General features: G+C 41.5%; 1 protein-coding gene across 2 annotated transcripts; it reads right to left on the bottom strand.

Annotated features, from left to right (window-relative positions):
* Positions 1 to 30,522: 30,522 nt before the first annotated feature.
* ANKRD50 (ankyrin repeat domain 50) lies at positions 30,523 to 70,323 on the bottom strand. 2 transcript variants are annotated; one of them, XM_032108798.1, is made up of 5 exons: positions 70,192 to 70,323; positions 68,071 to 69,352; positions 47,788 to 48,017; positions 35,805 to 39,352; positions 30,523 to 33,528 (listed from the first exon to the last, which is right to left on the bottom strand). In XM_032108798.1, exons 2-4 carry the CDS (start codon positions 68,547 to 68,549, stop codon positions 35,808 to 35,810), a joined length of 4,254 nt encoding a protein of 1,417 aa, XP_031964689.1. In that variant the 5' UTR covers positions 68,550 to 69,352; positions 70,192 to 70,323; the 3' UTR covers positions 30,523 to 33,528; positions 35,805 to 35,807. The 2 variants fall into 2 exon arrangements, with proteins under 2 accessions (XP_031964689.1, XP_031964690.1); XM_032108799.1 differs by lacking the exon at positions 70,192 to 70,323 and adding an exon at positions 70,080 to 70,187.
* Positions 70,324 to 72,089: the final 1,766 nt, after the last annotated feature.

Raw genomic sequence — 72,089 nt, 5'->3', positions numbered from 1 at the left:
GTGCTGAGGAAAGGGATTCCCACAGGACAGGGATTCAGGCATAGCCAGAGATGTCTAACCTAAAAGCCAAGCACATTAAGTACCGTTCAGTTCTGACTTTGACAAATTTTAAGCTATTTAGCAGTGGAACTCATTCCACCTTGGAAATACCAACCCTTTTAGAAGTTCACCACCTGTCAGGCTACCTCTGAACAGAGGCCAGCGTGGAAGCAGCATGGGTTAAAGGAGCTTAACCAACAGAAGAGCAAATAATAACCAGCAGATTTTATTTCTATAAACACAGATTAGTGCCAACTGGTGACTTCATGTCTATGGAAAAGTTTAAATATTCTTGTCTAAGTTAAGCCTTGGAGATTTTATTTGAAGTGATGTTTTCTAAAACATTCAGTAGGGCAACCGGAGCTGTGCCATGGGTGGGATAAAAAGCCCTGAGTAGAAGCAAGAGGAGAATGCTGACCATCTCGAGCAAGGACAAGGCTGGGCTCTCTGAGCCTGAAGGGGACTGTGCTCTCCCAGTCACCCCTTTGGAGAGTCTGGCCTCCTGCCCAGGTGAAGGAGCACTGGGGTCAGGGGTTTGGGGAGCTCCAACTAAAATGCCTGTAATTCCCAACTTTGCATTGGAATCCTGAGTCCAGGTGTCAGCTCAGAGCCTCCAATCTGTTTCAATAGTTTTATCTATCAGACCAATCCTGGCACAGGTGCTCTCAGCACTATGAATCTCCCACTGCAGATTCCATGGAAATTAGAGGTCTGTTGGGGATCTGCCTGGTTCCCTGCCTGCCTACTTCACATGGTCTTGGAGAGCTCAGAATCACAGGATCACAGGAAGGGAAAAGTTGGAAGAGCCACTGGAGGTCATCTAGTCCAAACTACCTGCTCAAGCAGGGTCCCCTAGAGCATCCATGTCACTCAGGATTATGTCCAGCTGCCTTTGGGACATGTCCAGAGGAGGACACTCCACACCTTCTCTGGACAACCTGTTCCAGGTGCTTGGTCACCTGCACAGCAAAGTTCTTCCTCATGTTCAGGTGGAACATCCTATGCATCAGTTTCTGCCCCTTGCCTCTTGTCCTATTGCTCAGCAGCACCAAGAAGAGCCTGGCTCCATCCCCTTGACACCCTCCCTTCAGATACTTGTATACTTTGAAGACCCACATTTCCAGGACAGCCAGCAAAGCACCCTTCCCCTAAGGCGCTGCTCCCTTTCATGCAGAATTCCAAAATGTTTGAGTTTTGGTTTGGATTGGAGCAGCACCAAAATGATCAGACTCAAAATCCCCCACAAAAGGGGATTGTGTTTCTTGGTCCCATCCAAGATCAACAGCTGGGAGTCAGCCGTGGCTGCCTGGGATGTTCGCTGGTGGATTCACCCAGGCCGAGAGCTGATTCTGAGGAACAGCCCAAGGAAAGACAGGGCAGATCAGGAAGGAAAACTTGCCAGGAATGGAGGTGCCTTTTTAACCTCTTTTTTTTTTTTTTTTTTAATAAATTACCCTTCCCAGTAAGAAAAACACATTACTTAAGCAAAAGAGCTCCATATCAGCTCCCGAGTCTGCTCCGCCAATGCAGCCAGGGTGCAAAACTCAAGAACTACAGTTCCTTCCCACACACCCTCCCCCAGAACATCCTCCTCCAAATCTGAATGCATTCAAACTAGGAATGCAATTCAGGCAAAATAAAATTTCTTGGTATCTGTTCCACTCTCAGTAAGAGAGGTTAATCCTCCTTTCCCCCAAGCTATTCTCATCCTCTAAGCTTCTTATCACCTTCTGCACCATCCACAATATGAAGACACAGTTTTCGTACATTTCTAAAGTTTGCCACTGCCAATGCTGTCAGGAGATTGCATTTTGACAGGGATGCATTTTTTTTTTCCAAATCCTAAGGAAGGAAGTACTGAAATAATACAGAAAAAGATGCTGTACAGTCATAGCTACTGTCCCCAATTTTAGAGGAGTTTTATAGAATAATAAAGGAAGTACATTCAGAGACATCTATACTCAAACATTCTTGAGAGTTCTTTTCACCAGAAGTGAAAATTCAGTTCTCAGAAAACAGTTATGACTTTATTGCACACAGAAGTAAATGAGAAATTGTCTTTAGTATGTTTTTTCTCATTATAATATCTTCTCTTCAGCATCTAACAAAGAAAACTCTTTTAAATTAGACAGAGCTATTGTTCATAATGTGTGACAAGGAAGGAAGGAAGTTTTTTGGGGTTTTTAATTTTTTTTTTTAATAGAAGAAACTGCAAAAGGGAGCCCTCAAACACCCAGAGCCATGCAAGCAGTGCAAGACAGCACATGCCCATCCACGATAGCCACAGATTCCTTACACGGCTATGCACCAGCAGAGCGAGACTCAATGATACAACAGCTTCTCCTGGCACTGAAGGAGTCAGCCAGACCTGCTTTTTAGAAATCTCAAGCTCACAGCCATCTTAATGATATCTGCAGGATGCAAGAGTTAAAAAGGCAGAGCAATAGCAAAAAAAAGTAGAGCTGTACTCCAGCTTTAGGAGTAGTGGCAGCATCAGAGCCTTCAACTTCCTTGCTCCAAATGATGAAAACAAAGCATTTTGATTTTTGCAGTTTGTTTTGTCAGTGAAAACTGAATCTGAAAGAATCCCCAGTCTTGCTGTTACAATCAGAATGAAGACACAAACGCGGGGAACAGTTCACATTGAAGCTTCTCATGTGATGTGGAGGAATGGGCCGCACACACAGTGAACCCAGGTAAAGACTGAAAATTTGGAGGCAGATCTGCATATGGGACCAAACCAAAGCCCTGGATGGAAACTCCTACAGGGCTGGGTACGAATCAGACCGTGGATGAGGACCTATGTCCTGATTTCCAGGCCCATAAGAATGTCATTGTTTCCATTAATTTCTCCATGCCTTTCCCCCAAAACACCTCTACTCTCCCTGAGGTAACCCACCAAGCAGTTGCCTCAGGTACTTTATGCTCAGCTTTCACCTCTGTACTGGCAAGCAAGGCTCAAAGACATCCTTCTTTCTGGTGTGCACAATTCCTGCTGCCAGCATCACCAGGAGAGAGCTCTCCTAGGCCAAGGACCTCTGTGCTGTCACTAAGGCTCACCACTTTAATGGCATCCTTTCATGTTCATGGTCTGCATCTGCCAGAGAAGAAACCATCCTACCTTTGCAATCTATCCCTGCCACCTGATCCTGGGCTATGATGAATGCAAACATGACCTCTTTAGTTTGCTTATCACAGCAGACAGAGCAGCTGTCTCACTTATTTAGGACTTGTTTATAAACACTATCTAAATTAATCTACATCTAATTAAAAGTACTTTGGGTTGAAAACAAAAGTTACCACAGAAATTAAAGCTGAGAGATGTAGTTACAATATTCTGACAAAGTGAAAATACATTATCCCTATGATTTATGCAAGAATTGGAGGACATGGTGGACTGAAGCATAAAATATTTGTCCAGTGGAGCAAATATTTCTGCAAAAAGAAGGTCATGGCAGTTTCTCCAAATGATGGAGCTCTGTAGATAACTTTCCAGTTTTACTTCTGTGCTATAGGAATTGCCTGACACAGATTGGATCAACACTGGAGGCGGGTTTCATGATAAGGGCAGTTTTCAGAAGAAATTATCTTCTCTGCTCAGCAAAGCAGCAGACGGGTCAGGTTCCTCCTGAAGCCAGAACAAACAACAAATCCAGCTCCCAGAGTCTGGGAAAATGAATTCTCCCCTCTCCAAGGTGGAGCTGCTTCCATTGCACTGACAGCAAATATTTTGTACAACTAAAAGGCAATTTTACTGGAAAAAAATGGGATATGAGCTTGGGAATTAGCAGAGAAGCTATATTTCTCTCTCCCCTGGCGTGGTATCTGACCTAACTGTGGCCATCCCCCTAGAAGGGTGGAGGATGACTCCTGGTCGCGGCGCCTGGGAAGAGCTCCCTGGTGTCCCTAGGGAAAGCTGCCTGGAGCTGCCAGCTGTCTTTGCTCTGTCCCACCTTGGGGGCCCTGGATGGAGCCTGCAGGCACCTTTTCCAGGGGCAGTTGCTGTGTGTGGCACCAGCTTCATGTGGCATTTCCTCAGCTGCAAATGGCTCTAAACTTGGCCAGGGAGAGGTGTTGAACCTGACACGTCTGGAGAAACATTTGTTTTTTGCCATGGTGATGCAGTTCTGTTGCTGGCACTCCAAAAACACACTTAATTTCTATTCCCTCTGTCTGCACCAGTGACAGTGGCCCTGACAGTGGCATCCACACAGACCTCACCACACAACCACACACATCATTGGTAGGAGTCACAGGCTCCTCCATCCAAGGCAAGGATCTTGGCCAAACTTTCTGCATCACAGAAACCCTTTTTATTTTCTACTTGTACATGCTATAATAATTTTCTTTTTTTCATAAAGGTTTGAAGTCCTGCCCTCATTTGCTTTCCAAAGGAACACTTAAATGAGTGTATTTGAAGGACATTTTAGAGCTAGACAGGTAGAAAAAAACTACAAATGAAAAATATAAATAAATACAGAATGCATTTTTATTTCACTGCTCTCAAAAAGGGAAGAAAAACATCTCTCATATCTGAATGACCCCATGTATTAAATGGCACTGCGTCTAATTTGGCTTTCATGTGTGAAAACATTAGGCATTTCCCATAGTAAACCATAATTTCTGAAGCCTTAAAGCTGCCAAGATCACAAAGTGAGAGTACTTATTGGGTATAATTCGGTATGGGTTAGCAGGATATTTGTTGTGAACATGTTTTCTGAGCTGCAGGTTGTATATTGCAGTGTTTGCCTTTCAGATGTTGACTTTCAGCTTCTGAAAAAAAGTTAACATTGCTGAGGTATTACAGTCAGCCCCTTATTTATCACTTGGCAACGTTCCCTCTTCCAAAAAACAAGGATCCACTTAATTCCAGGAGTGCAGCCTTCAGATCAATACAACCAGGATGTTAGAAATGAGTGCTAAAGCAGTCCTCCTACTGCACAGGCTGCAAGGATATACTGAAACACGTGTCAGAAGGGGATTGATACAAAAGCATAATGAAAGGTTTCCTTATTTCTACTTAGGAATAACAATCCATAAATAATTGATGTCATTTTCAACAAATGCAAAACCATTAGAGGGGTTTGTAGTTGTCTTTAGGAGAGATCATTAATGTGTGCTTTTTCAGTCTAGGCAAATGAGAAGTGAAGAACTAAACCTGGGTAATTAAAAATGCTGAAAGACTGAAAATTCATGCATAAATTATTCTCTCTCCCTCCATCATGTGGCTGGGGTTTGCTTATTTGTTTTGACTAACAGGTAATATAAACCACAGAAATGGCAGACTTGCCCGCCCAGTTTTTCCGTTCAGAAGATTCGTTCTGCACTTCTGCTTCGTCCCGCAGAAGGCACACCCCAAAAACAGCACCAAGGAGGGAAAGCCACAGCGTGAAACCTGCCAGACTCCAGGCACTGCAAAGGGAAAATGCTGAACACAATGTGCTTCCTGCCAGTCCCAAAGAAGTAGCATTCTTAATGCTGAGGCATGATTAAGAAATATAGACTTCTAACAGCGACACTGAAAAAAAAGAAAAAAAAAGTTAATTAATTCTCCATTTACAATTTTATTTTGATGAAAATACATGATTTTTTAAAATAAAAATGAAACCTAAGTGTGTTTTGTCCAGTCCCAAAAATACAGCACATTTGTTGCTTTGATAATTTCCAGATTACTCTGTAAGCTCTGAATTCTGCTTGAGAGACTAATTGGCAAAATTCAAAGCTCAGCTGCAGACCAGGCCAAATTCACTTCTGCTCTGAATCCTCAGATGTCCATTTTGACTACATTGAGAATATAGATGGTAATGCAGCTATTTATTGAGAGGCATTGGAACAAAAAAACCCAACCAGAAGTCACCAGAAGTCATTTGTCTTCCAGGAATGTCATCATTTTGCCAGACTCATCACTAAATGTTAAGTTCATCACTGATCTATCAGTACATGGATAAGAGAGGCCACGTTAAAACATGTTAATGGGGATATCTAAGCATGATACATATGAGGATCTCTGGAAAAATGTCAATAATTTTTAAACAATGCAGTGAGTACACTCAAATTTTTGTCATTATGTTAACCAATGATTTTCACAAGGCCCTGCAGCTGGTTTTGATTCGGGGGAGCAGATTCACTGTGCAGTGTTCATATCTTAATATAACACCGTGTTTGTGCAGTTCAGTTTGGAATTGAGCCACAGAACAAGATTTTTTTCACCTTCTTAAACTCTGTCTCAGGGCAGCTGCAATTACATCACATTAACACCTTTAAAAGCACAGGTCAAAAATGCTCTTTCCGTCTTGGGAACCAGCTATACGTGAAGCCTGATCTAAAATCTCCTGCTGGGGATTCAGTGGAGCCTGGATCATGTTCAGACCCATCTGAGCAGATGTAGGTGGAATCACCAGCGCACTGAGAAATTAAGCAATGAATGATCCTCAGAGCTCAGTGCTGCTCTGTTTTCCATTTGACAAAAGTGCAGGTCTAGCCAAAGGGGCACTCCGAAAAGGAGAGAGCAGCTTTAATTCTGACAATAAAGTTGAGTATTTTTAGATGGTTGGTGGGCAGAAGGACAGGTTCCTCCAGACTGAAAAATTACTTTAGACCTGTATCTTCCCAAGCTTCCGTCACTCAGCTTCAAACTTATTATATTATGACCATATTCTGGTTATATTAAGTACAATATAAGTAGGTTATCTGAAATTATCACTCCCTGCTGTTACCCTGGATCTGTAAGGGGTCTGCTACTCCTTAAATGCAGAGAAGCAGAACTATTGGTTAATTTATTACATATAAATGATCTGAAATGTGTATGCTATTTCTGCATCAGAAAGTAATTTCAGGCTGCTCAGATGAGTCAAAATCTGTTTGTTATTCACAAGCCCTCACTGCACAGCATAGGAAAATACTTTTTCAGAGCACAGTCAGTTCCCAAGCTGCTTGCTCCAGTTATTCTCCCTTCGTGCCACGTGGACACTGGGGTTGTGCAGTAATTTTGTGCTTCCTGGCTGAATACAAAATAGTAGCTCAGCGAATGGTGAATGGTACTGCTGCCAGTTATTTCTCTTCCAAAACTCTAATGCTGTAGGCATTCCTCACTACAGGCCTGTGGTGGAGCTGAACCACTTTTTCGGCTGAGATGAGGGATCAGGTATACCTGCTCTTGCAGTAATTGACCAGCTCTAAGCTCTTAGGTGTATTTGCACTCTAAGGCAGAAATTATAGCTGAGGAAAGGGTGTCAGGTAGTGCTAACTCACCCAGTTACTTTTACCCCATTATTACCCTTCCTCTGCCCTAAGCTGTTTTTAAGACAACTCTTTATAGCAAGAGTTTTTTATTTCTTCAAAGAATCAGAGGTTAGATTGGCAGTATTTCTGTTTTCTGTCTGATCAGCACACATGGGAAGAGCTTCTCTGTGTCTTTACCTCTCCTCCAGGAGCAGCAGCACAGTCTGTGCCTGCTGACACTGACTTTCAAAGATAATCTTTCCTGCAGTACCAGGGACAATGCAAAAACTCATAGAATCACCACAGAACAGTTTGGGTTGGAAAGAACATTAAAGATCACCTAGTTCCAACCCTCCTGCCTACAGTTTCTCCCTCCCTGGAAGAGGACCCAGTGAGAAAGGGAAATGCTTGGGAGGCAGAGCTGTGTGCATCGGGCTGGCTGAGGGGTTTTAGCTGGAGCTGTTACTACTGCCACATATCCGCCTTTCCTTGGATCTTGGTGGATATCATGGAAAGCTGCCAAGTGGATAGAGAGCCTGAGGGGCACGGAAAACATAGCAGCTTTCACAGTAACCTCGTAGTTTGCCATGTGAGGAGATAGGGGTGAGCAATGGCATTCCTAGGGGATGGATGGGAGTCTTGGATTTGGCTACTGCAATGTGCGGAGCTCAAGGGTTCAGCGCAGACATGATGTGAGGAGGCAGGGAAAGCTTGCCCAGAGCACTGGTGGGAGTTGGAGGAGAGCTCCAGGTTAAACTTGTGCCAAACTAGCAATTAATGCACCACCATCAATTTTCCTCTAAGCTCGGCAGTGCCACTGGGGGAGGTGTTTGTGTTTTACTGGCCCCGAGCTGCCCTTGCCTGCCTCTGGAGTGAGGTGCTGCCCTACCAGCGAAGCGCAGCATCTGTAACACCACCCAGCGAGTGCCCGTGAGACTGCACAGGCACCGTGACCGCCCACGGACGGTGCAAATCCCCTGCCACTCACCATGCCAGCTTCTCCATCCGAAAAAATGTGGATAGAGTTTTGCACTTCTTCCTCAGGCACATTTCAGTCCGCTGCCAAGAAGTTACCTGTAAGTCCTATGCACTATTATTTTTTAATTACTCTCAGGATAACCTGGGGCCCTGCCTTCTTTCTGACTTTTTTTAATGATTCCCCTTTCCTTGAAGCATGTAACCTTCCAGCTGCCTTAAGTGTTTTGGCCTATTTCTATTCCTTCCTGAACCTGTCATAAAACCCAGCCCAGCTCCAAGGCACTCAGGCAGACCCAGCTCTACGAGGCAGCTGCCAAGTGGTGCATCCTAAAAATTAACATAAATAAAATCCCCCAACACAACAAAACAAAAACCCACTTTAGACCTTCTTAGGAATCTAGATGAACCTTAGAAAGTGACTTCAGTGTCTTGCCTGATTTTCTGCTTCAGGTAAAAATCTGCAGGACCTTCTGTGTTGATCATGGTTGGTGCTGGAGTAAAACTAAGAATTTTCCTATGATAAATTGTGGTTAGTTTCTGCTCTGTATGTGCATGTAGGTTATTTACAAGTCTCAAGGCACACTGTTGACTGCATTGTATTTTGAGATTGCTTGGTCCAGACACTCTCGTTGCTGTTACCCCTGTCCTCTATAACTTCTGATAAAAGCAAATACAGTGTGAATTCACACATGCTCAGTGATTAAATAGTCTGCTTAGGTTTTTCAGTGTGCATTTTTGCCCTTTAATACAAAAAAAATATGCTGAGGTTTCCAAACCCAGTTTTTTAATGATACTTGTTATCAGATGAAAACATTTAATGTGAGCCCATATCCTTTCATAAATAAGAGAGTTTCTCACTTTCTACAATTTCTCACCTTGTGACCTCAGAAAACACTTCAGTTTCTCTGACAGGAACTCTAAGTCATAACAGCATATTTCCACAGCACAACACAGCTCTCACTACTGAACTCTCTCAATATTTCCTGGCCAGGAGGGATTAAGAAGCAGTGAAAAAACCCTATTTTTACAGGTTTGGTTGTCTGGCACTCTCACTATTTGTTTAAGCTGGCAATTTATGAGAAAGCAGTCTCCCTCTCTCTCTCTCTTGCACCACCTCAAACAGTGTTACTCTCACCATCCCGCACTGTGAAAAATATGTGCATTTTAGGGCAAGAGAATTGCACCCATTTAAACCCTAAACACAAGTTAATATGGACATCATAATGTAAGTACCTTAAACTAAGTCCTTTTTCCTGAGGCATCCCCTTTAAGCCCCTCAGGCTGCTGGAAATTCATCAATAATCATCAGGAGTAATGTCACTCTTCCCAAGTTTTCTCACCCTGGGGAGTCCAGAAACCTTGCTCTACATCAGGAAAGCATCACCACTTGAGGAAGCAAGTGCTGGCCTCTTGTGAGCTCTTACCATGGCAGGGCTGCGGGTGAGAAGCAAGGACAGAGAGGGATGAAAGCTCTCAAGGATTTTCCATCCCACTGCGAGCTCTGAAGGGGCTGGTTGGTTTTATATTTGTTTTGTTTCTGCAGGAACAGACTGCAAATATCCATGGAGACAACATCAGAATGCCAGGAAACCCTAACAAAGATGACCGTTGTGTCTTGCTCAGAAAAAAACAGATGTTTATTAAAATGTCAGCCAAATGACTTATGTGTCACTGACTCTGAGGGCAGCACAGCAGTCCTGCAATGTTGAAAAAGCAATAATAATGAAAAATGGTCACTCATCACTATTGAATGATAATTGGCATCCTTACCAAAATGGTCATTTCTGCAGCAGTACAAGCAGTGGGGAGGTGGTTGGCATCTCCGTGGCTCAAGACTCCTATTTATTTCCAATATTTAGATCCATAGGTCACACCAGTTATTTGGAAATTGATACTGGCTACTTTATGGTTCTGACATTTCTATTTCCCCAATGGATTGCATTAAAGGTTACTGACCTCTCTAGGGCTGAGTAAGACCACAGAGAATGTGCTCTGGGAGACTTCAGCATGAAAAGCTGTAACATTTCTTCACTTTAATAACATTCATCTGATAATTTCAATTACTGGTTGCTTTTGGAATTCCATACAGAGGGAGAAAGCTCAATTCCCAGCATGCTTTACAATGTAGGCAATGTCTATTATTTATTATGTGTCCTTCCTTCTCTCCCTGTGCTCTGCTAGATTGATGCTATTTGATCAATCACAGATCTGCAGCCCGACACCATAAATTTCAACCACTCTGGCTTTGTCCAAATGTCACAGAAGAGCTGGGAGTGCTCCCTGGCCTGTGAAGAATCAATGTTTAAGCTGTAGCCTGGTGTGATGATGTGTTTAGTAAACAAGACTAAACAAGAACACACCAGAGAACTCAGTCCCCCGACTTCAAGAGCTGCAAGCACTCGGCTTCATGTATCATTTCTTGTGGATGAAATGCATGCATATGGTCTGGAGGACAGATGGGAAGAGCATGTACAGAAGTAGCTTTCTCTGTGGAAATAAGAGAGGAGGGGCAGCAGGTAGGGAGCCCTGCTGCCACAACATCCCATGGGAGGAGTGTGCCTTCTGAGAGAGATTATATCACTGATAAAAGACTTCAAACTGCCCAGATTTGAGCTGAAGAGGCTGGATTCCCAACAGTGTATTGGCTGTTAATTCCAGACAGCTTCTCTGAATGATCCTCATGTTTCATTATAGATGCATTCGTAATGATGCAAGTTCCACCTGTAAATTACCTGGAAATCAATACTCCTATTGAGAAAGTTAATACTCCTATTTTTTACTGAAACAAAGGGAAAACAATCTCAAAGTGATCTTGAGAAATTCCTAAGCACTGCTCCATTAATTCTGCCCTGGACACAGCAATTGGGAAGATCAGTGAATTAAGTGTGGCTTTTCACAGGCAATGAAGTTTATACTTGAGTACTTTACTACCATGACTCAATGATGTGAATTTGGTAAGAAACCTCAATAAATAAGAGTGCAACAAATATTGTTTTATACTTGGGAGGAACAGATCAGTGGTTACTGAAAGATAAATATATCCAGATGTGTTTATCAGTTGTCCACTCAAGTATTCAAGCATAAATAACTAACTTGCTTTTAGTTATGGCTCTGACTTGTGCCAGGAATCCCCCTGGCAAACTGAGGAAATTTAACAGTTTTGGAACGGCCATGGGAGACTGCATCTGTTCATGTTGAATGTCCAAATGAATACACAAAATTGTTTTAATTTTGCTGTTGTATTCTTATCAGTCAGCATCTAAACCCAAGGGAAAACCCTGGTGAACAGGGGGCACCTCCCTGCTGGAATACTGATGTGGATGCTGAGAAAGGCCAGCTCCGTCGCAGTGATTAACTGCAGAGAAGGATTCACAGCTGTCACTCCATTTGGGGGTTAAATGCATCTCCTTAGTCTGGAATGAGGTTTCTGAGTGTCTTTGATAGATGGACTGCAAACAAAACCTTTCATCTCGGCCTTTCCTGCTCAGTCTTCTCTCAATTTCCTTTTCTGATATCCGACTCTTCCCACGTGTGGTAGGCCATACGTGGAACCTACCTGCTCCAGGAGTAGGGAGTTCTACGTGTTCTTGCTGCAGGATGTGTTACATCCCTGAGTCTGAGCTATAGACCACACAATTTCAAGAGCTTGTTTTTGTGTGAGTTGAACCCATTTAGGTCAAAGTTTCTTGGTAAAACCCCTGGTAGCATAAATGCCGTGTGAATCTGGGCCCGCAGTGTGGCTGGTCAAAGCTTTTGTGTTTTATTTGAGGCACTAAGCTCCTCATACCCTTCATGGGTGTCAAGGCACTATTCCTGTAGCATGTGCTGTTTTCTTTTGGAAAAAACTCAGCATAGGATCCCTCAGAAATCAATAGAAACTTTTTGAGTAGGATGGAGAACACCTACTCAGTTAATCTTGATTTAATCTCTACTCCGGGGACAGAACTGCTGCTCCTCCTTGTCTCTGTTTTCCCTGAATTAAGCACATCAGATTCACTCTGAGCTCCTTCATCAGCTTTAGAATATGGATGAGTAAAACCAAAACATAATTTTTTTTAAACCCTATTTTAGATTCACATAAATAAGCAAAAGCTTAACCATAGAGAATCATGCTGTGAAAAAAGTGAATTTCAAGCTCCTCATTATTTTATGTGATTTAAAATCTAAGAACAACATGCTCCAAAAATTTCTTACAAAAGAAGAACACTTATTTATCTAAGTCTTCAGATATATCTCATACCAAAAATGAAATTGCATTAGTCTGAATGGAGAATTATACCTACAAAAACTACATTTAAATGGGAATGTATGGTGTTCAGATTAAAATTTGCTGTAAGGCTCAGTGGCAGTGATTTTGTTCCCAGATCTAAAAAAATCCTAACCCCAACTAATGTAAATTTATTTAATTTCTAAACCCCTTGATTTGGTAAGGAGGTGCACAATAATGTCATTGGAGGAGGGAAATGAAGTTGCCTGGGTTCAGCAATTGCTCACTTCAGTGGTATGTTTTGATTCCTTTTGAATTTGTCCTTGACCCTAAATATTCAAGAACGCAAATGTTTCTTTTGGGGTTGGGGAGGAATATTTATATAAATATTCAGCCTGACATTTGTATAAATATTCAATCTTAAGAATAACTTTTAAAATAAAATATTCCCTTATAAGTAAAAGTTTCAAATTAGGGAAAACTTCAAACCCCTAGATGCACACTTTCTGTTTTAGCAACTTGATCTGTGCATTTTAGTTCAATTTGGAATTTGGGGGATTTTTGATACCCCAAATAATCCAAACTTGATTTTCAGACAGTTCCCTTGCCTTTAAGTTTGCTAAATGTTGCACTGTGCTGTCTTAACTGCTACGTGCAACACGATGCCAGCAAAAACAATAGCTGTATTTATGAAATACATTATTGTAGCTTCCAGCCCACAATTCAGAGACTTCATGGCTGGAATCTAAATTATGTGCCAGCATGCACTCAGTTGTTATTAATCCACAGTTGGAAATGCGAGCCAGCCCTTAGTATGATATATTTTTCTTTGTGAACTGGTGAACTACTTCTGCAGATAGAAATTACCCCAATAATTTACCAATTCATCAATTTCCTTCAGCAAATGAGCACTGATGAATTGTTTAGTTTTGGAGCTTAACAAGCTTGCTTTAGGTGAGTTTTCAACAGAATCTGTGTACACTGGCCTCCCAGTTTCTTCCCGATTTCTTTTTTTTTTTTTCTCTCTGTAATCTCTCAGTGATGTGTTGTCTTCCAAAACCTCCTGACACTTACTAGAAAACAATTCTCAGCCTGTCTTACAGGTGACAACGTTTCATTCACTCACTCACAGGTTGCACTGGTTTTCTTTCTTCAAAGATTGTGATTGTAAGAACCATCCTGTTCAGAAAGCCGTGGTTCCAGCTTTCTGGCACGAGCCAGCACCATTCAGAAAGTGACACTTGCTCACTTAAAGTGGTGCTGAGTGAAGTCCACTGGGCAAAAAGATCTTATGGGAATGAGAAGATGATTATGAAGCCCAAGAAATCCTCCACCATTATCTCCAAGCAATCCTTATCAGCTCAAGATCTCACAGAAATACCATAGAAAAATTTAGGCTGGAAGGGACCTTGTGAGTGAATTTGGTCAACCCTACCTCTCTCATCTCGATGTAAACATAAAATCCAAGCCCTTGGAAGGCTTCTGAGCTGCTTCAGGACCTCAGGCCCTTCCTCTTTGGGAGCCATCAAAATTAAGCGGTCCGTCCCAGCCCCGTAATCCTACACAGCCTAGTGAATGTGAGGATGCTGATTGCTCAAGTCTGCAAACCCATTTCAGTAGCAGCACCAATACACTTTGATGCCACTAGAAGACCATCATTATACTCTGCACCACCAGGAGAACTGTCTAAGAAAAAGCCGCTAAGTCCTGCCGCCTCCCAGATCTACAACAGCCGCGGCTCACAACAAGGAAACCAAATTCCCTGAGCGTTGCTAATGACTGCTTTCTTTTTCCATCTCCTTATCATTATGGTAGAAGTGTCCATAAGAAAGCCTCAAGCTTGGTGAATGGCAAACTTAATTGGATGTGCCTGGCTAAATATTTCTATTTTTGATAGCCTAATTAGAGTGGGCAAAAGAAAAACCACTTTTATATTCAGATGGCTTTGCAGACTGCAGTGTTTTTCTTTTATTTATCAAAATCATATGTGTCTATTTTAAGCTCTTCATCCTAAAATATTCTGTCCTGGAATCTGACAGAAGCTTCCTGAAGAAAATACAAAAATGGTAATTCGAGAATTTAGGTCATTTATAATCAACAATTCAAAGCAAGATGCTGGAGACAGCTGAAACAATAGGAAAAGTACAGAGGAGAAGGGCAGGAAATAGTATCCCTGCTCAGATTTCAATGGAGCCGCACAATGATACTTCTAGATGTGTGTCCATAAAAAGGATGGTGTGCAGGAAATTTAGCACCTCCATCTCCCTAAACCACCATATACATGCAATATCCTCCTCTGCCAGCTAACAAGAAATTTTTCGGGCTAATCTGTGCATAAAGATAGCAACAGGTAGTTCTTACTCCAACCTTCCCTGATCTGGGGCAGAAAGGTGCCACTTCAATATGTTAATGAAATCTTCATATGCAAACCAACTGCAGACCACAAACAGATTCTGTTTTGCAATTCCTTGAGGGTTTTTTCAGCCTATTGTAATTAGAGAATTTACTATGCTTCTTAATCTTCCAGTGTGGGGATATTTGCCGTTTTTTGGCCAGGTAGGTCAAAAATGTGCAGGGAATGTATTTTGCTTGTTTCTCTCAACTGGCCCATCAGTTTAAAAGTGGGAGGGTGTATTATGAAAAAAAAGGAATTTGACCCTGAAATTAATTAGCATTGGGATGCCATGTACAATTTTAAAATGGTTTATCCCAAAAGTGAGAAGTTAAAGAGCCTACATGTGGTTTTCTTTAAGGAGTTATATCTCCTACAGATCAACAAAATGCCGATAAAGCTCTGGGGATTCTTTTCTTTACATTCGATAATTACATTTAAAACACAAACGTTGGCAAAAAACACCTTCAACTTTTTTACAAAAACATCTGAGACCATTTGTAGCTCGGACCAAACCACTGCAGGCTTTTATCAGGGCAACACCAATAATACCTTTATGGCACTGGAGACTGGCAGGGAGGGAAGGGGATGCAGCCAGTTCCCCGAGGAAGGGCACACAGCCAGCCAGCCCTGGCATCCCCTGTCCAGGAGCTCCCCCGCTTTCCTGAGGCTGGCAGCAGGCAAGCCCCAAGTGCTCTGCATGTTTGCCACCCCTGCCAGAGGCACAGGGCCAGGGTGAGTGGCACAGAGAGGCTTTGGAGGCACCTGCAGAGGAGGAGTTGCAGCCGTCTCTGTGGGAAGTGGTGCCAAAGAGGGACCAGTGCAGAGCCTTTCAGCCCTAGAGGCCAAGCCGACCTATATTTCCCCTGAAAAGTACAGTGATGTCTCAAGCACCAGCAGCAAAGGCTGGATGTTTCCTTTTTATCTCATGTACATGTGGCACCTCCAGCTGCTGCCTGAGGAACAAAGGATGAGGGAGGGTGAGAGATCTGGGGCTGTGCTTTTGCCTCCCTCTGTTAAATTAATTCATATTTGATACAGCTGACACTTCTTCAGGTCTGATTTTAAGTTATTTGCCTGTGAAGCGAGCACATTTAATAGATAATTAACATAAGAGAATGTGGATTCATTAATTTTTTTATTTTGTGAAGCTCTTGGTCTCTGATAAGCCTTTTTGTATTTGACTGATGATTTTGAGAAAATAAAAATAATAATAAAAGGATTGGTCATATTTAATGAGACCAAAATTATTTTACACCAGCAAAAGCATAAATTTGAGACATTGGTAATAAAAATTACTATCCACGCCTGCTTCTTAATGCTTAGTTTGCCTTTAAAATATTTTGGGTGAAATTTTGTATCATCGCACCCAGAGTGAGCCTGGAAAAGGATCAGGAATTTTTAAATGGCTGTAATAAAATGTGATAGTATTCTTGGATGGGAAATATTAGACAGATGGAAGGAATCCTACTAATGCCCAACAATGCATCAAGCAATGTAATTACATGCTGTAGCCAGGATCCAGTTACTAATGCTTTGCAAGGCACAAAGGTATATGGAATCAACTATTTTTACAGCTGTCATAAAACTCCATTCCTGCTAATATTCCTCTACCTCTCCTATGTGTATAGCCATAAGCAAAAAATCTGGATGCTAGCAAAGAAAAATCAGGAATTACAGCAGGACAAAGTCTGTTTTAAACCCAGAGCAGAACAGATAACATTGTGCCAGCATGGGATGGTGTTTACAGAAATCCCATGACCTAACCCAGTAAACTCTTTTTACCAACTTAGAAACAAGTTCTTTGAAGTTTAGGGTTAATACAGGCCCATCTTAAATGGGCCCATCTTAAAAAACTCTGGGCAGTTTTTTCCTAGTAAATCAGCATAATGCCAGCAGAAATTCCACAGTTCTCACCATAAACACGTATCACACAGAGCTGCCAGGCTGGTGCATCCCTGAGTTTGGAGGAAAGTCTGAGTTCTCAAATTCTTTCCCAGCTTCTTTTCTTACTGTGCACCACACAGACCTAACCTCACAGATAAATGCCCATATTTCTGTAAATCTCCATATCTGTACTGTTTGTGTAGAAATAATTGGCATTTTCCAAAGAGCCTGTGCAGTGCCAAGGGCCGTACTCCACTGGGCCAGGGATGGAGCCTGCAGTTGGCCACAGGAGTCTTGCCGACACATGGCAAGCCCCAAACCATTCAGAGAGACAACATTTGTCAGGAATAATACTTGATGCACACAGCCAGGAAAATTGGAACCAGATTCAGGGCTCATGTGCTGGAAAAAATAACTGTGATTGTGGAAAAACTACTCTTGCAGCCTCTGTGGCTGACTCCAGATTACAGATATGGATTGGCCGTGCACAAACCCCCAGTGCTGGGATTGCTCATTTGTGGAAATGAAGTGTGGAGCTGGCATTTTTACTAGTTGTACCTCCATAAGTGAATGGAAGCTCACTACAGCTGCAGCTGTTTAGCAAAGTGCATGGAATTATAATTGCTCAAGTATTTTTATCTTTTTATGTATCACATATATATAAATGACTTATAAAGAATATTTTCTCCTGCAGTTCTCTTTAACTTATAATTTAATTACATTAATTGACTTAACAAAAGATCTGCTTCAGATATGGGCAAGCCAGGGAAGAGATTAGAAGCTAGAGGCTCTGCAGTCTTCATTGCACATGGTAGCATTATTCTCTGGAAGATTTCACATTCTTACTTTAATAGTTTTTCCATTAAGTTCAATCTTGCTACAGTGAAGTTATAAATTGATACTTGCCAGAGTCACAGTTACTGTATCTCTGAGGTATATAATGATTCATAGAGTTAACAAATTGTCATATACCATAGGTATTATTAGCTTTTAAAAATTGCTGCAGCCTTCCCACAATGCTCTCGTAATTCCATGCAAAGACATATAAACAATACTGTCTAATGACTGTTGCTAAAGAGGTCATGGAACTTGCTCAGGTAGTTTTTCTTGGCCATGTTAAAGAAAAGCTCAGGTTCAGAGGTGAACCAGAGTCATTCCTACCTTTATTATTTAAAATGTATTCTCATTGGCAGTGTCTGCCACAACAGTTTTTCCTGATTCATGTTTTGCCTCCCTGGATTGCTGGGGCCCTTGCTTTGAGCAACTCAGAAGATACGACGGATGTGATTGTCTTAGATGCTGAGATACTGAGAGGAAATATCTGAGTCCTTCAGGTTCCTCCTTGCACCGAGCTCCAGCAGCACTTTATTTAATCATTTTCTAATTGAATCCATGCAGCATTTGTTCCCTTTCAAGATGAGGGAGGATGTCAGCTAATTATATGCTTCATACCAGGATGGGAGCGATTAGGTAATTATATATTTCCAATAGCAGAATCTTCTAGAGGACTTGTTTCTTGTGGGGGTACTTTATCTGTTGTCCCTTTCTTTTCAGAGGTTTTGCACAGTAGAAACATATCCCTGGGCTTTTCTTTACCAGGCTGACTGGATATTGCCACTGGAAAGTTGTATTCTACAGATATCAAGGAGAAGTTAAATACAAACAGAAACACTAGGGAAGTATTATAGCAGAAGATCATGCATGATGATAAAGCAGTAGCAGTTTTGCATATATAGTACAAAGCACACCCTACACTAATGCAAGCACCAAGCACAGCAATTTCCATTATCCTTCAGGCATATTCATCATAGATCTTTTTGGCCCTAGAATTAGCTAGGAGAGTAACAAAAATCAGAGGTTTTAAGTCAATTTCATTTGCTGAGATTAAAGCAGAAAGATTAAATGAACAGCAACCCGTGCCAAAATTGAAGTTTGGATATCAACATTGTCATTCTTGCAAACTTTTCCAGTGCTATAAATCTTCCCCATTATGCTCAAGGATTTTCTTTTTTTTTTTTTTTTTGCAGTGACTTGATGAAAGGTAGCAGCACTTTATGGATATTGTAAGTGGTGCAAAATGATTGGTAGCCTTGGGAATTCTCCCCACTTGGAACGACATTTAAAATCTATGAAATTTAATTAAAAATACATATATCATAATTGCAGTGCCTAGTTCTCTTCAGAGCTCTGCTATCCCATTGAAACCATCCCATTTTCCATTTTTCCTGCACAATGCCTCTCAGCTGGCTGGCATGAACTGTTATGACTCTATCAAAGTAGTGGGTGCAATGTCAGAGCTTTTGTCCTCTGCTAAACCAAGGCACAAGCAATTTAGCAGCACACGCGTGGGAGTTCACAATCCCTGACACAGTGCTGCACTGTAACCATTAAACCACTGACCAGAAGTCCCTTCAGAGATGTTCAGCTTGTATAATCCTGAAGATAGCTGAAGCTTTAAGGCTTTAAAGCAGTCCCCTAGCAGGCCAGAAAGCCCTCTTGAAGCACATTTATACACGTTTTATTTTTTCATCTGGTACTTAGGCAGCTCACATTCCCTGCCCATGGCAGGGGGTTGGAACTGGATGATGTTTAAGGTCCCTTCCAACCCAAAACATTCCATGATTCTGTTTTAGAACCCTACAAATAAAAATGTGTTCATAAAAAGTGTATTTTTGCACAAGTCTGTATCTCCATTACGAGGATGAGCTTGTTTTGGAGAAAGCAGGTGATATCCTTTATTCTTCCATCCAAGGAATACTGTATGCACAGTAGAGAGTGCAATGTTGAGCAGCATTGATGAAACAAAGCTGAAAACCTTGCCTGGATATTGGTTTCCACACCATAAATCTCACATCTTCCCTTGTTCTCCACCCAGAAACCATCCTAGCAACAGCAAATGTAATCCCTTTTATTTGATTGCTGTGAAATCTCCTGCTCTTGTCAGAATCACTGATAATCCTCACTGATGGAACAAGCCCATGGTTGCAAAAGAAATAGAAATATCACTCTGATACTCTCTTTTTCACACTGACTGGGTGAGAACTTGGCCATTCCTTGGCATCTGGATGAGATGCCCTCAGCAGCACCTCCTCCTCCACACTTTAACTTCCCTCCCTGTAAAACAAGAGCCACAGTTACCGCCCTCATCCATGGTTTGTGTGGAAATCCAGTGATGCAGTTACTGCTACTCTCAGAACCTCTTTAAAGCTGAAAGTACATTCAAATTTAGCTAAATTTAAAAAGTTTTCTTTTTTTTTTAATAAGAGAGCCTTTACTTTTTGTTTTTAAGCAGCTTTTTTAAATTCATATTTTATGAGTTCCTTTATCTTAAATTGGCAGAGCTATTGTCTCTCTTAGCAAATCTTGCAGTAGTAAAGATATTAGTTAAGTATTACAAACTGACTAATTAGGCCTTCAATTACCATTAAAATTGTTTTTTTAACAGCTATCTGCTGATATGAAAACCTTTTGATCCTATAAAAGGGCTTGAAGTATCATAGTGCTCAAAACAAGGATTAGGTTACTCTTGCATTAAATGTCTCTATTTACATAGAAACTATTTCTGTCTAAACATTACAAAAGAGATTGTATTATCACAAGCAATTATTTCAGAAATAATTAAAAGGCTTTTTCCCCTTCAAAATGAAATTTGACCCCAGCTACAATCAAAACACTTTCCAATTTTATTTTTGTTACGTCAGCAAAACCTTAAGAAGTCACCTTTAAGAAGATAATCTATAGAATACCTTGATATATTTAATATATTTAAAAAGAAGGTTATTTTCTCAAGGAAAAAAGCTCTAGGATATATCCTCTGTAAGCAACTTAACAAGGAGGAGGTCTCCTGGTCTTTAAAAAGATTCTGCTGATGGTCGATTGCCTTTATTTAAAAAAAAAACCCACCACCCAACTGGCTGCCTTAATTACAGTCTGCAGCAGCATCTCCTCAGATTAAAGGTTATTGTCAAACACTCTCTGCAAGACAATGCTAAACCAAATGGAAAGATATAAAAATACATCCCAGGGTTTATGCAGCAGAGAGCTGGAGGCAACAGGCCTTGTTTTATGGTGAATTAAAAAAAAAAGGCAGTGTTCTCATTAATGCTCATTGTGTCTGAATGGAGCCAGTAATTGCCCGGGGTCTATATAATTAGCTTTAACATTTTCTTTAATAAAAGAAGGATATAGGAGGATGTGAACTATAATTTTCTGCAGGTCTTGAGTACTCAAGGAACTTCTGCTAGGTTCCTTCTGCTAGGAAGAAAGACACTTTTGTTCCCCTAACTAAAATAATAATAATAATAATAATAATAATAATAATAATAGTAATAATAACAAAAACATCATTAGCAACCAGGTTTGCTTTGGTAGAGACATTTGTGTCTGTCTATCACAAAGCTGGTGGTGAGGAATGAAGAAGCACCTGCAGGGAGGTAGAGACACTCCTTATCAGTTCTGGAGAGGCAGCACAATAAACCCCTGCCCCAAGATGAAGTTACAGAGCGTGGCAGGGGAAGGTTTTCGTTCACAAGGCATGGGGAAAACAGGAGGAGAAAGGTAAAAAGGGATTAAAGAGACAGAAAAGAGGGGGAGCATGCCCTGCACCCTTCTTCCTTCACATTGCAGTAGGGCTTTGTGCCAAAAATAACTTTTAATGCATCTCAAGAGACCCCCAAGAAGCAGCACTAGCATCCAGCTGAGACTCAGATGCCTTTGCCTGCAGCACTGGATGTATTTTTAAGGGCTCCCATCATGTGCAGATCTGGTGTGACTCTGCTTAACTTGTGAAATCTGATCACAGCAGTAGGTGATATGGCTTAAGGCAGAGTTGTGGCTCTAAGTAAGAGGGAGAGATGATTGTAGTGCAGTAAATAATAGCACCAAAAGCTCTGTACAACATGACTTTCACTCAGATTAAAGCTGCCTTAGATGCTGAATTTGTATGATCTTCTATCAGACACGTTACCTGCTCGGAAGCTGGTATTGATGGAGTCTTTAGGACAAAAGAATGTAACTCCTGAACCATGGAGGGTGAGATCACACAGCAGCTACTTCATCTTCTGTAGTCAGCTCCAAACAGTTTGCTGTGATTAAAATAAACATAATTATCCATTCTTATAGAGGAACAAAGGCATTATTTCTGTCCTTATAAATCAAGTCAGCAGAGTTCACCATACCATTTTCCTACAAACAGAGAATACCTTTCTTTACCTCACCGCTGATGGTTCCAACTGCACCAATCTAAAGTTAACTTCAATGAAGCTACTCTAGGTGTAAAGGAAATTTGGCTATACTTGAGAATTAAAAAACTGATGGGTTTTCTGGGCAATCTGACATGAAAGAATCACTTAATGGTGTGGGTTGGAAAGGACCAACCCCCCCACAATGAGCTGGAACATCCTCAGTTAGGTGAGGTTGCTCAGGGCCCCATCCAACCTGGCCTTGAACGTTTCCAGGGATGAGACCTCCCCCACTTCTCTGGGCAACCTGTTTCACCACCCTCATCCTGAAAAACTCTCCCTCACGTATATATGACCTCCCCATGTGGCTTTGTCTCTGGCCAGAGCATCAGGCTTTATAATCCCTGCCTGTTGGACACGCCAGGTTCCAGGCCTATGTTTTTTTATGACCATGAACCTGACTCCCCTCAGTTTGACCAAAAATGCTCAAAATATATGAACTAATGTATACTGTGAAAGCACACTTGCCTCATTTTGTTTATTCTGAGCAGAAGCTCTGAAATGTTACACCTGAGCAGATAAGACGCCTGTGCTCAGTTTTAGATCCACAGGGTGCTTGGAATGATTAAATCAAGGGAAAAATATGCCAGAGGAGGAAACGAGTTTTCTGCCCCACACTCTCTGGTGCTGTCTCACCTGCTTTTAAGCCTCACCACTGCTCCCCACAAAGCCAAGTCGTGTCTGTGCCTCTTTCCATGTCCCTGATGGACGGCAGCCAGAGGAGAGCCAGGGAGCAGAGCAACGAGAGACTGGAATATGCTTGCTCATACTTCTGAGTGATTTCAACCAACAAAACAAGCTAAAAGCAGGTAAAAGCCTCCACTTTGGAAAACCTGGCACATGGTAGATTTACAAGTCCATGTGGTGAAAAGAAAGGAGAATTAAAGCTGGGTGAAGATTAAACTTTTTGTGTTTAAAGACTTCAGGCTCAACATCGGAAAGCTACCCTGACCCAGAGATCTAAAGGAGAAGAAGCTGCAGCAAATCAGCTAAAAAATGCTGACTACTCATCTCAAGCCCTCCATTTTTGTGCCTGCCTTTTACTTCTGTAAGTTTTACTTTAAAAAATTGAGGTAACAGAATTACAAAAGAAAATGCTTTGATGATTTCAAACTTTGCAGAAAATGAAAATTGGAGCTGACTCTGGGTCTTCTTTCCACAGAAGAGTTTCAATTTAGATGAATTGCTACTATTTTCATATATATATATAGCAATGTATAATAAAAAAAAAGTATTATATATATAATTATATATGTAATTGCTATAAAAGACAGCAGTACCCTTGCCTTTGCTGGTCCCAAGACCTCTCTGGGCTCCTCAGAGCAGTTAAAAAAGCAGCGTTTTCTAGTTTGGAGGTAAATTTAGAGGAAAGGAAGCCACGCAGAGCTTTGCACACTGCATTTTGCAGGCAATGGTGTGGAAGGGAGGATGGATGAGTCCTGTGGAGAGTGCCAGTGACTGCACTGGCTGCTCACAGAGCTAATGGGGAACATGTTCAGAAACCAGCTTGCACCACAACAAAGAAATTAATCACAATTTGTTGGCACGAGCCTGAAAACAATTTCTCCGGGCCTGTAATGACTGCTGTTGTATTGGGCTCCGAGACTTTATAGTTATAAAAATACTGTACTATAAACATCATTTCATGGGGCCAAACTTCCACTGGATGTAAGGCCCCTGAAAAAAGAGTGTATATCTAGATATTTTTTAAATCTAGATTGCAATTTGCCAGCACGGTCTCCAATGCCATATGGTTATGAAAGTCTGCAAAACTGGTGTAGAAAAAACAGGATAAAAATGGGATGGGGCAAATACTCAAGGTTTTTCCCTGTCACCATGCCTCAGGATTGGGATACAGCACAAATTTAGCACAGTGCCACATCTGGGACTAACTCATGGCTACAGCCAGAGCATATTTAATGTCTTAGACATAAACATCTTTTATTCTCCTTAAACCCAGCTTGAGCACAGGACTGGTCCAAGAGCAAAAAAGGATAGTGGCAAAAGAGCCTGCAATCAGTTTTCATCTGTCCCCTAGGATGAAAGAGGAATATGTGAGTCATTTTCTTGTACAATGCAGAAGCCTGAATCCCTCTGCATCTAGTTAATGCCAAGAACTGGCCAAACCATATTCTGTTGTGATTTGTCACAGATTAAATGCGATCATAAATGTTTCTTGAAGTATTTTTTCGTGGGTTTTGAACTCAGCAACAAAACACTGTCCTTTCAGTGGAATTTCAGTTACAGAACTCCTATACTAATGCCTATAGTAATAAAGTGATCAATAAGTGATAAATGGCTGACATTCTTCTCCTATACATTGAACAATGGAATGCTCAAGGACAGTGACAGTTGTTCCCGTGGGATTAAATCTTCATTGTTTTCTGCACCTTTTCAGACTCATGCTTTGAGTCTTTTTACACTCATGTTTCATAAGCTGCTATTGAAGCAATAAAAACAGAGATAGGGAAATCATTTGGGAGTTATGCCTGCGTTTTCACACACGATATTGTATTGTTCTTTCAGAGGTACTGAGTCTGCTGGGAGGAAAGGGACTCAGGGTTGGCTTCTTTAATTTTATTTATCTAATTTTCAAAAGCAATATGGAAATTCTTGCTGTGTGAAGTAGCTTTCCTTTTTTAGTCAACCATTCCTAAAGATCCTTCACCTACTGCCAGATGAAATAGTAACAGTGAGTGAAGCAGTATTTATTCCATCATGCTCCATTTGGATTACCTTAAACTAAACCAATTCTCACCTTACTGTAAACTTCAGTCTGAACGGGTATTTGGGGATTAAAGTGGTTATGGAAAATGAGCAGATACGTTGTTCTGTTTTCTCCTAAGCAACCTGGTGCTAGAGGGGAAGTCCTGCCAAGAAGCTGGTACCCACCTCCCTGGGGAGGAAAGTGTGGATGGGCACTGTGCTGATCGCAGCCCTGGGGTGGACTGAGACACGTGGGGTCCCTCAACTTGGTCCTGTCTCTGAGAATGTTGTGCGAGCTCAGGAGCAGCCCTGGCTTTAACCACCTCCTCCTGCCTGCCCAGTACCTGCATGAATGCGCCCCGTAGGAGCCAGCACAGGTCAGGGAAAGCCAGCGTTGCCTCGGGGCCAATAAACCTGCTGGCCTCCCTGAGGATGTGTGTGCCCGGCATTCCCACGCACATCCCGCAGTGCTAATGTTTGAGGGAGTGTACCTGGAGACTCTCTGATTAATCTCAACTAACAGAGAGTGAACTGTGTCATAAACTGGCTGCATTTCATGTTTAGAGAGCGATTGAAGCTCTTTGAATAGCTCTCAGCTTGTTCCCAGGGAGCCAGCCCTGGTGGGAGCCGCCAGTCCGGGTGGTGGCTGGGAGCTATCCCCATGAAAGCTGCTGTGCTCCAGCTCTGGATGCAGTGACCACACTGCAGCCCCAGCACTGCTGCACACAAACAGCTATTGCTGGTCTTAATTGCACAACAGACTTAGGCAAGCGTCTCCAAAATGGAAGAAACACACTTATATAGCCTTATGTAATTTCAAACGAATGAATGCATGGATTAAAGTCCTCCTCCAAAGGGAGGGGCCACACTGTGCTAGCCTGCTTTCTACCCTAAGGCTATGGCAGCGCCCTGATATCCAAACAAAGTCCTCCCACCAGCTATTCCCAAGCAGGGGACAGCCCAGACTGCATTAGGAGGAGGATGAAGACATTCTATCTGTAACTTGGTCTTCAAATCACACCTCACTTTTCAGGGCCTCTTCTGTCAGTCTCGGCAACCTCTGGGACAGATGAGCAATGCTCTCTTCTCACAAGGTGAAACTCCCATACCTCACATCCTGTGCTATGTCTACCCCGAGGACAACCTTTCCAGCATGGCTCCTGCTATGCCCCCTTGCTCTGCACTGGCAGCCCCTCCTCTGACATGTTAAAAATGAGCCCCTGGTGTGTTTTTGAAGGCTTTGATTCCCAGTCTCATCTCTCATTTGTTACTGAAGGGCAGCTCTCTGGCCAGCCCATGCTGGCCATCATGGAGCTGCATGTTCAAACAAGGTATTCCATGCTTCCCCCTGGGCAGTGACAAACATCCATGTCAAGACCAAGCCTCTCTTCCACATCCATCCTCTGTCTGTCCATCTCCATGCTCAGCATCACCCCACCCCCTAGTAATTAGGATGCCTAAATGAGAACAGAGCAAATTTAATTGAGACTGGTTTTTCCGTGTGAGGCACAGTGCCCACAACCTATTGGTCCTGCCAGAGTGGGAAAACTGAAGGAGCCAAGGAATACTTCAACCATGGTGTTATCTAGGTTGTGGAAACCTGCTTTGTTTCTGAAGCAGTACATTAGGAGTGTGGGGAATATCAAGTTTTAAGCAGCTCGACACTACTTGGCAACTTCTAGTCACTGTCAATGTGGTCTGTGAAAATCCCAGAGTTAAATGAAAACAGATTGAAAAGGCAAACACAGTCATTATTTCTGCAGGGAAAGTGCTTGATCCTGGGGATACGGCTTGGCAAACTGGGAGCTTAGGGAACACAGGAGGGACTACATCTGCTAGAGTAATTTTCCTTTTCACCTGGTTCCTGTTGTGCTGTACAGCGGCACTGCCGAGCAGCACCGCCGAGCAGCACCATGGAAATATGCTTCTGCACCTGTGCTTCCCTTTGTGCCCACTGTTAATCTGCAAAACACTCACTTTTGAGAGCATACATTCCCTATTACCAGCATCTGATGGCTATGGCTAAGAGCTGGAGAGGCGGCGAATCAATATTCAAGTTTGTTCGTGTTGTTAATAAGGGAAGAACAACTCTGATGTTCCTGAGGCTGTCTTGTCTCTCTGCAAAAAGATCAGCCAACTTCCCTACATGGATCTGGGGCACAGCAATGTTCCTTCTAGTTTGTTGCAAAACAGGTTTTCAGCAGATGCAGGGAAATCCTTATGCTTCAAGTAATATCTTTACTTTCTCATTGTGTAATGCTAACATGAACTGCTCCACATTTATTCCAGACATAATTCTTCTGGACGTAGAGAGACCTGGTATAAATCTACTCAAGGCTTACAACTTGTGTTCAGTAGCTGATTGTCCAGTGGTCTCACCCTTAAAGAATATTAAATACCATTTATAAATTACAATGTGCATTTTCAATCTCAGCCACTTGTTCCTGGTTTAGTTAACATTAACTGACACAGAAAATATTAATGATAAAGACATTATCTCTGGGTTTGGAAATCCCTGAGCCACAAACAGCTGGAGAATATTTAGAGGAAAAATAATTGAAAATTTACCCTGTTGTTGTACTTTTCTATTCACATCTGATATTGGTCATTGATAATGACAGATTGAAGGGCTGGATGAATATCTGGTGTGTCCTGAAATGGCTGTTCTTCAATTCATCATCCCATCCTGGCAAAGAGGAAGGACTTACCCTTTATAGAAAATAAGCTGCATGCAAATGAGCCAGCAGGGTGAGCCAAAAAGCACTTTAGTATCAATTTAGGCACAGATTTTGCTACCTTTCCTCAGGTGAAGGGAACCACACTCTTCAAATACTGTTATGGAAGTGGATGTAACTGCTCAAGGAGGGAATCTTGACCCCATGTAAGTAAGAATGTCCCTGAATAATTCTGTTCATTAATTTCACGTTAAAAAAAGTAATTAGCAAAAGCATTTAAAAACCAACTCCATCCAGTGCTCTTGTGGGAAATCTCAGCAGAACACAAGTAGAGTGAATTAACCATGGTGTTGCAAGGCCCAACACTGCAACAGAGTTGGAGTGAATGTGCTTCTGCCTTGTTCCCGGCCTGCAGTGAACAGCTCCGGCAGCCAAATGAGGACTCTTAATTATGCACCCTCTAATCATCTCAAGATTTGCTTTAGCAGTACAGTTTTTAGACGTGGCAAAGAGTGAGCTGCATTTTGAAGACTTCAGAGATGACGTGAATCTATCTTCCCTGCTCTCTTCTCATGCAACTAAACCTTGTACATCACCAGCCCAGGTGCTTTTTGCTCCTTCTCCTGTATGGGAAAGTCCAACAGGAAGGGAAAGTATGCATCTTGGTCCTATCCAGCTTCTGAAAAATGTCTCTGCTTTGAGGACTGTGTCTGTAAAAGGATCTCGTCTCTCCACACCACGAATACCATCTAATGACAGCCTTCAGAAACACACACCCCCATTAATTTGTCAGCAGGCTGACAGCTAACCAAGGCACAGGGGAGACATGAAATGTTAGCAGAGACAGAAACATTCAGACTGCTTTATCTCCCATTCAATTCCGAGTGTTCCATTAGCAGAAAACTGGCACCGGGACACGGTTTGGATGCATGCTCAGTACTGCTTCTCGCAAAGCTCTCACCTGTCAACAGGGCTCCTGGATAAGCCTCTTTTTTCCTATTTTTTTTTTTTTCCAAGAGGGCTTTTGAAATCTCTGACTGCAGTAGGAAAAACGAGCACAGCTCCAGAGAGAGCTTGGCAAGCTCCCACCGTGCCACGCTGCTCAGCACGGGCCAGACACAGCGAGGTGGTCCCCTGCCCAACCCCGCAGGAATCCGCTGGCGGAGCAGCCTCCAAAGCGGAGCCGACTCCTCTCCCACAGCTCCAACAGCCGGCCAGGAGCTGGAGCTGGCGGCACCCAGCTGCATGGACAGCCTCCAGCGAGCTGCACTGCAAATGCACAAAAAGCAACTAAAAAAAGCAACTAAAAAAGAAAAAAAAAAGCAGGAGATGAGTTAATGCCAGACAACAGGTTATTCAAGGCGGCAGAACTGCCTAGTGCTGGGAGAGGCCCAGGGGCTTTTCCCGACGCTGTTTGGAGCCTGTTAAGCGACTGACAGAGCAAATGTATCTTTATCTCAGTGCTTCTCCTGTGTTTTCTGTGAAGTGCTTTGGGATTTATTGGCGAATAGCAACACCTTTCCTGAGAGCAGTATGAAAAACCAGCAACAGAACTATCAGACTATTATTAAAGCTGGAGCAAGACTGGAATGTTTTGTTCTTCGGGAAAACACAATGGTGAACTGGATAGCCAGCATAATGGAAAATGACAGAATAAATCATAATAAAGGTCCACTCTTTGTCATTTATGAATAAAGCTTTGAATTTTAAACAGTCTCCCTATGAGATTGCCTAATGTTCACCAAGTTGACATAACAAGCACACAACAGCTCTGCTCACAGCCTTAACTCAAAGAGGAGAGAATTTTATTACTCACCCTTAGTATTTCAAAAAAAACCTTTTTCCCTAGGAGATGCAGACTTAAGTTACATCAAAAAAGTTGCTGGGGGAAATAAAAATCCAAAACCAACACCCAGACCCCAACACCTTATTCTGTCCCCCCAACCAGCAAATTACATTTTAATTCTAAAGGTCAATCTGTTTATATTACCTACATACCCATTTGGAGATTTCTTTATCCAAATGATTTGCCAACTAGATTTCTCAGTCCCATACCCTATTTCTGCGACTCTTTGTAGCCTAAAATGATTAGGATTTAGATCAATGCCAAGTTCTCATTGCTGTCTCTCCAAGGGCCTCCAACTGAAAAGCTTTAGTTTACTGTGCCAACCAATCTCAGCTTTCTTTTGGAAAATACATGTAACACACAAGCCAAATTGTTGTAAAGATCTCACGGATGATGTGAAGCATTATTTAATGTGACTGTGTATATTCCATAGAATAAGAGATTTAAAACAGGTGTTGAATAATTTTATTTAAATATTATTACAGTGCTTATCTGAAGAAAATGTCTATCTCTGGAATGCCACAGAACTTACTCAAAGATTAATTCAGTGGAAATTCTTTGCTTCAATGAAAAATAGCCACTGAATTAATGCATCTCATACTTTGTTATTTCAGACACAGAGAACTTAACAAAAGAGGGTCAATAATTGCTGTGAGAAACAACGGAAATACACAGAAAACAAGTCAGCAAATAATGACAATTTTGCCATTCACCTAATCTTAGGAATCAGTCGACCCACGTGCACCAGCTGCTGGAATCTGTGTGAACCAGAATACCTGGGGGTAAACCTGAAGCATCCTTTGCAGAAGGCACAGCCAAACTCTTCCTTCACACTCAAGACAAATCGTGGTAGCTTTATGATCTGAAGAAGTGGGACAAGATCACAGGGCCAAAGGGGATTATTGCAAGGACCAGAAAACTTCTCTCCCTTACCTTTTTTAATAACAAATTCAAGAAAAATGAGAGGCCCCCATCAGTAAGAGAGCTTTTGCTTAAAAGTGAAAATACTACTGAGAAACACTCATCAAGGCAATACTTAACAAAATCCACTTGAACTGGTAAAAAACTTACAGCAACTGAAATAGTGAATTTATTGGCCCTCATGGTATTTACAGTATAAAATGGTCATTTTAAACAGAAGGACATGCAGCAAATTTTCTCCTGCAAATGCTCGGGGCCACAGGAATTAATGCCAGGGTCTGAGGCTTGCTAGCCTGGGCTGCTTACTGGACACACACATCACGCTTCATTTAGTACTACAGAAAAGTCAATCAAGTTTAATAACCTTTTCCTGAAATGTCCCAGGAAATGAGGTAGAAAAATTAAAACAGTTAGATGTCTGCTGAAAAGCAAATATATTTATTATGCACTTTAATATACACAGGGATTTTCGCTTAATATAATACAAGGAATAAAATAAAAATTTTACAATGTGAAATTCATTCAATGTACATTAAAGGCTATTTACAACCCACTCCAGGAAAAAACAGTCTATCTGCAAACCAAGTTAACTGAGGAGTTCAGATGGGGAATATTAAGCATAACAGACATTTGCATAGCAGAGTAACTGAGGAGGGAAAACACCTTTTTAGTTTTAAAGAAACGGCAACGTTTTCAATACTGATCACAGAGAAGACAAAAATGCATCAATTGTGCCTTGGTATCTCTTAATGAATTTCTCTCCAGATGAGTTTTTCCACATGCACACAGTATTGATATCCGTGTCCACAAAACAGTCTTTTTCCCCAGCTCTCCTGTCAAGAATTTTGGATGTCTTGTGGAGATGACCTTGGAAGGACCAGCGAAATGGGATGAAGAGAAACAGGATTCCTGTTTGATTCAGGTGTTTCAGGTGGTGATGAGAACTGCTGCCCCGGCAGAAGGAGCTGTGCTGAGTCACAGCTACACCCCTCTGCTAACCTCCCCGCCATTTACAGATGGGAGAGGGCAGAGTAGAGGGAGCAACGGGGGGAACAGCAACTTTGCTTGGCACACAAACCCCTCACAAATGGTGATGCTAAAAATCACACGCAACAGCAATGTGGAATTACACAGACCTTCTGAGAAAATAGATGATTTAAAGCAATTCCTGCTCTGTTCCAAAGGGATATTTAAAATGTGGCAGAATTGTCATTCTGAAAACATTTTTGACAGGTCTACTTTCTGCTGATTTGGAGAGAGGGTTTCCCCAGTGACTGTTTCAAATGTAAATACTATTCACACAAAACCCGCCAGACTATCTAGAAGTTGTGGCCCCTTGTGAAATTGGCCATATTTTTACGTCCTCTGTTCACAAGGTGCAATTAATAACAACACAATAAAATTAAATAAATATATCCCAATGACAGTCAAGGTCAGTAGAAAAAATGTTGGCATTCAGGGATCCCTTTCTACAGAACAAAACATACATCTAATAACTAAGAAAAGTCGTATCCTTGCACAGTATTGCAAATGTACTATATTTGAGGTTTGGAACAAGTTTGCTGAGAACATTTTGGTACTTTCTCTTTTCTAAGCCACTAACCCTCTTAAGGCCATTCTGCCAGATTCCTGTTATGTTTATTTTATAATTGTCCCACGGGGACAAGAAATTCAATATACGAAACATTCAGAATAATCCATATTGCCGTGTGTCAGCTTCTAACATCTAATTTTACTGTATGCTGAATGCCTGACTATAAAAGATTCTTTTTTTACATTTAGGAACAAGCAAATAAGAATGGAGGTGCAAGATTTAAAAAAAAAAAAAAAAAATTCTGATGATGGTTGATCATAATAACCAGACATGGAGCCCTTTAGTGCCTCAGAATATGCACTACATATACATCCAGGGGCCATTCATCAAAGTTTAAGGATCTAATTAATCAGCTATGAAAAATAACCTCAGTTCTCTATCCTCTTATTTCTGGAATGATCAGAATTAGAGTATGAAAAAGATGAAACCCAAGCCTTTAGAAGAAATACTTGCATACAAAAATAGGCTTATTTTCTAAAGAGCAAGGCTGTGTAATGGCGAATAGTAGAATATAGCTTGCATTTGTAGGAGAAAATAACCCACCTGCTTCATTTTGTCACTTGCAGAACTGTGCAAGTAAAATGTGCACGTTCAAAGGAAAAACACACTGCTCACTTTCACAACAATGACCTTGACTTTGCTCTCTTTCATACAAGTAAAATTTTTCTGTTGTAAGAGCGGGAAGCCAGCTTTCTATTATCCATAGATGGACTCTCTCGACCGCTGATTAACTGTGCTCCAGGTACAGAGACACGCTGGCTCTACCTAATCCCCCTGAAGCAGTAACCACATTCATACAAGTTTGTGCTTTAAGGAGTTATTGTCTCAGGACAGAGCTAACTCAGTAATCTCTGTACTCCCCAGGCAGCGCTGTCACTGTGCTTTTCCACTGCACTCTCACTGCATATTCTCTCAGCCTCACTAACAAAGTGTCTGTATTTTCCATGGTTGGCTTTACTGACATTCCCAATAATAGTCCTTTACCTTGGAAAAGAGAAAGAGCTGTTTCTAATGTATAGAGATATACATGAAAGCAGGATCAGACCTTTTAGCACCTCAGACACACCCATATTAATTACCTCATCACCGTAGCAATAACAGAGGCTATTGAAGACCAAGTGTCCAAAATTAGCCTATTGCTTTCAGTGGTCCCAGTCTGCCATCCAGATTTGGTGCTGTAGTACCAGAGAGTAGATTTTTGCCTCTTAAAAATCCCAAAGATACTGCAGGTGGTTGCAGTCCAGCTTCTTTGCCACCACTGAACAGCAATTACACAGACAGAACACACAAGTACAGTATTTATAAAATACTGTTACAAGACTTGTAATTCTGGAGGGAACTTTTTGAAGTACACAGGGAACTGACAATACATGACAACAATGCAAATGTGACAAACTCTTTGCTTATTTTCTTTAGCCACAGAAAAATAAATACAAAAAGCACTGCCTTTTCCATAACACAGTTCACTGTGGCACATGCACCTCTACCAAGCGATCTGGAAAAGGAAATCAGAATTCCTGGTTCTTATCATTTTCAGCTGTGGTCAGGGAAATACAGCATATATCTTTCTGCAATTAAAAAAAGTGCTCATTCTGTGTATTAAATACAAAGTACACAAAATAAAATTTTGAAGCACAGAGGGTTATACTGAGAAGGCAGCCTGAAAATGTAGGCACATTACAGTAATTAAGGTAACTGTACTGTAGGAATCACATTCTTGAATTTCTAGGTGGACTAAACAAGCATTTTTTGCTTTCATCCCAGCCAGCTGATAAATCATTGGGAGCAGAAGCGCTTCTGTTCACAGCATCATGGAATTGGCCTGGAAGTACAAAATAAAAACATTAAGCTTTGAAATAGTCTGTAACACAAACAGTCTTGTCAGAAAGAGAGCTGTATCGTCCCTAGCTGAAGTTAAAAGCACACAACAACAACCTGATGAGGAGAAGTTTCCTGCCTAACCCCAATCCTGCGATTGATTCCCTGTGCTCTCTGCCATCCCAAGCAGCTAGGGGGTCCCCACAGCAGGAGAGCTTCCTGGATAGGCTGGGAAGCAGCAGCCAGGGAAGGAAAGCCATTCCTGTGGTGCTCCTGTGGAGTACTTCTGAAGTGATTCCCCACAGGTGACTCATTTATCCACCGGTCAGGGAAATTACCGTTTTTTCTGTGCTTGAGACTTGGCAAAAGAGGAGGCAAATTACAGCCTGTGCCAAGCAATTCGTAATCCACAAAATTGTTCTGAACTCCCATCTTTAAAATGACGCTCTGGAAAGCGTTAAGAGAAAAGCAAAAGGAACCATTTGGTTATTCACACCTCACTTTTTTTAGACATTTGCATAACCAAGAACTTCACTGAGAGAAACCCTGAATTTTCAGTCACATGCCCTTTGTTCCAGATAAAGCAGAGCCAAATTTTAGTATTATATGTGGAACGTTCAGATTTCTTTACACGCTGTTTATATTTTAAAATAAATAAAGTTGGAAAAATTCACCCAAACCAGTCTTTTGATGACAGGTCAGGTCAGATGAACACATTCTATGTCAGAACCATGCAATGGATTTACAATGAAGTATAACATGAAAGCAAGCGATGAACATCAGGTGCAGGCACGTAAGAGTTAGGAAATACAATCCTTAATTACACGTCTTAAAGTTTTATGCAAGCAGGAAAAAATTACAAATAAATTCTTATCCTGTTTGGGCATGATGTACTCCTGTGGGAATCTGAAATCCTTGTAACTTCTATGAAGATTTAAGGCCTTTTCTCTCCCAGCTGATGATTCCTCTCTATGCCTGCTCCTGCTGTCCTGTCCCACAGCTCATGTGACCCTTGGCTAATATTTGTATTTTACAAATGTGCAGGCTCTAGCACAGATGCTCTTTAAACACTTTATTATTTCAAACATTTTCATTTAACCAAAAAGCCAACCCAACAGGGTCCTGCACAACATTCTATCGCTCTGCAATTCTCCAGGGACCTCAGCTACATCTACAGATGTATTCCATCAAAATCAATTTCCAGGATATTTTGGGAAAATGCCTGCTTATGTGTTTTTGACAGCTGTAAACCTTCCATCTGTGGATTCTGCACCACCTGCAACTGTCCTAGAAACACGCTGTCTTTGATGACCTGCAGCAGAACTGAGTCAGAACTGGCAAGAACATTCTTGTTCTAAGGAGCAGCAGCCTGAGCTGTCCAAAATGCTGCATTCACACACAAAAAAAAGTTTTCAAAAATAAGCGAGCAAGCAATAGGAGGTGCGCACACATTTCATAAAAATGCTGCTTCTCTGAATTTCAAACAGAAAATATATTAACACGTTCCAGATACCATAAAAAACATACACCTCAACAGGAAGAGGAGAAAAATAAAACTATTTTAGCTGACTCACTGACAATTCAGGTCTTAAAAAGAGACTTGTAATTACTTTTTCAGCTTAAAATTCAGTATTGGAGAGGAGGTGAGAGATCTAAATGACCTCCCCTGATTAAGAACAACAGAATGGTCAGAAAATTGGTACTGTAACATAGATTATAATCTTGCTCTGAGAAAAGCCACCTCTTTTACAGGAGGATTACCTCTACAGTAACAAAAATATAAAATCAAAGCTTAGAATAGTATTTTAACTTTCTAATTTATATATACTTATGCTTTACCCTTGAAATCCACATTCAGAAGAGTGGTTGCCTATAACTTATAAGAACCTTTAGAAACTTCCTGAGGAGCATTTTTGTAAATAATGAAATAAAGACTGTACCTGAAAATATCATATATTAAAATTCTCATCTGTTCTTATGTTTGAAAATGAAATTCCAAATCAATGCTATGTGAAACTTGCTCTTTTATGCAGTCACTTATCAAAGACAGTGGGGCACAATTGGAGCAAGCGAATTCAACAGACAACATGACAGCAATCCAATTCCTCTGTGGCTAATGCTTTTAAATGACAGCGAAGGAAACACTTGCCAGGTTAAGATTTTAACATTCATCACATAAGCAATTATGATGGTAAACGATAATAAAATGCAATTTTAGCACATTTTAAATGCACAAGATGAAACGCAGGCATTTGGCTCCTTTGTGACTAGGTAGGTTACCTTTTACAATGGTGTTTCCTTCTTGTAGTTGAAGCTTGGGTCGCTACCTTCAATCTGAAGTTTTAAGGCTTGCTTAAGGCTGAGTTCTGTCTCTGCGGAGGGATAGCCTTCCAACACGTCCTGATGCCCTCTGTCCTGCACTGTTCGTGGGACAGAAACCCTGCCGAGAAAAACCTGATTGCTCTGAAGATGGTAATTTGGATTCGTCATAATGCCATTTCTCTTCTTCTGCTCCCCACTCTGTTGGTGAATCAGGAACTGCTGCTGAGATCGACCAACTTCTTGCTGAGCTGGAGGGACCAAAATTTTGCACTGTGGCTCTGGCGGCATTGATTTCAGCGGCATGCTTGTCCCAGATTTGGCAATAGGTACTCGTTTATCGAACTGAGTCATTTCATACTCTAGCACTTTGGATTGGGAGGAACTACTCTGCTTTATTTTTTTTCCAGCCGAGCCAGACTTGCTGCAGTTGTCTGTTTTGCCTCCTTTGTTCGCTTTAGTTGATTTCAAACTGGGTTTCACTTGGCTCCATTCAAACTCGCTACTTGGTGAATTATGATTTTGACTTAGGGAATGAGTTGTGGAAGAAGGGGAAACAATGGACTGCCTGCTCCTGCTGCGTGGCAGGGAATGCTGCTGGATCTGCTCCGTGAACGACAGGCTGTGGAAACTATCAATAGGCACCGTCTGAGCAGTGGCTGTTGAGGATGTGGTGCGGAGAGAAGAATTTTTGGAGCTTTTCAGGGAATTATTTGATAAAGATGACTTTTGACGGTCAACCGTGGAATCGGGCGACTCCGAAGGAGAACTGAAGGCGTGCGCAGGCCCGTTGGATAATCCCCGCATTCCAGGCTGCACGTCTCCTCCAGTACTCCCTGAACTATTGGACTTCATCGTTAAGGACTGCATTTTAGAGGAGACTGATTGTAAGGGTTTCTGCTCCATTGTGTGGACTGGAGACGGAGTGCAACCATTCAGAGTCGATGCACCATATTTTTCCAGTAATTTAATAATCTGGGAGTGTCCGTTTTTGGCTGCAACTCGCATAGCAGTGCGCCCAAATTGGTCGGCGTGATTGGGATCAGCACCATGCTCCAGTAATATCTGGACAACGTCAATGTGCCCCTCTTGGGCTGCAATGCAGAGTCCAGTAGCACCTTGATTACATGTGTGGTCAACCAGAGCACCATGCTCGATGAGAAGCTGCACGACCTTCACGTGGCCTTGCCATGCAGCAGACTGCAAAGCAGATCTCTTCTCGTTATCTGCAGCGTTCACATCAGCATGGTAAGTTATCAGCACCTGCACCATCTCCAAATGGCCCTGCCAGCAGGAAACATGGAGTGCTGTTCTTCCTTCAGCATCGCTTGCTTCAACGTTTGCACCATTTTCTAAAAAATACTCAGCCATTGTAAGCTGGTTTTCTAATGCTAGGATATAAAGCGTTGGCCGGCCATCAGCATCTTTGTAGTTCACATCTGCTCCATGGCTGAGAAGTAGCTCAACTATATCTCTGTGACCTTCTAAGGCAGCAACCCGGAGAGCATTTCTCCCATCGTAGCCTCTCTGATCAATGTTGGATTTATTTTCCAGTAACATCTGCACACAATCATAGTGACCTTCTTGTGCGGCTAATATGAAAGGTATCCGTCCATCATTATCAATTTCATTTGTTCTAGCACCTTGTTCTATAAGAGCTTCACAGATCAGCCTGTGACCTTCAAAAGCTGCCATGTGCAAAGGTGTCCAGCCTGCATCGTCTCTGTGATTTTCATCAAGCCCCCTGTCCAGCAGAGTCCGTACTACTTCAACATTGCCCTGTGCAGATGCTATGCTCAGAACTGTTCTACCTTCACTGTCAATGCTGTCAACAGCTGCACCCCAAAACAAGAGAGTATTCACGACTGAGGCGTGGCCCATGGAGGCTGCTGCCAGAAGCGGTGTCCGGCCGTTGTTGTCCGTGTGATCAACATCAGCTCCTCCTTCCAGAAGCAGATCAACCACGTCCACATGTCCTTCATATGCAGCTACCAGCAGTGGAGTCATGCCATCCTTGTCACAGTGGTCAACTTCAGCACCGCGGTCGATGAGGAGGCTGACCACCGAGGCGTGTCCCTTACTGGCCGGCACACAGAGCGCAGCCACAGACAGCGCCGTTCTCCCGTCCACGTCCTCGTGATTCACCTCTGCACCGTGGTCCAGCAGGTGCTCCACGATCTCTTTGTGCCCCATGTATGCAGCTGCGATCAGAGCTGTTCTGCCCTCGTTGTCAGCTTTATTAACTTCAGCACCGTGCTGGAGCAGATTCAGCACAATATCTTCATGCCCTCCCCATGCTGCTGCTCTCAGCGCCGTCCGACTGTCGGCATCTGCACAGTCCACTTTGACGCCGGCGTACAGGAGCGCGGACACCACCTCCGTGTGCCCTCCCCACGCTGCTGACCGCAGCGCCGTCCAGCCGTCGTGGTCCGTGTGGTTGACGTTGGCCCCACAGCCAATGAGGCAGTTGACCACCTTGGTGTGCCCCTGCCGAGAAGCCAAGGTCAGTGCTGTTTGCCCGTGGGTGTCTTCGATCTCCAGATCTGCTCCCCTTGACACCAGCAAGTTGACCACGTCGAGGTTGCCGCTGTAGGCCGCGTTGGCCAGGAGTGTTCTCCCATTGGAATCGCACTGGTTTACGGACGCCCCGTTGTCCAACAAGGTGCGGATGGAGTCCTCCCTCTCCAGGGCCTGCCGAACGATGCAGGATGTGCGGTCATCTTCGCTGTTGACGTGAGCACCAGCCTTTACCAGCAGCTGTAATACCTCTTGCTCTTTAGGAATTAAGGTTGACAGGGAGTCTTTGACAGGTGTGCCATTCCATATCATCCACAAAGCCAGCTCTGAAGTCTCCAACTGTAAATTAGAATTAATGAGATGCAATGCAAACTCTTGAGCTTCTAACGGTGTTAAATCCTTTGCCCGGCAGGTGTAACTCATCGCCAGCATTCTGTGTCCCTCTGCGGCGTTACACAAGTATTTCTGTGTACAGTGCTTTACATCCAGCAACCACTCAGCAAAACTGTAATGAAACAGGATTTTTGTATTTCCAAGGCCATCGATAAGGACTTTTGACAGGACATCCAATTTGCGTTGAAAGTCTTCCATCGTCAGTGTCATGTTTTTGGTCCACACCGCGTGATATAATTCCGTGGTGGTTAAGGGCCTGCAGGCTGCAAGAATTACATTAAGGATAGGCTGGACCTTTGCAAACTGTTTTCTCACAAAAAGTCTCTGACAGAGCCAAAGGTAGAGGCCATTTAATGTTCCTGGAATATCACGGATCTCCCGTAACATAATAAAATTCTCCACAACTCCATCTAGGACACGTTCCAGATACAAAAAGCAACCGCTGCTCTTGATGTGAAGCTGATTCAGCATTTCTGCTGTTTCTTTTGTGAGGTGTTGTCTCAGGGCTTCTTCCTGGTCTAAACGATGCAGAATATATTGCTGCACATCTTTCACAATGTAAGCCTTTCGGAGGTCGTCCAGACTGATTTTTCGAAAACCTGTTGAGAGGGAAGAAAGTTGTAATTACTTCTGATCCAGTTCTGCTTAACTCAATGTTGAAAGAAGAGTAAATAAAAGCCAAGACATTTTTGGGTGCGGAACAACCAAATAAAAATATTTTCCCCTGTAAACACAGTGAATATAAATTAATTATAATAGCAGAAAACTTTGATCATTAGATGCACTGTTATCACCATCTACTATAAGAAAAAATATATGCTATTAACAAAAAAAAAAAATTGAAAATCACTCTGAATTAGGCACTGTGTGTCTGCCTTGGACAATGCTAAACACCTAAGCAAAACCATCAAAACTGCAACCAAAATAAGATTAAGTATTATTATATTATTAAAGGAATAATCCCTTCTCCAATGTGGTTAACAATGGAATTCCAAGTAATTTTCAGCTACTTAGATTAAGACAATTATTATGTTTATTTAATTACAGAAGGGGGTATTCACACCTGCTGCATATGCATGATTAGATGTACATAAATCACTAACTTGACCACCACTGTTTCTTTTAAAAGCTTTTATGATACAGGAGAGACACTCAAAACCAGTTTTAAATATCTAGACCTCTGTGCACTGAAAATTACCTACTTTCTGCAGGTGAGAACTGAGTTTTAGATAAACACCCTGGTCCTCTGGTAGGTGATTCATTGCATAAGGAAACAGGTTTTCTCATACTCATACAATCTCATTGTTTTTCCAGCCTGTTTACTCTTTAGAGGAAAAAGGGACATTATTTCATACACACAGACTGTGTCCGTTCCCTTCCCACTCAAGGAAAAGGACACTGCTCCCAGCAGCATGCGTGAGGAAGTTCCCTGCGCCGCCTCAGTGGCCTGGAAGACTCTCAGGAATGGGGCTGAGCGAAGGCAGAGCTGTGTGGATACAGGGCTGCCTCTGCCATTTCAAACATTTGCTCTGGTAGGACCAAGGTAAGCACCTGATGAGGACCTACCCTCTCTGATTAATGACACATTGCGTTGTTTGAACGCTGATCTTGCGGAAGTTACAGGAAAACCACAGAGGTCACAGACACAGCAGCTTCAGTGACTGTGTTTCAGGCCAGAACTGCACCTTGCTTCTCCAGGGACAGGTTGTAATCCTGTCTTTACAGCCAGCTCAGCTAGTCAGAAACAAAACCAGCTCCACTCTTCAAAGCAAAGCAAAGTTACTAAACTCTGAATTATACCGAAGGAAAAGCAACCATAGATCAATGTGTTCAATTCAATTCTGGCCCCATCTCCACGGAACAAATCATTTTAAGTGAGCCTGTGAGGGATGGTGCTTCTAGAACTATGTTTTTATTGTAGTTAAACACTCTGTGGATCGAGCTGCTCAGACTGTGAGCTTGTTCTGACAGCAAGTTCAGGCTGATAACAGAGCTGTGGTTTTTGTTCCCCAGTGGCTTCAGCAGTGGTTCTGAATGTCCCGTTAAGGTCATTCTCTTAATTGTTTAGTCTACATGAGCACTGTACAAACATGACAGATCAGAACTGAGAGGCCAACTATGGAAGTGTTACTAAAATATTCTGCTTCCCTTAGTAATTTGGGAAGCACTACAAACAGGACTAAACCAATAGAATACCTAAAACAAAATCATGCTTCTCCACAAAATCACTGGAGAAGACACTTTTGCACAGTCAGTTCAGAGGGTAAGACTAGATAAGTAAGATTGACTACTTGAAGATTTTTGAATGAGAATGCCAGGAGGAAGAAAATAATCTTTCTCCATTCCAGAGGCGTCTTTTTTTTTTTTGTCTCTAAAAGGAAACACAGAATCAGCTTTATTCACCATAATGCGCCACAAATTCAAGTAATGTCCTAACCTGACCTGTAGGATGGCGTAATTCACTGATTTACTATGCATTTTATTAAAACATTCTGTATGCAACTTTGTGAAGCCCTTAATTCTTGCACATAACCCAAATAAAAAACTTTGCTGAGTAAGAACAGACAGTGCCCTGTGATTCTGCAGATCCCAAGCTCCCACTTGAAGTGAAAGGCTGTTTCTAGGTCAGGATCCTTCAGAAGATACAGAAGTGAAAAAGTAACACCAAAACCAGGGCACTGCTTGGTGCATGGACTCACAGTCACACGCACACAAGCAGCTGTAATTAGAGACAAGTGTCCCTTTGCTTGGCTCATGTGTGCAGAGGGAACAGCTCTGTTTTGCTCAACTTGGAGCAAATACAACCACCCCGTTCACTCGCCTTCCTCTGAACTGCTCTGCTTCTCCTCGTACAGATCTGTCTCTATCACTTGGCTGAACAAGAACAGGCAAAGAGCTCTGCAAACTCATTCTCTATGTCCTTTGACCTAAGTGACCCTGCTCACAAAACCCCCAAACTCTCACATGAATCCCGTGCCCACATCCTTCCTTCTGATATGTACCTGCCAACGCAAGCTATTTTTATTTTTACATCGCTCAAGTGTTTTCTCAGTAGTGGATTTCTTTTCCTTGCCATGAGAAAATCCCCAAAGGACTGGCACAACAGCAATCCTGAGATTTCAGCCGATGTTCAGTGTTGCCTGACTAAGGACTACACTTCACCTCCCCTGACTCCCAGCCTTCCCAGGAAAACTTGCAGAGTGGTAACTGTTTAAGCGCCTCAGTCTCTGTATCTCTGCTTCAAAAACAAAAGACTCTTCCTTGCCTTGCAAGTGTTCTTTGAAAAACAATTTTCATTTTGCTTCCCAAAATGGGTGGCAAAATGAACAAAATAATTATGGATGTGATAGCAAAAAAAACCCAAACCATAAGAGCTCCAAATAAAAAAGCAAAAAAGAAAGGGTTTGTGTGTTTGGTGTTTTTTTTATATGAGGTATCAGTGCCCAATGGATGCTCCATTCCTGGAAGTGTTCAAGGCCGGGCTGGATGGGGGCTCTGAGGAACCTGGGATAGTGGAAGGTGTCCTTGCCCATGGCAGGGGATTGGAACAAGATGGTCTTTAAGGTCTCTACCAACACAAAGCATTCTACGATGCTCTGATTACTTTGCTCCATATTATGGCTAAAAATATTACCCTGATCTGTATTTACCTGAGATACACCAAATATCTAAGCACTTCAGACAAGTAAATAAATTTCAGAAGGCTTCAGAGCAGTTTTAAACTATGACTGGCTGCATGTTTATGGAAGCCAAAAATTGCTTTTTTTTCTTCCCTTTTTTTCTTTTCGGCAGTATTTCCATACATTCCTTGTTAATGAGATGCTATATATTGTATCTGAAAATAAGCTGGGATAACAAGGAGCACACTACACTCACGCAGACGTCCACATATCGCAGGGATGAAACATTCTTTAAGGGCTGGGATTAACAAACTGCCATTGTAACAGATTTTTGGACATAAACAGGATGTTAATTTTAACCACTGCACCAGGCCATACTATAATAAGCAAGTAATTCAAAAGAGGCCTTATAGATAGAACTGTATTTTTTTAAGTCTGTGATTTTTGTTGCTAGATTGAAGAAGGAAAACAAAGCCGCATTTTTTTTCCCCAAATATCTGTCTAAATGAGGTCATTTTACATCTCCAAACAAAGATCCTGCAAACTTGCTTTTCAACCCATACAATAAGTCACTTTCATGGACAAGAAGCACTAAAATATTAAGAGAAAGCTCATTTTGTTTCAGATGCATTCCCATGAACTACTTTAAGCTCAGCAAAACAGAAGTTACAGTAGACAGAACTTGCAGTCCCACGACACTGCTTTTTGCATTGTTAAAATTTTTCTTACAACACATCACTTTCAACCCAACGGGAGCTCCAATATGGATTGTTCTGATTTATTACATTTCTGGCAGTTCTGTAAACAAATCTGTTCCAAATGTATTCCTTGGCAAGATCTAGGGTCATTCAAAAGGGGGAAAAAAAAAGTATCTTGGTCATAAATACTTTTATAGCATGTCAACCTTTTCATACTTCAACAGTAAAAAAGCTATTAACTAGCAAGTTTCAATAGTTAAAAATATCCTTCCACTTTCATATCTTTAAATGGATTTACATAAGCACATAACAGAAGTTTTAAATACATTTTAATGTATTTAACTGAATTGTTAGCTTTAGAGTAATCCAAATGATTACAAACATGGCAGTAATTCGGTATTAATAATTTACACTGCTGATCTAAATATGTATTGAATTAGGTATTTCTTAGGTATTTCCATTTATGCACACCTGCTCAAAAAGAATAACTTATCCAGCAGAGTAAAGGGCACCTGGAGACTCAGGCAGCACACTCAGCTTTTAGTGCATTTGCAATATATTGTGCATTACAAATTTCTCTGCCTCTTTTGCAGGTGCTATGAGACACTGAGGCTGAAGTATGCTGCTCTCACTGGTCCGTGTCACTGCACAGAAGTTTATTTAATTAGATCTACAGGTAATAGTCCATTTAAAACAATTTTGTCTTCCCTCTTTAATTACAAGGCAACTAAGTTCCGAGTTCACACACAGCTTTTTACAAGGAAATATGAAGTTCCCTAGTAAGGTGTTTTCAAAGCGGTAGTGAAAAGAAAAGACATAGTAATTAAAAGCTCCCTATATATTTCCCAAGCAGTCTAAATAATTTTTCTTTCCAAACCCCAAACCTAAACAAGAAATAAACTTTTTCAAAGCTTCAATATTATAAAAGTGAATTTTACAACCACATAAATATATATAGTTTATCTTTTATAGTAAAAATCCAACTCCCATGAAGACTTCAAAAAAACATGAAGTCACCCAAATAAATTCCAACCTACAATGAAAAATTAGAGGACAACTCAGGTTTTGTTATTTTGGAAGAAATCCCTCCTGAAGTAGTCTCATGCCATTTATTTTCTGGAATGGCAGCTAATGAGAAAGGTTCAGCTCCAAATCTGGCAACTGATTTCATTTAGGGATTCAGCAACAGAACTACCTGAGTAGCTTTAATCACCAAACAGTGAGGTTTTTGAGAGAAGCTGGGTTGTGATTTTTTACTGTATTTCTCTCAGGTTTTTGCATTTTTGCTTATTTTTTAATTTTTTTTGGAAAGGCTGTAAGGAAAACAACCCTCCACATCTATTCAGACCAGTAAATAGCAGAAACATGAGAAAGACATGTTCCCAAGATTTCCAATCAAGAATAAATTTGGATAAATACCAGCTCTTAATAGTACCTCTCTGGAACTGAATGACAAATGAAAGGATGAGTGTAAAACGGATGACATTGTCTGTTTCTGCCTATGGACAAGTGGGTGAACGGCACTTAAGATGCCTCTGAGGCTAAACTGAACCCTTTCACCTCCACTTTTGGTTCTTTTTTTGAAGTTTCCAGCATCTTTTTGGTATTTGCCACTAACTTTATGAGAACTATGGCTCCCTGAGACATGACATCTGCACAGGCTGTGCTGCACTGGTGCACTCATGCCTCATGCATGTGAAGGAATTCTTTGGAAGAATGCCAGTGTTTAATTGAGGGGTATAATCATCCAGATGCCACACATACTTGATTTATGTGTCTAGCAAAAAAAGAAGAAATTAGGTAAATTCCTATTAAAAAAAGCTGCCTTAAACCATTTGTACATATGCACTTTTGTCCACCGACCTTTATACTGCTAATGAGAAATTATCTGCTGTTCACTCCAAATTACCTATGTAAAATTGCCTGCTTTTGAAATGCCTCAAGTTTTCCAACTAATATGATGGATTTCTCAAGCCAGGAAATTAGTTTTGTAAGCATGACTCCTATGCTTTCAAGACTTAGTCTCATCTTAGAAGAATCATTAGAATAAGTTCATTAGCTAAAAAACAACAACAGAAAAATAAACTCTATATTCTGTGCCACTTTCACATTGGAAAGGCTGTGTTGATGCAGCTGCCTGAGTGCCCATACTTGGAGTCAAATGGTAACAAATGATAATGTAGGAGACAACTGTGAATAACTATGGGTGCAGGACAGCACTGTTAAATTCAGGAGAAAAGCCATTAGGAAAAGAAAGCAGGCAGCACGTGGCAGTTGGTGACAGAGCACATGAAGAGAAGGCAGTTATCTGTCCCCCTCCTTTCCTAACTCATCTGGCATTTGCTCACTGTGGAGGGTGACCACAGACTCAGCCAGGCATCATCTCACATTTGGTTCATATTTTTGAGGTTGTCTCTGTAGCCATGAGAGGCAAAGCTTTTTTTTTTTTTTACTTTTTTTTTTAAATTAATGAAAGCTGAGAATCTGAGTAAGGGCAAAAAATCCGTAGCACATTGTGTTACTACAGAATCTGGGAATACAGAAGGGCCCAGAGCACACGCTGCAGCAGATGCAGGCACAACTATTCAGTTTTCATAAATAAGTCGCCACCAGAAGTGACAGAACAAAGAGGATCAGAGTAAACACCCCTCCTCCTTTTCTCATTCTTAAGCGTGCTAGGGATGATATTCACCACTGGCAGCATCAGGATGACAGTGGGTGAGAAAGACTGGACTCTCTCTTCCATGTCATCACTAGTTTTGGCTTGGGAGCTGCTTGCAGAACTCCCATCTGTACTGCACACCCAAAAAAGAGCATCCTCAGGATAAGGCCACTGCAGCAATACTGCTTCCAGTCATTGGGTACACTTTGCTGAAATGAGAGCTAAACCCATCTGTCAGACAAATCCGGAGGAAGTTTTCACTGCATGAAAATTTTAAGTGAAAACAGATATAAACTTACTGCAAACAAATTAATATTGCTTAATCTATATTTCATACCATACTCCAAAACTTTTTTAACAGAAACAACTACAGATGGGACACATTTTCTTAATCCATCCTAAAAGGATCCCAATCTCTCTTACCAAGTTACAGTGCAACTGATTTTTATTTGGTCCAAATACTTATTGTTGATCTTCAATTCTGCCTGCCCACCAGCTGAAAATAAATAGCTGTAAAAATCGGCTCAGCTAAAAGTAAACATTCAAACACCACAAAGGAGGAGAAGAGTTTGCCCCAGTAGAAGAGTTAATGTCAGTCAATCCTTTTCAGGCCAGAACCCAAAAAGAAATCCATATTATTTGCAGTTTTACAAAGTTGCAACAAAGTTGCATCGTTTTTGAAGTTAACAGAAGCTTCAGCCATGCTCCTCATATCCTCACTACACCTTCTGCAAACTTGAGTATTGGCTGGTAACAGGGAAATCCTCCAACAGTGTATTAAAAGGGCAGCCATCACATTGGCTGTAATGTCACATTTTCCTTTCATAGTGGCTAAACCACCACTTCCTCTGAATAGACCCTAAAATTTCTTCTCAGTTTGTATCCAATTCTTTCTTTGCTCTACCTTTTCCACAGTGAAGATGGGATTATAGTATCACACACTAATTTCCTTTATGCTATTTATCAAGTCATACTCTGTGGAAATGAAAAATTAACTCACTGGAATTAAATTTATTTTAAAGGCATATCCATTACTTCTGCTGATTCCTGTCAGGAATTCCATCTGGAAATATACTTAGAAGACAAGAGCAATTTTTTAGGACTAGTCTGAAATACTGTATGATTTAATGGAAAGGAAATAGAACTGTTGTGAAAAAGATTTGTCTGTTTTTTTGGCAATGACAAGGTATATAATCAGCCAAGCTTTGACAAAACTATTCCCATATAAATGCCTAAAGGAACCCTGTGAAGCTACCCCAAAGTTTCTTTTAGTTCTCACATACTCCCAAATACCAGTCTTCGTGTCTGCCACTGATTAATACAGTACTTCATTCCAAAATGCAATTATCCCATTGACCTTTTGCCACTGTGGAAACGAGCAAGCCTATGGGTCTAAGTTCTATAATCACATTTTTGTCCTAATTGTGTCCTTTATACACACAGGCTTTATACATAGGCCTGGAATCCAGTCCAGATATTGCCTTTTATTAAATTTCAGAGAACTTCCAGTAACAATATCGTTACAGTGAAGAAATGTTCTCATGACACAGTAAAGCCTGGATGAAGAAGCTGTAAAAATTTTTTTTACTGTGCAACCTTTGCCAAAAGCACAGTCCAAGAATTCACATCTACATTGTTCCTCTCTCCAATTTCACCTTCAGAGATTATTACCCACTTTCTGCAAACACGGGGAGAGATTTTAATGGGAGATGAAAGGAAAACCTGAGGTTGTAAGGAATGGGTGTATGCAGCTGAAATACTTCTACACTTACACATCACCTACACTGTTTTAAGCTTTATAAAACGAGCAAAGCAAGAACACTGTGGAGAACATGGGTGTTTGCAAAGATATAATTTAACTCTAAAATGCTTGGCTGATTGAAGCTTTCCATAGTCCTGGGTAAACTGAGATGTGTGTTTTTTAGAATTGCCATTTTTGCTATTGTCATTTTTCAGAACTAAGCATGCAGCAGTGCTTTCCACCATCCCCCAGGGCCTGATAAATACAACGTCCTGGGTACAGGTCCCAAACAATTCCTGTACTCTGTGCTCACCTGTAAACATTTTTGTAACAGCTTTACTCTGCTTGCGGGCAGAACACAGGAGGAGCAGCCAGGGAGGGAAGAACTCGAAGTGGCTGGCTAAAATGTCTGCTATTGTCCCAGATAAACTCGTGGAAGTCTGTTCACCCTCGGCAATGTTACAGCCCTCGTCCACCGAATCCACCAGCATGAAGAGGCTCTGCTGAGGGGGCTTCATTCCCAAGAGAGGGAGCAGAATGCACCTGGAAGGAACATGACACAAAATCAGCATTTTAAATGCATTTAACAATACATTGACTGTCATATAGGGCATCCAAGATGAAGCTATGATCAACTTAAAATGCAAAGTCACTTTTTAAAAATAGTTACCATGGAAAACTTCGAAGTAGACTAAACTAACAGAAACACTTTGAACAGGTAGTGATGTAATTCTTGTTTAGGCACCACTACTTTTTCATTAACTTCTAAGTATAACAATACTTTAAAATTATGTAACAGTGTTCAAGGCTAATTAGCAGACTTGGAAAAACGTTGCTTCACTAAGAAGCTACTTGGCCTAAAGCTTAAGAACTTCACTACTGTTGTCTCTGCCAAAGCTGTTGCTATTGCTTATCAGAAACTAATAGCGAACAACAGTTGGTCATGAAACAAAAATCTAAAAGACAAATGAAATATCAAAGCTCAAAGAGTTCAAGTCTGAATGAATAACAGTATTACAAAGAACAGAATTTCTGCCATACCTTCACAAATAAAATGCAAATTAGTAGCAGACTGAGGCATTTGGTAGTGACTTTGATGTATTAGCTTTTATTTATATTGAAGTTGCCAAGCTCCTATTACTGGGAGAGGATTATCTGCATCCTCGGGATGCAACTCTAACAACACATCTGATTGTGTGGCTAAAAATTTCAAATATGCATCTACTGTTGCTCTCTTTAAGGGTGTTTCTTAAAAATATACCTAACTGCATTTACATGTATCTTTAAATAGTCCTACATAACCATCATGCATCTGTTCAGTATTTCCACACACCACTACTATTTTTCTGGGAAACTTCATAGTGATTTAGGTCTGTAAGTTTCACTGACTAAATTATCTTTAAATACACTTGGCAAGTAAACTTTGACTTTATAGTACACAGATTCGGAAAACGAAACGAGGTGACAAAAATACATAACTGACAGTTTACTCTCTTGTAAAATTGCTGTTTGCACATGTCCAGAAGGTATGCACAACATAAGTAGTTTTTGTTTTACTCAAGACCATAATAACCTTTTTCATTTATTTTACTGAACAAATTTACCTTCAGAAGACTTTGGCCAACACATTATCACCTACCAAGCATTCAAAGGGGAATATAGGCAAATCTTGCCTGTTAATGCAAGAATTTAACCCACTTCAGAAATGATTCATAAGCCTTGTTAGGGGGAGGTTTGTTGTTTTCTGACTGAGAAAAACGCAAAATGGAAATAGTGGTACAATTTCATGTCTGGCAATAACAGCAGAAACCAGCAGAACAGACTAGGAGGAAATTTTCTCAGAGATATAAAAAGGAAGTACAGAATACTTGTGATCTGAAAGTGTTCAGTATTACATGGATTTCAAAACACAGCCTTCCACCCCCAGCACCATTTTTTTTTCCAGAAGCACAAGACTTCTGACAACTCTTTGGTAGTTCCCCAACTAGGTACTCCTTCAGAAGACGTCTGAAGTCCAACTGAAATCACTGTTCACTAAGCTGGGAAGTTAAGCAGCTACCAATTTACAGAACAGGAAATTAAAGTAGCCATGAGGTTAAAATTACTTTCCCAAGTGATGCCAATCCCACAATGAAAGGAGGCGGTTGGAAATGACCACATTTTCCACCCCTTCCCCCACCACAATGCTGCCTTGCCCCCTCAGCTATTTGTGTCAAGGCATTTTTCCTGCAACATTTCTTTCCCTATCAAAATTAATTTTCTTCTCACACAGTTCTCTGTATGAAATTACTTTTTGACAATGAATGCTACTACAAGATATGAAGAAATGGTAATGGTATCTTAAATTAAAATCTCACTTCAAATCTGTGTGACCCTAACAAAATGCCTACAAAATACCTTAGGAGCACCCAGAAGCATTCTTGTGTCAGTTTTTACCTGTTGGGAACACCACCAAGAAAAGCGATCAGTTGCATCTGGGAAAGATTCCCAAATCACTCTGCTTCTAAAAATGGGCTGGAAGCAGATGTCTAAGGAATAATGTAAGAACTGGGCAAGCACTAGAAGACCAAATTTTCCCAGTATTCTCAGCAATCACTGATTCCAGGGACTTTCTGAACCAGAGATTCAGTCTTTGCACTTAACATCCCTTAAGGGACCACACTTCCACAGGTTTGTCCAAGTCTTGCATGAACTGATGTAAGGCTCTGGCATCTACAACAGCAAAGCCGTCGGCAGCTTAGCTACACGCGGCATCAAATAACCCCTCCTTTTGTAGTTTAAAAACCAAAGTGTCCTTGTTCCATTTGATGTCCTTCAACTTCTGACTGGAAGAGACAGTGAGCAGTAATGTCATATTCCCACTATCTATGCCATTTGTACCACAGCCTCTCTGAGCTACTTTTTCCCAGGCAGAAGAGTCCTAGCATATTGAAGCTGCTCCACACAATGCTATTCCACAGCCTCTTGTCTCCCTGTGCTCTGCTTCTTTCCACTTCACAATACTTGTAGTTCTGAATCTTAACATAATTTAAATTCCACTAGGAAAAATATATGCACATAAGAAATGAGGCACAATGACTTCTCCCAGCCTCCAGCAACACTAATAAAAGTGTGGCATTAACAAGATATTGATCAGGCTTTCTCTTTAAGTGCCCTTTGAAACTGTTTGATAAAATTCTGTTCTTCCGAGACACTTTACATCACAAGTTCAGAGTCGATGCCAAGGAACATAACAGTGAAACTTTTCGGGAAGTGCTGTGCTAATTTGCCAGAAGTCACATTATGTGACAGCCAGGGGATCAGCCCCAGACAGCACGGGGTTATGAAAGGCAGGTCCTGCCTGACCAACCTGATCTCCTTCAGGGTAACCCACACAGTGGATGAGGGGAAGGCTGTGGTTGTTGTTTACCCAGACTTTAGTAAAGCCTCTGCCAGTGTTTCCCACATCACCCTCCTGGACAAACTGGCTGGATGGTCCAGTCTAAAGAGAGGTGGGGAAGGGAGTTAAAATCCAGCTGGTGGCAGGTCACAAGTGGTATTCCCTGGGCTCAGTATTGGGGCCAGTCATCTCTAGTACCTTTGTTGCTCTGGATGGAGACACCAAGTGAACCCTCACTAAGTCAACCTCTTCTCCCAAGACATGGCTTAGTGGTGGACTTTGCAATGCTGGGTCGATAATCTCAAAGGTCTTTTCCAACCTACACCATCCTAGGAGTCTGTGTTTACTCCATAACATGACTTTGTAATTCCACTCTCCTACCATTTCTTGATTACATAGGAAAATAACATAAATCAACACGGAATTAACAATGTCTTTAAAGCACTTCCCTCAAGGGTGATTCATCTACGGTTGTTTTAACAGATTGCTTAATGTGCAGAGTGCCTCTCAGAAGATTGGAAGTTGATTTTCTTTACCTTCTGAAAGGGTAACAGCTTTATCTTTACAACTTTTATATTTAATACAGATATAAAAGTGGTTATCATTAAAAACAACAGTTGACTAGTCAGTAAAAATAGAAAATCTCCAGAGAAAACAGCACAATTAGGTATTTTAAATGATGGAATTCATTTTAATGGCAATCTAATGACTTACTTATGCAGAGCAAAGATATTTTACATGCTCTGCAGCAAAAAAGAATACCTCAGAACAATGAGCCGTCCCACAGAATTCTTCAGGATTGCTACTGAGTTGACTGAACCCATGCAAACATGATTTTCCACACATGGAAGGAATACATACAGGCTATGCTGAAGTTCTGCTTATGGTTGTCCTTGACATTTTTAGATTGGATCCACAAAAACACAAAGACACAACAGAACAGAGTAGAAAGACAGCGGCATTGTCCACAAAGAGTCACAGTGGAGTGCACATACTTATTTAAAAAAGGAAAAAAAAAAAAAAGATAAAGCAAGCACATACATGCTAAATAGCAATTAATGAGTAGCCACTCATTCTGTTGCCCCACTAGGGGCAACAGAAATCATAATGTGTTCCTCATATTTGACTGTCTCTGGGGTATAAAAAAATTCAGCTATGTCCCCATTGAAACTGGGAGCATAGCTTATTCCTAAAAGGGCTTCCGTTTCTCTACCCAGCTGCCAGCATTCACACACAGAACAAGTGTATAAAAATCATCTCCTAAGCAGGCCAGAAGCAGCAGGCAAAAAAAAACCCAAAGAAAAACACAACCACTACCCCTGACTTGTCAGACTCCAAGAGCTGCTACTTTTAGCAAAGCATGACACACTTCAAATCTCATGACAGAAATGACATATTTGGAAATCTGCTTTACTACTACTACTGAGCTCTTACCTTTCTTTTTCTAAACAGTGTAACAATGCTGTAACAAACTGCTTTTTGAGACACCTTCTTCCATGAGATTATATCTCAGTATTTCCAGGAACCTGTATTCCAAAGAAGCACCATCCCAGAGGTCTGTATCATGAACTTACAACCTCTGTTCTTTCCAAAGAAAAGTTTGTAGAAAAGAAGACATCATCATTATTGCACACATAGTCTCCTCTTGCTTTTTCCCACGTTTCTACACCAGATTCCTTGAGGAAATTCACCACCTATTTGTCACATTCCTAAATCCTGCATGTTGATCAGGAATATGCCTATATATATATTGGATTGATGTCTTTGTGTATATGTATTTATATACAAAGAGTTTAACAATACCTAGTGTATAACAAAATAATTCTCCAAGCACTCATCTCAATTTTCAGAAAAGCAAACAAGCATCTTCCTTCTTATATGAGGTTCACAACATGATATATCACAGCCCTTTACAATGTAAATTTTAAGACACTTATTTCCATTTATGTTGTATCGGCAAATACGGAAAATGAAGTGCACAGCGAGACTGTAAATAAGCCAACTATATTTACATAATGTTGTAGTAATTTTTGCCAGCAACATAAGAAGCAGCAGGATTTTTGCCTAAAAATCACACACTGAGACCTAGCAACAATCCTAATCACTAAGTGGAAACCTGATGCTGCTGCCCCTTCCAGCTCTAAATCAGGTGTAGCAGAAGCTCCACTGTCCCCGGCCCGCTGCTGGGAAACAGGCAGGGAAGGAGAAGGCTCTGTAGGGCAGTTAAGAGCTGGAGGAGCTGCATGCCAGGGAAAGGGGTAGGAATTATGTTGTACAGACACTACAGAGGGGAGCTCAGGCCATTGCAGGATACCTAAGGACACAGGTACCCAAGGGCACAAATCTAAACAATAGGGTTTTCACTACTTCCACTGCTCATGGAGTAAATGTAAGAGCTTCTAAGTGTCTAAGAAGAGAAAACAAAATGCTAAACTCCAGATATTTTTAATCATCTCTATTTGAAAAATTCTCACAAGTGACAGCAAACTCCAGACTTTGTTCCTCATATGCTTACAGACACATGTTCATTTGTATATTGTAATAATCCACAGGTTGGTTAGCAGGGAGTATAATCGATTAAAACTGTCTGTCCCCACCACCCCCAGCTCCCAATTTGCATTTAAAAGCATGGAGCCAGTGAAGATAAAGCTGTTAAAGACTGCTAGAAGCTTCAGCAAAGACATACTTACACCAATAGCTGCATTTTTCTCTTTTGTTTTCCAAACTGCATTTGGGGCACAGGTCACAACAAAAAAAGAAAAGGTGAATTTAACTTCTAATAAAATTGACAATGCCTGCTGTTCAGCTGATGAAATATTGCCCTCTTTCCAAGTACTTTTAGCAGCTGTATTCAGACAGAAAGAAAAACCAGAGCATCTTTACAAATTGCTTGTAGCGCTGTTTGTAGAGGAGTGAGCTTTATTTTGTCCTGTGACAAGGCATTTACGTCTTATGGATGACTTACAGTAAACAGTTTATTCACCTGCCTTATAATGCATTCTGGCTAATGATTAAAAGGCAAATTAATGATCAAATCAATAGCTGCTTTCTGTATATTACCACCCCAATTCTTGGCACTATATACATGTGGAATACAGGCCTTTCCTTCTTACTAATTGCCCAGCTGCTCATAGTGGTAATAACATCCTGAAAAACAGACACACGGGACCCTTAACTAACTGGGAATATTTATGAAAGATGAGGGCTGTGAAGTATGGAACAGTTCCACACTTTAAAAAGCTGCAAAATATAACCCACAGGGCAAAAGTGAAGTGACCCAGTTGGATGTGTGCACACCTATGTACATACCAACAGATCTGATCTGGTTATCGAGGTGCTTGTTCTGTACTTTCTCAACAAGATAAAGTGCACTGCAGCTGGTTATGACTTTCTAAGTGTAACACTGGAATTAAGACACACTCCTGGGCTACACTATAATACCGATTATTGTTTCTAGTAAATTATTTATTTGCATAGAAAGACAAACTGGCTCTTACAATTCTACCCAACCATGGTTAATCTTATGAAGGAAGGGGCAGAAAGCAGAAAAGAAAAAAACAAAACAAAACCCACTCTGAGAAACACCTATTGGGAAAGCTCTAGGTGAAGTACACAGATGTAAATCAAGGGTCTGCCCTTTTCAGAAGTGGTGAATTAGAAACAGCAGGCAAGTCTTGTGCAACTCAATACCTGATTTTGCAATGTCTTGTAGCAACCTGGCTTTTATCTGCAATTGTAAGGCAGACTTGCAGCCCCACCAGGAGAGCACAAAAGCCAGCTCTAGGGCATCAGGCCATACAAAAGCCGAGTTTATGGTGGAACCCGCGCCACTGGTGCCACAGAAACAGGCCTGGACCCTGGGTATTGATTAGAGACCTCCTACTGTCTCACACTAATACAGAGGTGATTTTTGGCTACAAAGCACTGCCAGTGGATCTATTTGTGGATTTACTTGAACCCTCGGAAAAGAGAAGCCTTAAGAGCAAATATTTTGGTGTAATAGTGGACTGCCCACAACAGTTTGCAAACAACTTAGCTATTACAAAGGACAGACAACTGTGGCTGAAAACCATTCACAACTGCTACCAGGAGTAGGTGACTGTATTTTAAATGGAATATACTTGCTATATGTGCTAACATATACAATATATTCTTAATTACTCCAAATCTGACATAAAAGAATCTGTGTCCCCGAAGGCAAAGTGGGGAAGAGTACAGAAGACATGCAAACATTTTCCCCAAACATGTAATATAAAAAAGGGCAATGTATTCTACACCAGCTCTCACAGTTCTGTTTTACAGTGATGGAGAGGTCACCTGGTCCACTTCCTCACCTACAGCAGGATCAGCTCTACATCTGTCATCCCTGAGATACAAGCCTAGGCATTCCTGAAGATTTGCACCAATCAATACTGTCTCCCTAAGCAATCCACTACAGTGCTTCAATATTGTTGAAAATGGGAAGTTTTCTCCTTCCCTGTCTAACCTTTACCTGCTTTCCTGCAATTCAAACCTTGTACTTCCTGCCCTAAAACTTCTGTCCCACAGATAACACCAGGGTCATTACAAGGAAGCCAGCAGTACCCAAAATTTATAACCACTTCCCTCCAGTCAGCTGACAGCATTAAGGAACAGGCTGAAAAGAAGAAAAATACAGGATAGACCCCTATGAAACCAACATGATATGCTGTGTCAGTGTGAAAGTGAAGTACTGATATTTAAGTACAGTTACTACTCTCTTATTCCATGTAGCCAAACACAGTTCTGCCTTGCACGTGGCCTGTCTGCACCAGTCTCATGCAAGCAAAGCCTTCCTGCAGTCAAGATGGCATTTATAGTTATCCCTTATCCACACGTCCTGTGACTCTTCTAAATAGAAGTTAGATTAACTTTATCAAAACCAAACCATGTCATACCATGTTAGTTGTTTTTCACCTCTTTGTTATCTCCCAGCTACTTGCAAATAGTTTGTCTGATTATTTCTTCTGGCATTTTTAATTTTGACTGACATGCTTCTAATTCCCCATGCCTTTTTTATCCCTTCTTAGATCAAGGCACTAAATAAAAAAATTTTTCTTTCAACTCTGAATTTTCAGCAATCCTGATAAAGATAACCTGCCCTTTGAAGACAATAGGTAACAGTTTGAGAACATCTCACCTATTCTGTACTGGGTATCTGATTGGGGTTTTTGGTCTGGGCTATGTTTTTCTTTGATCTTACCTCTTTCTCACTAGTTTTATGATGTTGGCTGACTGCAAAATGACTGTTTTTTAAGAAAGGGCAACATACATGAGCACTGACATTTTTGCTTTCCTGCTGCTATCAGGTTTTTTTCCCCAAGGAACAGCAGATCAGGACTTGGTGGATACTGTCTTCTTTCTGCTAACGGATGTAAGGAGTTCTTTCTTGTAAAACACACCTCCCAGGAAACTTGATCAACGCACCTTGAACTCGCAGTCTTGACCTCATTTTTACATTACCCTTTCACTTTCACCTTAGGTGGCTGCTCTACGTTCTTTCTGCCACCTTCCTCCTAGTGTTTAACACATGAGCGATGAGGAGCTTAGTTTCACTGAACTGGACATTTAATACGGCGCTTTGAGACCTCAGTGCTCTTTCCAGCCAATTCCTTCATTTTTCATTATACTCCTCTTCATCAGATCTTACTCACAGATCATCTGAGGTCAGCAACATCTCCATCTTTCAGTTTGCCTTTCTTTCTCTTTCCTTCCTAAGCAAAGAATCGTAAAATCATTTAGGGTGGAAAAGGCCTTTGAGTCCAACCATTAACCCAACACATGCATTTAGGATCATTTCATAGTCACTATCAGCAAAAGATTTCTTTAATATCCTCAGCTGATTTTTTCCAATCTGACTGAAGCTAATTTATGTCCCCCCACTAGCTATTATCTCCTCTTTGACATCAGAAGTATGGTCAGTGCCAGAGTCCTGCTTGTATCATGCCTTTCCAGCTGATGTTTATCTCCTATTTGTTATTCAAATTTTTAACTGTGCAGACATTATCATCCAAATTCTATGCCATGGATAATGCCACTTGTTATCTTAAAGCAGCTTGGCTCACTTGAGCTTGCTGATTCGGTAGAGTAAAGCACTTACAATTTTACAGAAGACACAGTTTTGAGGTGTGGGAATCTCTCTTCCTTACCAAGGACTCTACTTGGACTAAGCAGGTAAACTCTTAGACTCACAAGATGGTCTGATAGGTAGTTGGTTTTACAGTCCATGAAAGATCAGGCTTACTAACAAACCCTGAAGCAGAAATCCCACATGCAGAGCTATCAGCACACATGGTATATGTATTTTAATCAGATTTTCCAGTGCCTTTAATTTCTTTACTTTATTCTAAAACTACAAGCAAGCATATTATGTATAAAACAAGCTACTTTTTAAACACATACCAGTTATACAAGTTATCCTGACAGATCTTTTAGAACACTGAACTCTATCTCGACTGTACACTAAAATTTCCAGTTCTGCTTGTTCACCCCTTACCTTTTTTCCATTAGTATAAAGACATCTAAGGCATTTGATTATTTTCTGGCTTACCTTCTTGTCTGTCCCATGACCTACATGACTAAGCCTATTTCCTCTCCTCCTCCATCCCTGGTTTTTGAGCTGTTGTCTAAGTTGCTGTTACTTATATTTACTCCTGGAATTCATCATCCACCAGGTTTTGCTTTAAAGCTCTTTAATTAGGGTCAAAAATCAATGTTTTTCTTTCTATTAAGCATCAATTAAGTTCTCAATGGTATTTTTTTCTGCAAATCCCTCTCTTTTTTTAAAAAAAAAGTAGGAGGTGTCAAAGAAAGTATACTTTGCATCAAATGCATGAGATGAAAGCATCAAATCAGACTCACTGAAAGCTATCATTAGTAGAAATGAGAGAATTGCCTATACTGCACCTTATTTTCCATACAAGTAAAGTTCGGCTAATAACTTACTTTGCAAATCTTCAAAAGCCTGTGGTTGAAATGCAACATGTAAGAGTGGGGCACCACAATAAAAAAACAAACAAGTTGATATATGCAACAGAATGTATTAAAATTACAAGGTTAGTTTTAAATCATTTATGAAACCAAAGGCACAGGCAAAGGAAATATATTATATATATATAGTCTTTCCAGCTTTCCTTACAAAAATGTAACTTCAATAAGCAGTGTTATCTAGACACAGTACACAACAGAGTTGCAATTCTTGTAGCTTTATAGGCATTTGAATTTGTAGGTATTATTCTACATTTTGGAGATAGACAAAAATCCCTTTCTTTTTTTCTGTTTTTATTTATGCAGTGCATAAACACAGCTGAAGTAACAGATATTTCTTTACAGGTATATGACTGTATTTGCTGGCATGAGAGAAATGCTAAGTACAAGAAGAAAACTAAAAACTCCCAGATGAGACAGGTAGAAAACTGCACTGAATAAATTCAATTGTGTGGCTGTTGTCAGGCTAGTTTACTATGCTCTATTATTCCACGACCATAAAACAGAATACAGTAGATTAATACACACAATAAAAGAGTCACCATTATTACTGCAGTTCAGTCTGACAATCCCCAAATTAATTAGATTTTCCTATGCCTTCCAAAGGGAAAAAAACCCAACATTACTGATTGGGAAGCAGGAAGAAGAGGAGCTGCAGTCGCTGTTTCAGCAGTAAGAGGCTCCTTCAGAACAGGGGGTTCTCAAACTGCCAGCCTGGAAGAACCAGGCTAAACAACAACAGACATTTTACAATCTTGGTAATTCCCTAATCAAGTTGCTCCACACCTGCCTATGTCATGCCTTGCCCACCATCATAAAGCACCCCACACTTCCACTGCTGAACTGATTGCAGGATTATATTGTCCAACCTCATTTTGAGAAAATCCTCTGCACAAATACCAGATGAAAAGCTGTTAAGAATTTGCCTTCCTAGGCAAGCACACTTAAGACAGCTTTCCTACTATGTTTGTGTTACCACATATCTTTATCCATCTTATTTTCCATCTTAGTAAAATGGACTACCCTAATGTTTATTGCACTGTCTTAGTTGAACAGGCAACAGATGGAGCAGCTTTCATGTGTCCCATTCAAAATTATTCTCCCATACTCCCCAAAGTACAATTCACAGCATATGTTTCTCATGCATCACTTTGGGGCCTTATCAGTTATCTTGTGGCTTTGTTTTCTTCACCCCCAGCCCCAAGCAGATACAGTTTCCCTGTTTTGCCTGTATTCTCCAATTGATGCTTTCTGTATTTTCTCGACAATTTACTCTCAAGAAAACCACTTAGGTTAGCACCATGTAGACCTGATTCTATAATCTTACAGCACTGATGCATTTAGCTTTGGAACTGATTTTGTAGCTTCATGTTTATTAGCCTTAGCTACAATAACCAGTGAGAGAAACTACATCTTCCTCTTCCTCCTCTCCAATAACTCATACACAAATTGTTTGCTGGGGATGAAAACCTAACCACAAGTTAAAATAGAAGAAAGTACTAATGAAAAAAGTATAGAAACACAGAATGATTTGGTGTTGTGCTGTTAACTGCTGAAGTATCCATCTGCTAGTCTGTTAAATTTTGATAATCCAAAATCATATAGGACACAATTTCACTTAACACAGATCAGCTGCACTTTACCTACAAACAGAACTTTTTTTCTAATGTCCTGTTGAACTATACTTCACGAAAGTGTAGAAAAAGGATGGACAGCTTAGTGTATCATGCTCACTATTGCTGCAGGAGAGTTGATGCAGTTAAACCAAGATTTGTTAATTAACTGCTCTAAGATGGAGATCATGCTGTAATCCCATTCTCAACAGTTTTTCCTCCTGAGGTTCATTCCTACCTGCCTGTTACTGTCATCTCTATATTGCTGGTATTTTCCTTAACTCATTTAGAACTCCTGAACAGTTTTCTCTTTCTTCCAGACAACTCCATGATGCTGCAAATAACCTTAAATAAGGTGCTGCCATGGCCCCTCCCTTCCTTCTCTCATGTTCTAAGATATCACGGATCTCTAGCACACAATTTGCATCTATGCACAGCCCGGCGCCCACCTCCCCTCCCTCACACAAGCACCAGTATTACCAGCTCACACTAGGACATAACAAAGAAAAAAACCTAAGGAAAAGACACTGGTGGTTGGTCTGTGGACCTAAAGTCCACTCACATATGATCCTTTATTCCATCCTTCCTCTCACTCCCATCAATTTAAACAGCAGCATCCACAACTGAGCCAAAAGTCTGATGGCCTTTACCTGCAAGAGTTTTTGGTCCTCACTTTGTTTGAAGGTATCTACAAACATGTGACACTTGATTGCAATTGGTTTGCCCCTTTTACTTCATTATGTAAATTTCCCCAGTTGCCTTCTTATCATGATCTCATTTTCAGTTCTTTTTTCATGCTATCTTATCACATCTTGATGCCAACAAGCAGACCAGGAACCTTCCCACCTCCATTCTTTCCAGCATCTCCTCTGCAATACCTTTGAGCACCTCTGTACAACTCAACCCTTGGGTCAATGTAATTATTTTCTTGCTTTTTTTGCCTGATTATTTCTTTTTCAGCAGTCATTCTTCAATCACAAAGTGTCTTTGCATTAACTATTGAAAATACTCCTGCTCCTGGACATACACAGAAGATTTCTCACCCTTCCAAGTGTATTGCATGTATCATCACGAGCAAGAAACTGAAATCTCTTCAAGTCATTGCTTTCAGGAGGTGCTATTTCAATACTATCTTCTCCCAGTATATAAGACACACTAAGTCCTTTCTACTTCACCATCCACCAAATCCTTTTAATTTTTTCATTGAAAAAGAAGAAAGGAAAAGAAACTTAAACCCTGGCACAAGCTATGAACATGTGCATAGAAAACTGAAGGGAAGGGAAATAATTAACAAGTAAGAATTGCTATGAAGGTCCATCTAACTAAACAGCTTATAGGAAAACCTGCAAGGTTTAAGTCTGAGCCACACTGATTAAAGCCAAAATGTTAATGCCTATAGAAATAGAAGACAAAAAGGTCTATGTAAGTTGTCATTATTAAAATGCCTTGGGGAAACTTTCTTATGGTAATTTAATCTGAAAAGGTTAAAACCTTAAACGGTATTATGTTCAGTCTGTAGGCTGTGCTTCCATACAATGAAAGAGGAACATACAGCTTGCTCTTGCAGAAACACTCACTGCTGTTATGTGACCCGTTAACTCCACAGATTTAAGGGAAAAGCCTAAAGAGAAACATGCCACAAAGTACTTAAGCTTCAGGCAATGCTCAACTTTCTAATGGTCTGGAGAACGCCAGAATACAAGAGTTTCCTATGAAACCCAGCATCAGTTACAAGTCTAAAGCCCCAGTTACATGTAAATACTCAAAAAGCTCCAGCAGAGTCAAGATGCTCTCACAAGGGCAAATTTACCTTCTGCAACTTCACTTTCAGTTCAGTGGATTTCAGTTCAGAATTTCTTTCACTGAGCTGGAAAGACAGGCTGAGTTGGCAGATTCTTTTTAACCTCTTGTGCATGCTCTTACAAAAATAGTTTCTCATCTCACCCATAAATTGCTATGATTTTCAGTTGGTATCTTGCTCCATCATTTCTGAGCATTAAATACATCATAAATAAACAGAACAACTTGATTTTAACTGTAATGAGATCGTTTTTAACTGTAATGAGATAGTTTTTAACTGAAAACTCCTACTAAAAGGAGAACTCAATCTTCTAACAGATCAAGCTCTTCTGGGCTAGGGTCCAACTAACTTCAGAATTCTAGTCAAGCATAAGTGAAAGATGTAGGAATGGACAAAAATCTGGGAAAGTACAGAAGTAGAATGCTGCTTATTTACACATCTAAAACATTGGTAAGAAAAATTCCCTTTAGACACTGAAAGCTTTTATTTAGCTAAGGGATTTTTTAATGCCACATTCATTCTTAGGTACGACCTCTGAGGACAGACTAACAAACTGGAATTATTTAATTTCAAGTAGAGATGAAAGAGAATAAAGCTGTTTTCAAATACGTAGAAGGCTGTCCCAAAAAGGAAAGAAAGAATCTCTTCTCCATGTCTCTGGAGAACACCTTAAGTAGTAAAATCTTAGATTATAGCAAAAAAAACCAACTCAGGATAACATACAGCTTTTTTTTCTAGAAGAACTGTGAAGCATAAGAGCAGATGAAGCCAGCATCTTCAGTTTTTTCTGTCTGGTGAAAGAGATGCTGGACTTGATTTTTCTGAGCTCCCCTTCCAACCTTCTCGAGGTTCAAATCAGTCTATTGCACATTTGAACTTCACACTTGGTAAACGAATAAACACACTGGAGGTTTAATAACTTTCTTCTTTAAAGGGTCTTGTAAATTAATTTATCATGCATTCAGGTCCTTCTTTGCATGAAAAAGGATACAGTTAGTTTCTACCATTTATAGTTCTATAAAATTAAGAGAGACTGACAAAATCTGTATCTTCATGCCTTCCCTGCAACCCCTGGAGAGCAACAGCTCCCAAGACTGTACTGGAGCTCTGGAAGCAGAGGGAGAGGCTCTGTAGCAGCCCTTTCCAGAATTAAGTAGATTAGAGAAAGAGATGTAGATCATTCCCAGGCAGTCTGAGACCTGGGTGAGAAAAACCGAGTCATTTATCATCTATAAAAGATTAATACTGAATTAGTAATATCTTTTAGAGTGAATTGATAGAAATCCCAGCAGCTTTTGGGTTTCCAGTAGCCCAAGCACAGGTATCTGTAACTGTCTCCAATGTGCTGCCTCTCACTGTCACCTTTTCACAGCAGTCTCAGAACCTGGTGCTGCAAACTGCAGCAGAATCACATACTGTGGTTAATTCATTAGCAAGGGAAACTCTTAACTTTGTAGGGTGCAACATCAAAACTCGTTAAAGTCAGGATACTCTTAATTCATCTCAAATTTACTCCAAAATGCACTCAAATTTTTGCAATTAACAATAAGGTACTCCATACCAGCAAAAAGCTCACTAGTTAATTGTTCAATAAAGCCTACACAATCCATTATAATTTTTATTATATTACTGACTTCAAAGATGGTACAAGGAGTTCTAAAAATGAACAGCTTCTTCACACTTCATCTGTTATCGTTTACAACTCAATGTCTAAATCTTTTCCTTCGTCTAAGCAAGAAAAATGCATTTCAGTACTGCAGATTGAAAGTTCCTGGACAAAAGTCACAGTACGTCTGCTGAACAAACCACTGTTTTTCTACGTTGTCAGACAAAGAATCCAGAACCTGAAATAACACTTGTTACCCCGTATCACTTAGATAGGAGTAAAAACTCTGTCACCTACAACTTGCAACTTTCTGATGATACACGACTCTTGAGGGAAAAGGGAAGAAAAAGATAAAAAAATAACTTAGTAACAGGGAAAGTCAATACAGGTGAAGGGCTGGGGGGGAGGAAATGCTTGTTAGCATTGGCTGACGCTCAGAAGTTTTTCTTCTGAATTCTGCCCTTTATTTTTGCCCTTTATATTACTAGGTTTCCATTATATTGCCAAAGACACAACACCAGAGGCTCAATCCTTTGGAGTTCTCCAAGCAGGCAGAAGGAACTTTACATAGATCAGCTACTGGCACAAGAACTGCTGCACTTTAACGCTGTCCAAAGGAGTGACTCATATCACTCATACAAGGCTTTCAAATTTAATCAGTGTAAACCCCTGCTTCAAACTTGCAGTCAGCAGAGAACCTTACATGACCTCTCACACCTCTTACAGCCAAGTCTACAGATATTTGCATATTCTAGAGAACTATAAAATTGTTTGGCTTTTTACATCACTTAACATTATTGGTCACATTAAATGACAAGGTAAATCTGTTGAGCACGCAGAGATCAGGAGTTAGAAACAGAAGAAAAGCTGTGACAGTCTGGGAATCTGCAAAAGGAACCACTGCACTGAATTTAGCATCAGCATGCATAGAATGTGGTGTCCTTTCTGAAAAAAAAAAAAAGGATACTTAAGCTCTGGGGTACAGCTTCCCTATATTCATTTCTGGTAAAGAGGATGTAACATCAGTTTGAGAAAACTTCCATTAAGTTCTTATAGAGTCACAAATTCGTTCAGCAGCTCTTTCTGGTTTTGTTTTGTGGCTTTACTTCTTTTAAATTTCTATTTTTTTGGGTCTCTAAGTGGAAATCTGAATTCACAGCTTCGTTCTTTTTCCTGATGAAAGTCACTTAGATCAGACCCTCTCACAATAAAGTAGTTGTATGAGAAATACTTCAGTAATACAATTTTAGGATACTTCACAAGCAAAAAACACTTGGACATCACTGACCCAAAGTCAATACATGAGACATAAGGATGTGAAAGGTCTTAAAAGATTTGAAGTTCCCTGAAAAGACACTCAGAAAGAATGAAACTTCATCTGTGAGTGAGAGCAAAGCAGCTCCATCTGCACCAGGCTGCTGGGAGATGTGGAAATTCACCTTTTTTTTTTTTTTGTGATTTATTAATTGCAGCAACACACCCAAGCAAAATTCAATATTTGCTTTAGGTTTGTACTAGACCAACACACACCAAAGGTGAGTTTGGTGCAAGTCTAAAAACATGGTGTTATTTAACACGTTCCACCTCTAAATTCTCTATCCCAGGAGCTTTGGTCTTGGGTATCTTTCAAACTCAAGAGCAACGGCTGCAAATGAAGCAAGCTCTGCCTCCCACCAGTAATCCCAACTGCAGCACAGTACATGGGAATTATATGCCTTTCCCTACTGTCTGAAGGTGTTTAACGTCATCTCCTCTGTCTGAAAGACATACACCAGGAACATAAGGGAAATGCCTTTCTGCAGCTTAGTTTACACAAATTTCAGCATTGTCCACAGTTTGTATCAGAGTTCCTCCATGCCCTCATGGCCTTGGATAAGTGGTATCTGCCTGTATTCCTACCAAATCACTGGAAGCATAAACTTGCTGCAGCAAAACCAAAACAACCCTGGAGACAGCATTGCAAAATTTGGGTTATTCCGACTTTAACTCTTCTTTATGAACAGGGAAGAAGAGCCTAATAGACCTTTTGAATTAAATTCTCTGTCTATCACATCATTTTTCCTTAACTTCTGGTGTCTGTAACATCTTTGTTACCTTCTGCTTTACTTTCACTGAAAATTTGAGTGAGGGTTCAGCTCTCTCCCTCACATTTAAGGCTGCTTTCTGCTCCAGCACTGAGTGCCTGATAAGAAAAGTGCTGTAAGTAGCTGTTCTTTCTCTCAGCTGTCAGCGCAGCAACAAATGCAAAATGTTAAATACATTTGTCTAACTCAGCCCTTCCTGTTCTTCAAAACTGCAACATCTGCCCCTGAACGAATTTTTAGGGCATTTAAAGCTTATAAATGCATATGACGTTTAAATAGCATGAGAAACTCTGAGGGTCATCAGTTGCACATGTATCACTATGACCATCAGGACTGCTGAAAATCTATTTAAGAAACATCCTTCAGGAAAACATGTCACTATTTTAACTAACAAACTTTATATTGTTTACAAACTGGCATGTTACAAGACATTAGGAAGTTTTTCTTTCTTGCTATTTCCAGGACAATTAGCACAAAAATAGAGTGGTGTCATCTTGTTTAGCACTTATGAAGAGAAGTCTTTCCATTTTAGGCCATTGAATACATGGCTGGCTCTGGAAGAGCTGTGAAAAGCAGAGCAAAAATTTGACAGTGCCTTTAAAGAAAAATATTTCCCCTCTTGTACCGAATAAACTAAAAGAAGGCAAAAATCAATGGAGCACTGAGACAAGCACTTTGTGCTTCTTCAGTGCCTTTACACAAGGGGAGAAGCAATCTTATCTGACTGTTAAGTCTTCCTAGAACTCATTTCACATTACAACGACTTTACCTTGCCATAAACACACCAGAGCAGAGGACTGAAGCGCTCCGTGGCAAGTCTTAGAAACCATGGAACATCCTAAATTACAATTTTGTTAAAACATTTCTTGCATGGTTTATGTATTAGCAAAGGTTCAATTAAACAAATGGCTGAGGTGTTTGATGGTGGGAAGGGGCTTGCCAAGTGCCTCTTTGTTTGTGGACAAAGATTGTATCACCCAGCAGAACAAGCTCGCGGTGCCGCTGCCAACAGCCACCTCCTGGTCCCCTGCCACAGTGCTGAAAACTTGTATTCCCAGCACAGCACCTTGTCTCCAACACCTCATCTCCCTTAAATCTGAAACAGGAGAATGAAGACCATCCACCACAGCTGCTTTTGAGAGCAGGAGATCAGGGTAAGTGGGAGCAAGGGGATACATGAAGGGTGAAAAGAAAAATCTTGACTGAAGCTGTTGTACTACCTCGTAAGAATTTTTAGTGTAGTAATAGATCACAATCATTGCTGCAAAATTTGAGAAGGAAAAGACTATTACCGGATGTCGTGCCTATTTTATTTTTCCAATACAAAACCAAGAATGCTGTGTATTGACCTAAATACTCAGAACAGCCCATCATTAAACCCCGTGCTCATAAAAATCAGTCTAAAAAGCTGAGTCTGACTAACCAGTATCTCTTACATTTTATATTTCAGTTGCATTTTTGTCTAAAGACATTTACCTAGCTCCTGTTCTGTGCAGTAAGGCAATCAATTTTAGAAGAGAGGAAGGATTCCAGCTCTTACTTAGAACTTGCCTGTACTAAATTAGTAAGATTTCCCTGTAATAGACTTTTAAACATAAACAGGCTCTTACTCACCAGATTAATCCACTTTCATGATTTTAAAAGACTGCCTGAAGCTAGATGGCCAGTCAGCTATTCCATTTATAGACACTTAATTGCACCCAGTTTTTATTCATTAGAATTTAAGAGGGCTTAATACCTCTGAAATTAGGACCCAAATAGCTGTTAGAAGTTGCATATTCACTTAGCAGCAAGCAAAAATTCCAGAACTAGTCTCGGTTTAGAGTATTTGTTTTAAGACACTACACTGAGAACAATGTAGACATGCATCCTGTTTATTCAGCAGGCAAGGACATAATGGCCATCAGAACTGGAAGGCTCCTTTACACCACTACGACGATAAGAGCAAGCACTACAGTTCAACCTCAGTACTCGTCTCCTCAGTCTTAGCAGTCAGGGGGAAAAAAAAAAATAGAGGAATTTTTTTTAATACTGCGAACATCAGGCAATAAACCCTCAAGTACCACAAAAAGTTACACCACTACAGAGTACCAAAAAATTTCAGTTTAACCAATATTCCAGAGGAGTTTTATACTGGCAACACAATCAACTGGAGCTGTGTTGATGAAGACAAGCCTTGTCCTTCACGAATTTTCCTTCATTGTGACTCAAAGGAATAAAGACCAATAGACACACACTGACACACAGGCTGTGCTCAAGATTGTACATTGTTCTAAGTAGATCTATGGATATACACTGTTATATACATGCAATATATCCTTTCATATGTCCTTATCCTCACAGAAACAGAATTACCAGTGGCATACTCCGGAGACTATGGTTTGTTTGGGAACACTAATACAAAAAAATCCGGTTTTTTTTTCCATTCAGCTTAGATAGCTGACAAACCTCTTAAGGGGCAGGGTGAACCCTCTTGATCAATTTCTGATCCCCTCAACACTCTGAAGTACTTACAAAAGAAGTAGCAATAAAGATTTGACACAATCTGTGCATATTGTCAGAAGTAACATAAGGAGTTAATTGACATTTTCCTACCACATATTTTTAGACAAACATAAAACTGATGTGCTGGATCAGACCCAGAGATCCATTAGCCCAGTCTCCTCTTAGAGAGAGGATGTTATTGGAAGCTTTTCCAAGGGTCCTATTAGGTCTGTTTCAGGTCTGTGAAGGACAACTGCCCTACCTTTATGGCACATGGAGACCATGGACTAGGTATTTTCCACTCTGAAGTCAGTTACTTTCAAGTCTTTCCAAAACACCCAGTTACATCTGAGGGTATTAATATACAAATGTAAATAAATTCACTATTAATAATAAACTTTGTTTTTAAAGTGAATATTTATTTATGTCAGCTATAACGACAAAGTTAGATTTTTCCATGGTAAGTCTGTAAGCTCTGACAGAGATAACAAGCCATGAAACAAACATGTTTGGAACTATCTGCATCTTAGGCTCACTGGAAGGAAGACCTAAACAGCAGATTTTTTTTGTTTATTTTGGTTTTGTTTTCAATAGGTTTTTTTTTTTTTTTTAATTTGTTTTTACCTTTTAAATGCTTCAGCAGGGTTCCTCTCACATTCCCCGGGCTGCAACAGACTTTGAATAGCAGGATCTCTTAGTTTGTCCTCATATCCCGGGATCAGTCCACTGCGGCATATTTGTGTGACTAAACCTCTAATAAAGCCTCCAACACAGAGTGTGTCAGAGTCCTGGGCCCTGCAGAAATGGAAGGCCAGAGCCTGGCGATGTAAGCCTCTTTGCAGGTTTGCAGGTGAGCTTGGCCACAGTAACTCAGTGCAGAGAGCTGTCTTCCCACTACCGGGGCCTCCTACCAACAATACACCCCAGGCAGCTCCTTTCCCAGAGACACCACCGGTGTTATTCCCAGAATTTCCTACAAGAGATGGTTTGTTGGCAGCACTACTGCCGCAGCTAGCTTTCTCCTGGAGGCAGTGCTGAAGCTTGTGGAAAACCCACTCCCTACAGTAAAACTGCTTTCCCTGCAGCAAGCTGGTTTGAGCCATCTTATAAAGCTTCTTCTCTTGGATGTGTCATAAGCTGCAGCACATCTTCAACATCTCAGGAGCAGGGAGACACACGTTCATCCGGCACAGGACAATCCTGTGCACAGAACTCGACAGAGGTGACGGCAACTGGCCACCCTTCCTCGTAAAACTCAAGAGCCTCTTCTCTGCAGGAAGGGTGTCACTCCATCTGTGCACCGTGCTGGGATCAGCATGGCACAATCACAGCTCAGCTGACATCGTGCAGGGGCGGCTGGTACCAGCCCTCAGCAAGACTTCTGGTGTGGCTCACAAGTTCATGCAGCTCCATGGCTGCATCTGTGGTTTAGGCAGTTGTGTGTGTTCCCAGTGTACAAGGGAGACAATACATCTGGAAAAACTTGAGGGAAAGCCAACTTTGCAGTGTATACTAAATGCCTTTCAACTCTAGGCATTAATCTCTCTGGATATACATACAGAAAAAGCTGTCCATAATAAAATGTTTCTTCTGGGAATTTCATAAAAAAAGTGATTTTTCTTCAGTGTACTATATACACACCACAAACGTGGCAAGTACCCCTGACTAAAGCAGCCAGTCTGGACAGCAAGCTTTGCAGACTTCATACATCTGAGAGAGTGTCTGAGAAATGCTTCACATTATGGTTTCTTATGGAATACAGGAGACGGGGGAAAAAAAAATGTTTACAGCTTCTTATTTCAATACATTCGTAGTGTCTTCTTCAGGAACTTGGATTCTTACTGAACCTGTTCTCAGGTATCTCAATCGCAAGATGTCAGAAGAGACAACATCTTCCCCTAGAGCTCTGAAATAAAGGAAGACAGCACTTTTAACCCTACATGCAAGTCATAATTCAGTCAGCTGCAAACGCAGACAACAAAGAGCAAAGTCAAGGGCTCGTATTCCTTATTTTTGCTAATACTGTTAAACTAATCAAAAGAGCCGTTTTAAAGAAAATTTGTTGTTACGAGGTGTGATCAGCCACATGCAAAAAACCCAACAACAAACAATGAGCAGATATGACAGTGGCCTCAAAACCACAGCAAGTCTTGCATTTTCTCCCGAGGAGAACTGAATATATCCCTTCATCCCAGAAACATTCCTCCTAGCGAAGCTTCATCACCGAATCCTCTCCTCACCCCATTTTCCTCCTGCCGGCTGCGGGCGTTTTTGGGAGTTTGTGTTGCAGGGCAGCGCTGCTCCCCGCACGCTTCTTTGTTCGCGGCAGCGGCGCCCGGCAGCCCGGGGTCACGGCGTGACACCCCGCGCCACCGCCCCGTGCCCCCGGCGGCACCCCCGCACCCCGAGCCACCACCCGAGCCCGGGCTGAGCTTCAGCCCCGCGCCCTCCCAGCCCGGGCACCACCGCGCAGGCACGGCTCGGGAGCCGCTCGGGAGCCACTCGGCAGCGCGACCACCTCCCTCCGGGAAAACCCCCGAGCAGCTGGGGAGCGCCCCAGCCCTTCCTCTGCCTCTCGCCCCCCGGCGCGGCGCCACACGCCCTGCGCCCGCCGCCCTCTGCCGCGCGCACACCCGGCTCCGCACGGGGACCCGGGCACCCGCTCCGCGCCCGGCGGGGACCCCGCAGCCCCGGGGCCGGTGTCAGCCCCGCCCGGGCAGGGGCCTCCTCCCGCCGCTCGCTCACCTCCGCCGCCGCCTCGGCGCGGCAGCTCCTCCAGACGGCTCCTCTCGCCGCTGCCCGCGCCCCTCCTCTTCCTCCGCCCGGCCCCTGGGCTCCCGCCCCCGGGCGCCGCCGTGCCAGGGCCGCGGCCACCCCGCTCCGCGACTGCCTCAGCCCGCCCGGTGCTCTCCCTCCTCGGCACCTCCCTCGCTCCCCGCTCCGGCCGCCCCGGCCCCGCCTCAGCCCGCCCCCCTTCCCCTCCGGCGGCGGGGACATCTGGGGCGAAGTAGTGCGGAGCGGAGGGAGACGGGCGGTGCCCCTCGCCGCCGCCCCGGGCTTTGTCCCGGCCCCGGGGCCGCCCTCCGTCCCGCCCGCTCCCCGGCGCCTCCCGCCGCGGCCCTGCAGGGGGCGGCCGCGCCTCCCGCCGCGGGCCTGAGCCGCCGTCCCGGCCGCGCTTCGCGGCAGCGAAACTTGAGGGGGAAAGGTCCTGTCTGGAGGCGAGCCCTCCGTTACCCCGGGGCGGACACGGCTCCTCACTTTAAAACCTTTTTTGACTCTTCTTTGCAAGCGAAGCGCAGACCTCAGGGCTTTTCTCATTGCCTTTTCTCCTTTTTGCCCTGAACTGGCCCATTTCAGGCAGAATTCCCATTAATTACCCTGACAGCCTCCCCAGATAGTAGCGCCAATTCTGAACCTTTTCCACCTTCCCCGCCTTGCTTCTGGGGATATACAGATCCAAAAATCGTGTTTCCAAGACTCTCAGAGCTCCAAGGGGCATCCCCCATCCTTCCCTTATGCAACATTAAAGTTGAGCTTTAAAGCTTGAGCTTTACAGTTTGTGGGTCCCTACAAACCCTTCGAACAGGGGACCTTAATATGGAAGAAACCAGGCTAGAACTTCCTCCAGGACAATTTTGACATGGAAGAAAACAGGATGGATCTTGCTCCAGGACACCTTTACGAGGCCCTTGTAAAGCCCCTTCCACTCATGGCAACAAAGCAACCACTCTCCTCCTTTATTTTGTCTGTGACAGAGCAAGGGAAGGATTTCCATTAAAATTTGCTCCCCTCGGAGCTGGCTGCATTAGCTATGATAAGGCACTTTTCCATCAAGGATCAAGGTCTTTACAGCTGCTAAATAGTGCCTTCATTTGAGCATGGCTCTGTATGGTTTCATACACCAGGTAATTACAGCATTGTGGAGTACACACTGAATATATCCATAGCGTACAACGGAGCGATTTAGGGCCCTTCAAGGAGCGTCCCGGGATTCTTTGCAGGAGCAAAATGAAAAATTAAATAAATTCAGTTGGTGTACTGAAGAGCTTAGAAAAACAAGTCTGTCTGCTTCTGAAAACCAGTAGAACAAGTTTGAAGCACCTTTGGAAGCAGTGAATTACAAATTTGCAGAGCAATTGGGAGTGGGGGAGAAACAGAAATAAGATTAGTAGTAAGAAAATGTGTGGTTGTTTTGTTTTGGGTTTTTTTAAGTTTTCTGACTTGGTTGGGTTTTTTTGACCTTACACTTTAGGCAAATAATCTTCTCTAGGCTTGTTTTTTTCCCAGCTGCACCACCCTTCCATTTCGAAATGTTGTGGAAACTCAAGACTCCCAAAACTAATGCTAGTACAAGTTCAAGAGACTTTGAACTGTAAAATATTTTCTTTTCTCTTTTTTTCTTTTTTTTTCTTTTAACAGTAAAGGGATAGAGACACATAATGGTTGGAGTGATGGGATTGCAGCTCTGGTCTGCTGAGCAGGCTAGAGAAAAAACAGAGGTTGACAAAGAGAAAAAAATGTAAAAAGCCCACAAGAAATAATTGCGGGTTCAACATGTTAAGAAGCAGATCTTGGCACAAGCATTAGACTGGTAGGTGACCCGGGCAGAAAAAAAAGGAAATTGGACAATGATGAGATGCAGG

Source organism: Corvus moneduloides, chromosome 5, assembly GCF_009650955.1.
Source record: "Corvus moneduloides isolate bCorMon1 chromosome 5, bCorMon1.pri, whole genome shotgun sequence".
NCBI lineage: Eukaryota > Metazoa > Chordata > Aves > Passeriformes > Corvidae > Corvus > Corvus moneduloides.
The sequence above is the reverse complement of the archived record's forward strand: the minus strand, read 5'-3'. Positions and strand labels throughout refer to the sequence as shown.

Coding starts and splice junctions, on each gene's coding strand:
- ANKRD50 (XM_032108798.1), bottom strand. CDS start 68,549: ATGGCTCAAACCAGCTTGCTGCAGGGAAAGCAGTTTTACTGTAGGGAG. Junction 48,018..68,070: donor CCTGCTGAAGCATTTAAAAG/GTAAAAACAAAT, acceptor TGTTCCTTCCAG/GTGCATTCTGCTCCCTCTCT. Junction 39,353..47,787: donor TGTTACAAAAATGTTTACAG/GTGAGCACAGAG, acceptor CCCTCTCAACAG/GTTTTCGAAAAATCAGTCTG.